The following is a 72,089-nucleotide window of genomic DNA, read 5'->3' as shown; positions in this document are numbered from 1 at the left end:
CGCAGCTGTGCGCCTCCTGATTGACTCGCACGCGTGACGTCACTGTCGTCAAGTGCGGGTGTCGGGGCGGTTCCGCTCCGCGCAAGATGACTCATCACATCGGCACGCGTGACGGCCGTGTGTTCGACGGTGCGCCCTGACGTCACTGTCGTGAGGTGGTTGAGGTGGCCTCCCGATTCGGCGCTGAGTGGCCAGACGTCACTGTCGCGAGGCGCGCGTGGCGACCGTCTGCTTGGGTTTGGTGCGGGGGCGGCGGTGGCGGCAGTTTACTTTGCGGTATCGTGACGGATGGATGCCTCGTCTCGCCAAACCAGTGGCTCCCAACATGCGACATGCGGCAGTCGCTGAACGCAAGCGGCGCTCAAGAGAGGCTGAGCGTTGTGAGGATTGGGAGGTCAATCCTACCGTTCGTAACCAGTTGTCAAGATTGGAGTCGGGCATGAATTAGATGGTAGCTGGCCCATGCCGTCGTCCAACTGATCCTCGCTGAGGACGTTGTTGAAGGGAAGGACTGCTTCTCATCGAGAACGAGGAATATTGGTTTATTTACAGTATCTACATAAGGACGTTGCAGTTCATCAGTCTAGCATGACTGCGAGAGAAAGTACACTGAGCAGCCGCACAACAGCGGTTTATAAACACTCGGTCCTCCCTCGATCCCAAGGTGAGGGAAACGTTCGACCAGGCACCGTAGACGAGCCGCCTCTGCGCGAGGGCTTACACACACACACTTCCGCACAGGTTCACGGTCCCCAACAGAGGTCAGACGGTCTTCGCAGAACTCGGGGCTTACGTCAGGAACGGTGCGTGAGAAGGGGCGTCGAACTACGCTCCCTCGGGGACTCCCTTGCTCACAGCAGACCAGGGGGGCTATTCTGTAAGAGTCCACTTAGTGGACTGTCCATTTCGGCTACTGCTGATTGGATGCAGCTGTACGAGAGAGGAGGAAACGGGCGGCTCTAGCCAATCAGCAGAGGCCGAAATGGACAGTCCACTAGGTGAACTCTTACAGAATAGCCCCCCAGATCTGCGGTGGCGTGTTCCGTCACAAACCCTGGTTCGTCGAACTCATCTCGGCAATCCCGCGACGCACAGTGGCGGACGCGACGTATTGTCCTTGGTACACGGTAGGCTTAGTGACGCCGTTTGGCTTCCCAGGAAAAGTCGACGCCGCTGTCGCACCTGGCTGGCAAAACTTGCACCTCAGCGGGCCGTTCTTAACAGCGTATACGTCGCATGCATCAAGGCGGTGAGGCGCGTCCGACACCACAGAGTCCAGGGATGCGACGGGCCTACGCAAGAGAGGCAATGCGTTTGAAGCGACTCGCTGCATCTCCGGGTACCAAGGCAAATGAAGCTCGGAAGCGCCGTGGCCGCCATCTTGCCGCGGCAAGCCGAGCAAGTACAAGTCAATCGAGCGAAGTGGATGATGAGGATGGCCAACTACACCCCGACACCTCCATGGAAGACGCGTCTCCTCCTGATCCACAAACGGCGCTGTAACTGTTCCAGGCAGCCACAAACAACTTTAGCATACACTTCGTCCAGAACGACGTTGCAGGCATTTAATAAACAAACAAACATTCACATAGCAGTGTACGAGTTGTGCGCCTCCGTGGTGTTTCCGACGCAACAAAACGCCATTGGCAATGGTGTCAGCCTTCCGCCGTTTCACAGTTTAGTCTCGACAAAGTGTCTTCCGTTTTTTTTTTATAATTATTTTGCATTTCCCAACTTCCCTTGTTTTTCTCTATTTCCACGGTGGTTGGTTCAATGGCCTAGCGTTTATTCTTCGTTCCATGATAGAAAAGAAACAAGCGGTTCGAGACAGAATCGTGTCAAGCCGACAGACAATAACGCCAAGTATATGCAGGGTGAATTATTTGTTATAACTGAAGTCTAAAAATATAAATGAAGGGAAATTAAAGTAGACGAAAAGCCAACTGGTAGCAGGTCCGTTTCCATTTTTCTCGTACTCGTTGCACAGTTTATGTTCACAGGTCGAATGGGAAATAAAACGGTCATTTTTTTTTTCTTTTCTACCGTCAATGGGAGATATACTGTGCTCGGGACGTGGGCCCGCTTTGAAAGACAGCGGCGTCTGTCGTATAAGGGATAACACGAGTATTACGCTATAACACGGGTATAACGATATATCATTCCCCCCTTCCGAAACAAATTTTCAATGTTAAGCGTTTCAGTGCCCATCTCAGTGCTATCTACTCAAAAGTATTAGTTCGCTTTGGTTCTTGGCATAATTCTTGCGAACGAGTTTTTTTTTTTTTTTGATGAAAAGCACTTTCAGGGCATTCGATGTTGGAAAATTTGGGAAATTGTCTATTCTACGACCATTGCGACTCAACCGCAGGAGTTATCCTCCCCCTCACAGAAAGCTCAGCACTGAAGAGGCAGTAGCTCTCAGACTTATTCAGACAAACACATTCCCAAACCTACACAGATACAGCAAAATGTACCCACAAACATATCGCGGCATCTGCCACTGGAGCGGCGGTGCGGGGCCAAACCTCAACGCTTAACGACGCCTTGCACGTCATTTGAGCGGTGGGAGGTATAGCTGACCGGCAATACCCTGGCCGGACAAGAAGCTCTCGCCCAGCAAGTACGTCGAGCAGCCATGGCCAGTGGAGTCCTGGAATGAGGACACCACCCACTCGACCGCAAGGGCAACGACCTCGATGGTCAAAATAAATGTTCTCTCTCTCTCTCTCTCTCTCTCTCTCTCTCTCTCTCTCTCTCTCTCTCTCTCTCCATTGTACCCTCAAAGTATCCTCGGTTATTCAAGTAATCCTGCTATCTGGCTAATGAAAAGCTAAACAAGAGCGTTCCAGGATATCCTGCGGCGAATATCAAGCCTGTAAGCTCTTTTAGAACAAGCTGAGTTCGTGAAAAATCACCAGGATGAGTTCGCGAGGACCTATGCGATGCACTAATTGTCACAATTAGGAACACACTCCAAATGTCAGGTTATCACCGAGGACATTAAAAAAACATATCTTTAATTTCCCCCTACCTACAAAAATTCAGCTCTCCTTCACACTGTTTATGTTTGTGCATGAGTTTATGTTTGTGCATTTATGTTGTGCATGTTTGTGCTTGCTTGTACTTGCAAGGATTACATACAGAAGGCCTGTACAGGCACTAAACATTCTCCTTCGAGCAATTCTTCCGCATGCTGGTCAAAACTGGTCTAGCTATGATTTAATGTATGTATTTATCCTAAGGTGTTTACAGGGGTAATAAAAACAAACAAAAAGATACTCCAATACCTAATGTTCCACTGAATACAAGTAAGCGCCGTTCCATGACGGGACAAAAGAAAGACACAGAACACAAGCGCTATCTCGTAACTAAATTTTATTGTGAAGACAATCTTTTTTGCTCTTTCTGATCTGTTTAGCTAATCTTTCACAGCCAATTTTCTCGCAGATAGGAGTCATGGTTTCGTTAATATTTGATAAGCTGACTTTAACAAGCTTAGAATTCTTTTTAATTGCCTCTAGTGCTTTTTCGTTAAAGACTTGCCTACGCAGAGCCACAAAAGCGCGAATTGTGCCCCCGGATCACACGCAGTGGGCAGCGGGGCTTCCAGAAGCAGCACGCCAAACCTTTCAGGCACTCTGTTGAAGGGGTTGTCTAACAGATACCCCTTGATTGCGGCAAGTCATGCGTTGGACAAACGGGACGTTGTATTAATGACAGACTGAGGGAGCACGCCAATAGTATCGGTAAGTGTGACAATGCGCATCTTTCTGTGCACTATAGAGCCTGTCGTTGTAAGTCATGCTTGGAACAAATATTGATTCTTGGAAAAAGTAGGGACCAAACTGCAAGGGAGTTGTTGGAAGGTTTTTACATTAAAAAGAAAGGGTCTGATTTTGTCAGCGATACGTCTATCCTACTGTATTCTGCAGAATGGTGCTTTATCCAAAGTATGTTATCCTGACCATGTTGTTATATGTCACACCTTGGCCCTCAGCGCATGCGCGGACGTGGTATATTTTCTATACGCTCTTTCAGGTTGGTGTTAAACAGTTGGTATTTTGGCGCTTAACTGTCTTCTTCCTTCTGTCCCTTTTTCACGAAATGTATTCCGCGCCACAATCAAGTATACCTAGGAAATCTAAGCCCCAACTTGCCCAAGAAGAAGTCCTTTTGGCAGGAGCCAACATTTCGACCTGTGGACTTCAAGGCAACATTTAAGTATTCAGGTATTGTGTATTTAAGCAGGCGAAGTCTTCACAATAAAACTTAGTTGCGAGTTAGCGCTTGTCCTTTGCGTCTGTGTCCTTCTTTTGTCCCGTCTTGGAACTGCGCTTACCTCTATTCTGTTGTTAAGCATGAACCAACTAGCTCAGCAACAAATTTTGTTTACGTAATGCTCACCACCTGCTCAAGCAGCTGCGCCCATATGATAATGATGATGATAGACGATGATGATGATGATGATGATGATGGTATGTGTGTGTGTGTGTGTGTGTGTGTGTGTGTGTGTGTGTGTGTGTGTGTGTGTGTGTGTGTGTGTGTGTGTGTGTGTGTGTGTGTGTGTGTGTGTGTGTGTGTATGTGCGCGCATTTGTGTTGTTTACCTAATGTTCACCACCTGCTCAAGTATCTGCGCTCATATGATGATGATGGTGCGCGTGTGCGTGTGTATCTGTGTTGGGTAGCTAATGTTGAAATACAAAAAGAAAAAAAAGGAAGCAACATACAGAGAACAAGTTAGGAGTCATGATATGAAAGGGGAACAATATGAAAGGAGCACGCGCTGGTGTCGGTTTCTGTAAAAAAGTCGGAATCACAAAATAATTTATCTGCATAGGTAGACACTGCCAATCTTGTGTGCGTGGTTTTCTAATGAAACCAAAACTATTCATATATTCTCTCTGAAATCCGTAAAAAGTGAGAAAAAGAAGTGGGGGGGGGCGGGGGGGGGCAGCGTGGAATCAGGTCAATGACTCTGAGCTCTAGCAATTTGCCTTAGGGTACTAGTACAAATGACAATTGCAAGCAAAGAGCACACATAAACGCACCACCGGGAAATTAAGAGTACAGAAAGCGAGAGGAGGGAGCAAGGCATTTACGAAATACGTGGACTAGGAATGTGAGAACAAATATGAGCATAAATACCGGTCAATAAAAGTAATATATAAACAGAAGGTTTACCCGTGGTATGATCGCAATTTCGTAAAAGACGGCTTGTGAATAAGTACAAATAAATAAACATCTTAATTATGAAAAAGAAATAAATCGGTCTTGCGGTTACGAACAGCCATGGCCTAACCAAATGGGACATCCTATTATTTTTATTAAATTATGATAAGTGTGCAAACCTATATAAGTATTTATGAGCTATACTGGTTATATTTTCGTTATTGGCCTGGCGAATCGAGTCAAGCTCTCCCTTCGATACATGTATACATGTTGTTTAGAGCGTAATAAACTTGTGGTTGAAGTAGGACTCTCTGTATATTACGTCTTCTGAAGAACATGTTTCCAATCTAGGTATGAAGTTTATTTTCATCCCAATTATGAACTGGCATACAAAAGTGTTGTGCCACTAAAGAAGGGTTCTTAGCTGCGCTTATTGGTGCCTATTAACTTTTGGGTGAACTGCGCGACGACGGGACCAGAAAGGAAAGAAACAAGAGCGCAGACGATCAGAGGAAGAAGTCCCTCCGAGCGGCCTCTGCTTCCGAACTTCCGAAAATCCGAACTTTCAGGAGGAGGAGGAGGAGGAGGAGGAGGAGGAGGAGGAGGAGGAGGAGGAGGAGAAACATTTATTAAAAAGAAAGAAAGGACAAGCAGGTGTCTTTCTGCTTGTGCGGGAGGCGCCCTTAGTCCAGGGCTCCTGCGGCTCTTGCTGTCTCCCGGGTCCGCCGCACCAGTTGCTGCTGGTTACGAGGGTCCGAAGTTTTGCAAATATATTGTATGAGTCTTACAATATCTGAACAAAGCAAGTCATTGTTCCAAATGAATACGCTGCAGTCGACGGGGAATATGAATGCCTAAGAGCAATTAGAAGACGCGCAGAATGGGCTAACCGCCGCAGTGGAAAGCTGGATGACTACAGGATGGCACAGAAAGTTCGGTCAACTTCGCGCAGACGCTTACAAAAATTAGGTACGAGAAGGCGGTGAGAATACTGCGCGCCGTTGTATCCGTTTACTTCAGTTCCCAGAATATGGTCAGTTGTCCGATCTTTTAGTGGTCCAGTTACCCAGAGCCATCCCTTCCGAGCCCTTGCAGTAGCTCGAAACACTCCGGAAACATCTGTTGCTGACGAATTCTGTCAACTTATATCCAGACCAGGAATTCCGTTTACTTGCCTACAATCTACAAGTTCGACAACACTATCAGAACAGAAAGTTCGTGCGTGCTTTATGTCACAACATCCTCAACTTTACTGTGAGTTTAGTTTAAATGAATTGAAATGTGCTCTTTCGTCATGCCGTACAAAGAAAACCGCAGGCCCAGATGGTGTCACGTATATTTATTTATTTATTTATTTATTTATTTATTTATTTATTTATTTATTTAAGATACCTTACAGGCCCTATGGGGGCATTGTGTAAGGGGGGCTACAAAATCAAGGCGGGAAAACGAGTAAATAGCCTTCTAAAGTGTAATACAAAAGATACGCCTCAATGCAGGGCTCATCAACATAACCACCGAAAACATGTAAAAGGAACAACTGAAGTAATGATAAGCCACAAAGGTACACTAAAGGAAATAACACGAGTAAAACTCAACGTAAGACACAAATACTAGAAAGTAAAATACGCGAAAAATGGACATATCAGGGAGTGCATTTCTTGAAGGGATATTTAGGGAAACAGACGCAAAAAAGCTATAACATATACAGGACATACAAGTGAACACGTGACGCAGCATAAAATAGCAATTCATAGGAGCGAGATATAGCAATGCATCAATAAAAAAAATCGCAAGAAGTTCGAAGCCCATCGCCAAGTGTAAGAAACAAGATAAAGTGATTTGTAAGTGCTATTATGAAAAATGCTCGTGTAGGAGATGACGAAATTTTTCTTGATCAGACTCGGAAGCAATGTGATCAGGCAGATTGTTCCACAAGCGAATGGCCGTAGGGAGCGCGGAAAAGTTAAAAGCATGTGTCGTACCGTACGTGCGCGCAAAACTGAAGTGGTTATTTAATCGGCGAGAGGTGGTCGAGGCGATCTGGATATGTAGTGTGGATTGTGTGGCATTATAAACATATTTGTGAAACAAGGATAACAGAGCGATATTACGGCGAAGAACTAAAGGCTGTATGGAATGATCGAGTTTCATTTGCGTTACGCTGGAGTGATGGCTATAATTACGTGAAATGAAACGGGCAGCTCGGTTTTGGACCGATTCAAGCTTGTCGATTAAGTATGTAGGATGCGGGGACCAAATGGATGATACATACTCGAGCTGTGGACGAACAAATGTCTGATAGGCCAATTTGCGCATGTTGGAAGGTGAATTACCCAGATTACGACGTAGGTAACCTAATGTCCTTGAAGCTTTTGCTTCAAGGACATTAGGTTACCATATGATGTTAAAGAACCTACGTCCAGTAGGAAGAGTGGCTCTTTTGGAGATATTTAACGATATCTGGATAAGAGAGACTCTTTCAGATTCATGGAAATTAGCCCGGGTAATTCCAGTACTAAAACCAGGAAAGAATCCCCTTTGTCTTGACTCCTACCGATCCGTCAGTCTCACAAGCTGTTTTTCCAAACTAATGGAGAAGATGATAGACGGTCGACTGCAATGGTGGTGTGAACACACAAATGTGTTTCCCAATTACATGACCGGTTTTTGACAAAATCGGTGTACAATGGATTCAGTATTAGACATTGTCACATGCGTCGAACATGAACGAAGTTGCGGAAATGTGACAGTTGCAGTATTTTTAGACATTCAAAGAGCATTCTACACTGTAAGTCACATACTCATCCTTGCTGGTACGTTAGAGCTTGGCATACAGGGGCGAACACTGCGATGGGTATCGAATTTCTTGAAAGATAGAAAAATATTTATGGAAACAATTGAAGGAGAAAATAATTATCACAGCACCACGCAGGGCGTTCCGCAGGGCAGTGTTCTCAGTCCGTTTTTATTCAAGTGTGTCATGGCGGCCTTGCCACTAAAGCTTCCGTCTGGCCTACAGTACTCGCTGTACGCAGATGACATCTGCATATGGGCCTCTGGATCTCATATACAAGACATTCAAACAACGCCGCAAGAGGGTCTTGATAGTATCGACACCTTTTTAAAAGAAAGGGGCATGAGTCTTTCATACGCAAAGACAGCCGTACTTCCTTTCACTAGACGACAGCTGAATAATTTCCGACTTATGCTTAATGGGCAAACTTTGATGTTTGTGAAAGAGCATAAATTTCTTGGAGTTAATCTTGACCGCCAGCTAACTGGGCTTCACACATCCGCGCCATTGAAAAGCAGACCAATGCAGTAACAAACGTACTTCGGCAACTCGCTGGCACAACGTGGTGGGGATCAGTCTCTTCACAACTACAAGTTCCATAACGCACTCATAAAACAAAAAAAATTGCTTACTCGACACCTATTCTCCATGGTTTATCGCAAACTTCTGAGGATTGTCTTCAACGTTTGCAGGCAAGAGGGCTGCGAGTGTGTCTTGGGGTTCCGCAGGCTACCTCGAGTTCCTTAGTAATTGCTGAAGCTCGTCACCCACCATTTCCAGTCAGACGAACGGTTGAAACATGCCGACATATTTATCGCATCTTAAACCAACACGAGAAGCATCCATTAAACCTCGCGCTTACCGAAAGAAACAAAAGCAAAATTCACGATGTTGTTCGAGAACATAAAGCATTATTACCAAGATTTGAATTATGCAAAGTGGATGTTTGTTACCCTCCCTGGATGTTAACATGTCCTAAAATAGAATTATCGGTTGACGGGATTATATCTAAGAGAGACATGTTCATAGTAGCCGCACAACAACTGGCACTCTTCCAAATTTACTCATTATACCCCCAGTACATCCACGTTTATACAGATGGTTCGTGTCATAAAAATTCGTCGACTTCAGCATTCGTCATTCCTTATTTAGCGCTAGAGCAAACATCTAAATTATCCCGAGAGACATCTTCCACCATTGCAGAAGTGTTTGCAATCCTGTGTGCTTTGCGTTTCATAACATCAGACAAACATTCGCAAGAATGGGTTATCTTTGGCGATTCGCAAGCCGCTCTCACATTACTACAGAGCAATAAGAAAAATTATTTGAACACTTTGCTATTGTATGAGACACTCAAAGAACTTACAAGAGCAAGCGCAATGAACCCCGTAACTGCATTCTAGTGGATACCTGGGCACTGCAATATTCCTGGTAATACTGTGCGAATCGGGCGCACAATAACGCGGAGCCAATCAATCTTCCCCTATTGCGTAAGGAAGTCCGTCTGCTCCTGAAACAAATTTCTTGTCGCCTCAGCAAAACTACCTCGTTTGATCAGCAAACTAAAAACTCGGACTTATACTTTATAGACCCATGTATAAACTTATCAATGCCGGAAAATCTAAGAGACAACAAAAAATGTGAAACATTGGTACACCGCCTGCGTCTTGGTACTGCATTTACAAAACATTTCTTGTACAGGATAAAACGTGTCTCTAGTCCGCAGTGTTCTTGTCGCCATCCACACGAAGATGTGCATCATCTTCTCCACGAGTGCACGAAATAAGATCCACAAAGAAGGGTACTGCAAGCAAATTTGTTGATATTAGACAGAAGACCATTGACTCTAAAAAAGATATTTGGCCCATGGCCAACTGCGGGCCTTCGAAGAAGAGCGCTTCTTGCTCTGAAAGAGTTCTTAGAGGACACCAACATATTGGGAAAATATTAAGTATCAGATGATCCGAATACGCTAAATGAGTATCACAAACGTTGTTTGTGGTTCATAATTGGTTTATGTGGTGATCGCAACTTTTACGCAATATGTATAGTTCTGTTCTGTGCTTGCAGTGCATTACATGTGTTGTATGTTTTGGCTGTTCAAAATATCTGACTTTATATATGCGTACATGGGCTGAACTAATGCACAGAACGTTGCGACTCATGTACTGTTGGACTGTATATTTTTTATTCATCCAGTGTTCTATTGAGTGCAGTATTTTGTGTCGCTATTCTCCCTTTTTACGCAAATTTGTTTCCTTTGCGAAGTGACAAGGAGTAGCTGGTGCCACCATAAAGGCGCCAACCTCTCCTAATATTCATTTCAATAAAAAAAAAAAGAGCACAGACTATCAACATATGATTTAGTTGAAAAAACACAGAACATATATACTGACGCGAATGCACTCGTGGTTAGTCGGGGAATGAATCTATCTGCTACCCAAGGTAGTCAAGCTCCTTATCTGAGAGATCTATCGTTTGTGTGCTGATGCATTTGTCTCTTCTGTGCATTGCGTGTTCCTCAGGTTTATTGCGTGTGAGGCGATTCTTGTACGTTTTTAACATAGTGGCTGCGCGCAAACTCTCGTTTGCAACCGCTGCACGTTGACATGCGCAAAGTCACATTGCTTCCTTGGCCGCTCCTGAGCGAGTATGAATGCTCTCTGACGCGGTCATTAACACAACGCCCCGTCTGTCCGATATACGAGTGAACACATGACAGAATAACGTTGCACATAACATTGCTGTGGCAATCCACGAATTTCTTTGCATGCTTCTTCTTGCACTTTTTGGTCGACTCAACGTCTCGGTTGACCAGCCTGCATAAACGTGCTAGTTTGTTGGGCGCCGAGAAAACAACCCGCACCCCAACCCTTCCAGAAATTTTCTTGATGTCATGTTAAATCTTATGAATGTACGGTATAACCGTGGTTTTCCGCTTGTCACTGGTGATAGCGTGCACCGTTCTTCCAGTTTGCATTTCTTGAACAAGCTTCTCGGCAATGCTGCACTGCAAAAATTCTGGGAAGCCCGCGGATCGTAGCCGGCCCACTTGCGAGTTGAAACTGTTCGCCGTTTGATGCACACATGACCTTTTTAATGCCTTCCTAAGAACAGCCGTTGCCACTCCCCGCTTCACTGTCTTTGAACGTGCAGATGACAAAGGTAGAACACCCTTCTGAGAAAGGGGGGTATGAGCCTAGCACACATGATGAGTGAGTGAATAAACTTTATTGTAGGTCCGGCGAGGACGCGAACTCGTCGCGCACCCGGCTAGTCCCACGTCGGGACCGGCAGGTCTAGCCCACCGGCCCGGTCGCGGGCACGCCGGACGGCCAGGATTTGCTTTTCTAGAGCGGGGCTACGCAAAAGCGAGTCCCACTCCTCCTTGATGAACTTGGGGTATGTCGACCCACACTCCCAGAGCATGTGAGGTAGAGTGAGGTCTGGCCGCAGAACTAGCTATAGTGAAGTCTCAAATCGAGAAACCTTACTTCTTTATTTTCGCGGAGCTCTCTCGGAAGGACAAGGTCAGTCATGACCGATGGGATTAATTCATAAAGGCAATCTATCGCTTGGTCATCGCAGCCCGTTTTGTTGAAAATCACAATGAAGTCATCCACGAAATGGAAAATTCTAACGACGCTTGGGCCTCGCAAGATATTGAGGTCTTCTGTCCCTTTGAGTAAACAACACGTCGCTCACTACCGGCGCCAAGCGTGACCCTCTGACACCACCTCTCTGAATATACAGCTCACCTTGGAATTCCACGAATGTAGATTTGAAGTAAAAAGTCAGGATGTCCAGGGCGCCTCCGATGCTGGTGCCAGAAGAGTTCTGGAAGCGAGTTCGCCCAAACGAGTCAATGGGCTTCCGTGACAGCTTCACAAACCGAATCAATAGGGAGCGAATAATACAGATCCTTTTCGACTATGTGTATGTATATATATATATATACATATTATCCTGTGGGTGGGTACCTTAAGGTAGCATATGGGGTTCATTGACCAATTGCATCCCTCCAGAAAGTGGATGGCAAAACGCCGCCGCGATAGCTCAAGTGGCAGGACATCATGCGAAGAGGTGGAATCGTTCTCCACCATCAGCAAGTTGTTTTTTCCTCCACTTTCACTTCCACTAAATTATTATTACTTTAATTCAGTAAGTAAGCAACAAGTAATTTCCTCTGTGTTGTCCTTGGTGTCTTTGTGAACTTTTACGATACCATTAATAAAAAATCGGGCCCTCTCGTTAGCTTCTTTCCTTCACGTTCATATATATAGTTATGGCTTGAGGAAATCATGCTGGCCCCGGTAGTACAATGAAGAAAAAGAGTTCGACGTACGTTGGGGGTATAAGCACAGTATATTTGACTGACGACTGTAATATACTGTGCTTATACAACGCACGTCGCACTGTTTTTCTTCATTATATATATATATATATGGCGATAACTCCCTCTGTCGTGTATTCTCCTTGTTACGTTTTTATCCAAACAAATTAACCAGCATTCCAACTGTTTCAGTTTCAGTTTATTGATGCGTTTGAAATGTTTTACAGAAGTAACTCTAGGAGGTCCCATAGTCAAAGACTGGGGAGGGACCTCCAACAACAAATACATAGAAAAAGTATACTTAATGCGGTTAACAAGAGCAGTAGCAATCCTAGGAACAGAAAGCATTAACAAACAAAGTCGAGTCATAGTAATAACAATAAAGTATAAACCCGAAAAGCAGATCCAAGGAGTATTATTCGACATACAGAAGCGTAAAAAATATACAACACGATCACTTTCCCAAGAAGTGGTGACGAATTTTCCTCCTAAATAAATGAATGGAAGGAGATGATTTAATGGAGGGTGGTAGTGAATTCCATATTGATGTTGCCAAAAAGTTCGCAGTAAGTTTGCCGTAGTTAGTCCTTGGTTTCGGTAGGAGGTAGTTATTATGGTGTGAAAATCGAGTGTCAGTAAAATGGGGGGTTTGGTGTTTTGATATCAACGAAATTGGTAATTCTCCTCGACAAAATTTATACGTCAGGACACTAAGACAACATTTATTTAAATCCACTACGGACAAAATATTATACGTGCGGAGTAATAGCAGAGCACTACATGAAAGATGGCTGTAACTGATTATTCTCAAAGCTTGGTTTTGTGTGTGTTGCAGGGGTGCCAAGTGAGTTGCGTAAGTATTACCCCAAGAAGAAATGCAGTAAGAGATGTGGCTGTGAATAAATGCGTAGTAGAGTGAAATTAATATACGTATAGGAAAATAGGGGCGGACTTTGATTAGTATTCTGATACCGTATGCTGCTTTACGCGTTAATAAGGATATGTGATTTGTAAATTTCAAATGATTGTCGAGTTCAACTCCAAGAAATGTTGCATGGTCAACAGCCTGAAGCGAAGTCGGACCAATGTTAATGCATGGCTTCTCCTGCACACTTTTTGCGGGGATGAAAAAATGACAAATTTCGATTTAGTAGCATTAATACTGAGCATATTATCTCGGCACCAATTAACGATTTTAACTACGTCGGCATTAAGGTAAGATATTAGCGGTTCCAAGGAAGTGTTAGAAGAATAAATTGTTGTGTCGTCAGCGTATAAAATACGCAACAATTGTTGCGAACAACAATTGTTCACTATAAAGGTGGAAAAGAGTGTCGCTAATGCTATGTCGGTAGCCAATCGGATAGGTCGCCCCACTACTCTCAGGAGCGCTCGCTAAGTAGTTGGTAACAAGGCTGCTGAAAACACCGGGGGACCGGCGGCACTGCTATCGGTAGCGATGCACATTTTTAAAATATTCAATTAAATTAGACGCTTTACGCCGACCACTTAAATGTGCCACTTAATGATACGGAGTGCTTACCCTAACGACTGAATATGATTGTACAAAATCGTTAGAATCGTTCCAGGGTCCCCTTAATATAGAAAATAGACACTAACAGTTGCGGAGGCAACCGTAGCACGTCCCCAGTTGAAAATAAATTGGTGATGCCGTTGCAAAATTGTAGTAATAAAGCATGCAAAGAAAATGGAAACCGCACGCCAATCGTAAGTACGTGCCGAGGGGGGGGGGGGGGAGGAGAAGTGCTGTTGGTAAGGGGCGTCGCCCTTTTTCTCCCCATTCTAAGCGAGCTCTTTGCAGCCACTCTACGCCAGGGTAGATTATACACATTTCACCACAGCGCCAGTCCGGTGCGGCTTCGGAAAAAAATGTTACCTTTCCAGTGTTCGCCAGGTGACGTAGCCGGGTACCACACCACTCAGCGCATTGTTTTGTTATTAGCCTAAATATCAGTGGGAATAAACCTACAACGCCTACAAAAACATACAATGCCTTTCCATGAAGTAATAGAAGCAAAGAAATAGAGAGATAAGGTAAGTGCGAGGAATGTTCGCCTGACAGACCCGCTTTCTGTCGCTGTCATGTGTGCATTTATCAAAACATACTATACGACAGGACAACCAAGTCCATTCTTTTCTTCCCCCTTGTCCACTTTGTCTCCTCTAACGTCATTTGTCGTAAGCACACTTCGTTTTGGACATCTTCTACCCAGCGGTGACCGTGTATACAACGTGTATCCAAGGTTGATCGCTCCATTGATTGCACCACACTCACATACTCTACGAAGTCGTTCCAGTAGTCGCTACTTAGTTTTCAAATCGCCGCGGACATGCAGTTCGGATCACGCAAGAGTGCCACCCCTGAATGCTGCGACGCAACTTTGCCTATCATTCGCCATCGACTATACAAGTCCCACGACTGCGTGTACTGCACGGACCGCGTCTTCGGCTACAACAGCCACATTCAAACTTCATCAAAAGATCTCCAGTCCTTGTTCATGCTACAAAGTTTCTACCGTACCTCATGAGCTGAAGGAATGAAAGGTGATGCTTCTGAGGATGAAGTCTTCAAATGTAAACTGTGCGCCGAACTGTTTGATAACATAGAAAGGTGGTGGTTTGGGCTAGTTGGTTTTCCATGAGGCTGTGCGGTGCCGCGCGAACCGGGGCAGGGGACACAGGAAAAAACGAGGACAAGCGCTTACTGCCAACTGAAATTTTGTTCACTGATAGAGGGTGTTATATCGAAAACACTGAGGGAAAACGACATAAAAATTAGATACACAAAAATAAAACAAAAATAAAGATAAAAGAATAAAATGAGAAACCTTATAAAGATGTCATCACCGCTAACCGCCATTGTCTAAGAATTCCAACTCTCTTCGTAATAAGGTTATACCGGGCTATACCGTGAGGCATTCCAAGAACAATAGGTTGTTGGAATGCATGAGCGAATGCATTGAATATTTCCGTGAGGTTTACTTTCAAAACCGAGCAGAATTAAGCGCGGGAAATTTCCTCAATCTTGTGCAGTTCTATCTTGAATCGACATACATAGATTGCAATGACGCAATCTACGTTCAGAACAAAAGAGTATCCATTGGGCCTCATATTGCGCTTTTGCTGAGGGGCCTGTTTTTGGCAAAACCCGACAGAGCCTAGCAGCAACTATTAGAAGGATCGAACTAAAGTTCTGAGAACCTTAAGATACGCGGGCGACTTATTGGTAGCTTTACAGTGTGGTCTCTCAGAGTTTTTTACCGCTTCATCACAAATGCTCAGTAGATTTGAAGAATATCTATCCCCCCCTGATCTGACAAAGATAAAATGCTACAAGATGATTCCCTCCGCTTCCTCGACTTCAAGCTCGTGTTTTCTAATGATCATGTTTGCTGGACATATGAGTCCCATGCGCACAAACAGCTGCCCTTCTCATCAGCACACAGTAAGCTAGTAAATAGGGCTACTGTTCAGGCCCACTTCTCTAATGCATCAGACCGGTCCAGCCACCTCAGGCTAAAGGACAGTTTTCAAGCACAAGTTACATGCCTGAAAGCCTCGGGCTATCCTGACGGAGTACTCGTCTCAGTAGCTGAGGCGAATCACAGCAAAATAAGAAAACCTAAGAGCTAGGCCATCGTCACCGAAGAGCAGCCCACAGAAAAGGACTGTAAGGTCTCGGTTATTCCACACAAGCATCAAATCGCGCGTCAGCAAAAGAAAAAAAGAAGAAGAAATGGGTGAGCGGGTTGGTGTGCGTGTAGTGTTTTCTACCCGAATCGAGCTTTGTTAGATATAAAAGAGAAGCACCCATATCAAGAAACAAGAAGCTCAGTCTGAAATCAAGCACCGCAACCGTTTCGTGGATTGTCTGCAGGGGTTTGTGTACAGAATCCCCTTGAAATGCGGCGCATGCTACGTGGATCAGACAGGCAGTTGTCTGAACGATCGTCTGCGTGAACATGCGAATAATCTTAAGAAAGGAAAAGAAGTTTTTTTTTTTTGTAGCCCCGCATTGAAGCGCATGCGCACGTACTCCTCTGTTTGGAAAAACCACAGCAATCTTCACACACAGCGACGATCGAACGGGCATCGTCGTTGAATCGGCTAGCATGGCACGTGAAGTATGCCCATGCATAAGTAAGCCATCTTGGGCCTTATCACAAAGAGGGTTGGCATTCTTAGACAATGGCAGCGCGAACAGCGAGCGGTGACAGCTTCTTCATAATGTATTTCATCTTTATTTTTGTTTTATTTTTATACGTATATTTATGACGTTTTCGATCTGTTTTTCCTATATAACACCTTCGATCAGACAATAAAATTTCAGTTGGCAGCAAGCGCTTGTCCTCGGTTTTTCCTGCTCGCTGCACCACACTGTTTCATAACAGGGCAATGTTTCGGCGCAACATGAAGTCTCACAACGGGGGCCTGTTCCTGGATGTTCCAGTAGTCGCTACTTTGTTTTGAAATCGCCGCGCGCTTCGTCTCGGACATGAAGTTCGGATTAAGCAAGAGTGGGACCCTTGAAGGCGGCGACGCAACTGTGCCTATCATCCGTCGCCGCCGATACAAGTACCTCGAGTGCGGGCACAGCACGGACCGCATATTCAACTACAACCGCCACCTCAAAGTTCATCAAAAGAATTCCAGTCCTCCTTCATGCAGCGACAATGTTTCTACCGTACCCCATGAGCCGATGGAATACGAAAGTGATGCTTCCGAGGATGAACACTTCAAGTGCAGAATGTGCCTCGAACTGTTTCCCAACAGAGCAAAGTTTCGGCATCCCATGAAATCCCACAACGTGGCCTGTTTCGGTGCGACAGATGCCCTTTTGCGGCCTACAATTCAGGCAACCTGCTCAGCCATCAAGAATCTTCTCGGTGTCCAGGAAACGGCGAGCGCACCAGTGACAGAGTTCGAACCCCGCTGCAGCAAAAGAGAAAACCGACAGCGCTTCTCGTCAACAAGCGAGTCAAGGTCAGTCGTGCCTCTTCCGCATCTATCCCGGAGACGTCGGCTTCAAGTAACACCAACTCTCTCAAAAGTGAGGCGTGTATTTCAACGGACACCTCAGTGGCGACGAGTGTAGAAATCACAGGGATGGCCTACGGCCACGACGATGAGACAGCCATCAAAGGCGCAAAGCTTTTAATATATTTCAAGTAGCGGCGCCAAGGTATTAGTGCGTGCGAGCAATGGCTTTGTCATTAGAGGCACGACTTATATATATATATATATATATATATATATAAAAGGCTCTCAAAGTTCGACGACAACACAGTCACATCGTCTAGGTAACAGAGGCATGCAGACCACTTCAAGCCGCGCTAGAGAGAGTCCATTATGCGCTCGAATATAATGTAGCTAGCGCATTGTATAATCCAAAGGGCATGACTTTAAATTGGTCCAGACTGTCTGGTGGTACGAAGGCGGTTTTCTCGTGGTCCATCTCATCGACGCTAATCTGCCAGTAGCCGGAGCGGAGGTCAATTGATGAAAAGTATTGGGATCCGTGAAGGCAGTCAAGAGCGTCATCAATGCGAGGCAGGGGATAAACATTCTTATTTGTTATCCTGTTGAGGTGACGGTAGTCAACGCAGAAGCGCCACGAGTTATCTTTTTTTCTTTACTAATGGTACGTCCACACTAGCGACAAAAACGCGCGCGACACACCGCGCGCGGCGAGCGGTGCTGTCGCGCGCGGCAAGATTCACGAAAAGCGGCAGCAACGCGCGGCAAACGCGCGAATGGGTGCGAGACCCATTTTTCGCGGCAGACGCAAAACGACCACCAATCAGAAGCGAGCCGCTTTACGAGCCGCGCTGTTGTGGCGCCACCTGTCGCATAAGCAAAGAATCATAATCTATGGGCTCTGAGACTGAACAGTGACACGCGCGCCGTAAAATTTCAGAGGCCATTTCCAGTCAAGGGGGCTGTTTTTGTTAAGCCTTACCACACCGCCACTGAGGCGTCGACGAAGAATTCGCCTCGAAATGGAGGCGTTTTTGGAAACCGTTCGCGGATATGCGTGCCTCTATGATAAATCGAGCGTCGTACAAGGAGCTGCGCGCCAACCGCTGGCGCATTACGGACAGCAGTTTGGCATGACAGGTGAGTAATTGGTGAAGGCGGGGAAGCAGAGTGTGCGCCTGGCCCTCAGTGTCTCTGTGCCGCACCCAAAACTTTCTCGTCCGCTTTCTGGCACGTCGGCGTCACACAAGTAAAGAACAAACAAGTATTATAGTGTTCACAGTCACCAGTAGCTCCTCGTCCGTATCCGACATGCCTGAGCGTGGCCGGCAGTGGCGCAAAAAAACACACTCCCGATGGAAGACGAAATGGGCAGAACGGAAAGCGCGTTGTCACGAGAAGTATCGAATGGAACGAGACAACGCGGGACTCCACGGGCCGCTGCCGCGTGCCGCAAAACGCGACTGTGGACTTGCCCGCACGCGTCTGCAGCGCGGGCGCTTGCCGTGTGCGGCGTGTCGCGCGCGTTTTTGTCGCTAGTGTGGGCGTACCATTAGACAACCGGTGATGTCCACGGGACTGGAAGGTTCAATGATGCCCTTGTCCGTCATCCTGTCTACTTCTTTCTGTATGATGGCCCTTTCTGTTGCGGAACCACGATATGGCCGCCTATGAATGAGGATGGCGTCACCGGTGTTGATGCGATGCCTGACAACAGATGTCTGACCCAGTGGACGGTCGTCAAATCAAAGATATCCCGATAAGATGACAGGAGTTGACGGACAGGTGTTCCTATGAGTGGGCAGCGCAACCCGGACGAAGGACGAGAGGAAGTACACAACACGAGCGCAGACTAGTGAGTGAGTGAGTGAATAAACTTTTATTCGGTAAAGCCACGCGCAGCCTCGTGGGCAGACTAACAACTGGTTTATTATTTCAAGCAACGGACTATAATATACAGAAAATGTAAACACGTGTAAAGTGACGTTTACAAGGGTGTTAGCCTAGCTTGCCATTCAAAAAATCAGTTTCTTTATCTTGCAGAGTGATAGAAGTCTGGCTGACGCATGCGCCTGAGTTCACATGCATGAAGTAGGCCTCTACAATCTCGCGGTTAACTTGATGCATATTTTTATAAAATATTTCCGTTTGTTCAAACATGGGTTTGCATGAGCAAACTCTACAATGCGCGGCCAGATTTGAACCTGTTTCATTCCTGATCGCACCTTGGTGCTCCCTAAGGCGGATGGTAAGGCAGCGTCCCGTCTGCCCAAAGTACATTTTGCCGCACGAAAGTGGAATGACGTAGACCACTCTCACCGAGCATGCCACAAGCTGCCCCGAGTGTTTGACCCGGCATGTAGCTTTGGGCGCCTGTTTAGGTCTACAGACAAGATTGCAAATCTTGTTTAAGGAGTTCTTTGCTGAAAAGATTACTTGAACACCATATTTCATGGCTGTCTTTTTTAACCCATGCCCCATCTGATGCACATAAGGGATGACTGCGTACTTTTTACCTTTTTTCGATCTGTCTTTGGGGTGCTTCCCCTTTCTTTATTAACAAGATTTGCAATCTTGTCAATAGACCTAAAGAGGCGTCCAAAGCTACATGCCGGTCAAACACTCGGGGCAGCTTGTGGCATGCTTGGTGGGAGTGGTCTACGTCATTCCACTTTCGTGCGGCAAAATGTACTTTGGGCAGACGGGACGCTGCCTTAACATCCGCCTTAGGGAGCACCAAGATGCGATCAGGAATGAAACAAGTTCTAATCTGGCCGCGCATTGTAGAGTTTGCTCATGCAAACCCATGTTTGAACAAACGGAAATATTGTATAAAAATATGCATCAAATTAACCGCGAGATTGTAGAGGCCTACTTCATGCATGTGAACTCAGGCGCATGAGTCAGCCAGACTTCTATCGCTCTGCAAGATAAAGAAACTGATTTTTTGAATGGCAAGATAGGCTAACACCCTTGTAAACGTCACTTTACACGTGTTTACATTTTTTGTATATTATAGTCCGTTGCTTGAAATAATAAACCAGTTGTTAGTCTACGCTCGTGTTGTGTACTTCCTCTCGTCTTTCGTCCGGGTTGCGCTGCCCACCCATAGGAACATGTTCAATCACCAACTCGCCCAGCTAGCCGTCTTAGAACAGGTGTTGTTTGCTGAAAAGAAAGGCCAGGGGCAATCATCTTACAAACATCGTCCGCAGGCGTCGAGTGTGAAGGAGTGGGTGACAAAGGTCCGTTGGTACTGAGGAAGGATTCAGAGGTCAAATAAGAAATCTCAAATTCTTCCAAAGGAGTCATATGCGCTATAGCGATACCGTGTGGCAGCACATGCGACGAAAATTCAAAATTGAGGATGGGCACGCGAGCACAGTTTTCGCGGATCCGGATTAAGGTGCTCGGTATAGGGCAATATTGCGCGACCAAACCACGTCAGTAAGCGGCGACACGACGTACTCGCCATCAGGTACGGGAGGACAGGGCGTCAGGAGGACATTTGTAGCCGCCTGTGGAGGCAGCCTTGCAAACTCAGCAGAACATAAGCGGTGTGAAGCACAAGTTGTTGCGTCGGCAGGAAGCGGCAGATCCAACTGTACAACACTTGCGGAGCAGTCAATTTGGGCAGAGTGTTTCGAAAGGAAGTCGCGGCCGAGAATTAGGTCGTGCGGACAGTGCTCAAGGACGATAAATAAAACAACGGTATAATGGCCCGCAATGGTGACACGTGCTGTGCAGATTCCAAGAACAGGTGAAGTACTCCCACCGGCGACTCGCACGCTGCATGGTACGGCGGGCGTCAGAACCTTTTTGAGCCTTCGGCGGAGAGCAACGTTCATAACTGAAAGCTGCGCTCCTATGTCAACGGAAGATGTAACAGGAACGCCATCAACTTCAATGTCCAGTAGGTTTCCACGTGTATGCAGGGTCGACAGAGGATTTGTGTGCCGGGTCGGAGTTGCAGCTTCACCTCCTGGAGCTGCACCGCCTAGTTTCCAGAAGTGAAGCGACCATTTGCAGACGGGGACGAAGAACGGTGAACGAGAGGCGAACGGGACCTACGACCTTGCTGAGACGGGGAGCGGCTGGATCTTGGTGGAGCACTGTCGGCGTTGATGCTCCTGGTCGGCGTATAGGGCGAGAAAGTACGATTGTCTGGCACTTGGCGGTAGTGACTCGGAGACTACCACCAAGGAGGCGATGACCAGTGGTTGCGGCAATGACAGGCGATGTGTCCAATACCGGAACAATTAAACAGATGGGTCTATCATCCGCTGTGCGCCAGTAAGCTGGGTTGCGAAGGATTGGCGGAAAGCTTTGAGTCTGGGAGCGAGCGGCCGGAGAAATCTGGTAGGTGTTTGTATGGCGGACCGAGCAGAGAGATGGAATGCCCAAACTTGCTATTTCCTGGCCGAACGACCGCTTGTATAAGGGAGATAGCGGGCACGCCTTCCCGACAGTCAGAACGGACTGGAGCCGGAGCCATGGCCTCAAGCTCACGGAGAACGAAGCGCGTTATATCTTCCGGTCCTGACAGCTGAACGAACCATGGCGGGTCTTCCTAAGAAGGTGTCACGTTGGTATTGGGCAATCTGTCGAAAGTTTGAGCGACGCAGCTGCCCTTCACTTGTTCGAAGCGCCGGCACTTCTTTATAATTGGATCCGCAGTGGCACAATCCTTACACACCAGGAGATCGGAGGCATCGTCTACAATACATTTTAGTATGTGACCAATCTTGTCTGCCTCGGTCATGTTGCTATCAGCATTGTGACAAAGGTCCAGCACATCCTGTGTGTACACGACATAGGACTCTGTGGACGTCTGAGCGCGGCACGCAAGTTCTTCTTTTGCTGCCAGCTGACGACCGACAGGTCTGTCAAACAGGTCTCGCATTTTTTTCTTTGCAGACATCCCAGCTCGTTAGGTCAGCTTCATGTGTATCGTACCATTGCTTCGCAGTTCCTCTCAGATAAAATATCAGGTTTGCTAGCATCATTGTTGGATCCCACCTGTTGTTGTCGCACACTCACTCGTACAGCGTAAGCCAGTCCTCGACGTCGGCGCTGTCCGCGCCACAAAATGTCCCCGGGTCCCGCGGATGAGCGAGGATGACCGTTGGCACGGGCTACTGAGGCGTTGTCGCGTGTGTGGGTTGATTTGCCATTGTGGCGGCAGGTAGATGACGCCTGCTGCGAAGTTCCGTGATTGTACTCCGCACCTTCCACCAAAATGTTGCAGGAAGAAAGCAGGCCCACGAGTGTAAAATAATGCATATTTACAACTGGTGTATATGGCGTTCAGGCAACCGCTAGTCTTCGTCTTCCTATAGTTTATGTCCCCTCCTTCTTTCCGCCCTTCACCGTAACAATATATTTCTTTTATTTTGATTTCAATAAAAGAAAAGGCACTGACCTGACAATCAAGGTTTCAAGTTTCAACCGACTTTGTCTATGTCTGCGGCGTTCGACAACCGCTTAATGCTTCTTATCTCGCTACAGATATAGCGTCCCCGCGAGCGGCTGCGTGCACTTGGACGCTGCTAATCGTGACCCTCTTGTGTGTGTGGTCGACGACGGCGACAGCGTAAACATGTGCGTTAATGGCCGTGTCATACAGCCAAGTGTCGCTCCTTATCCGTACGCCGGTGATTCTGGCCGGCATCTACGGTTGGCCGAAGACAAGTGCACACGGCTATAAGAAGTGTATACTACACTGTCGGCAGCTCCAAACATTTGGCATTGGCCCTAGTGAGTTACATAGGCCAACTGCCTTAACTTTTGTTGTTTACTCATACCGGTAAAACGCTGCTGTTCCTTGGTTTTTTTTTTATTCACGTTCATCTGTACTTTGAGACTCCTTATCAATTCCACCCCAACGCAAGTGGATGCACGCCTGGTGAACAACAACCGTTTGAATGGCAGAGCCGCAAACGCTACCGTTGGAACGCGCTGCTTGTCGGAGGCGCGGCAGATCTACGTAATCTCAAGATATCCCGCGGTCGTAAAGCAAGTGGGACTTCTGCTGCCTTGATCAGTTGCAACTTCTCACGAAGGGAACCCAGCAGCCGCATCTACACTACTCGGCCGTCTCCTCTTGCTGCAGGTTGGTGTGGGAGTGTTGCTGCTTTTGTTCCTGATGACGTTGTCCTTAGTATGCCTGTTAACATTGTGTTAGAAGATTACAGTGGCGCGCGATGACGACAAGACGACAACGCGGACACGGAAGCAGACAGGTCGGAAAATACAGTGCTCGGGTTTATTCGCATTCTTAGCAGCGTCTTCGCACTGCAAGTTTGCCAGTACGAAGCATTATCTGGGCTACCCCGCGAAGAGTCGTCACTTATTTATTTCTCCAAGAATGAAACGAAGAACAAAGTGAATTATGGAGCTGCGTGCAGAGCGTCGTAGTATAGGACATAGGCGCGGCCGTCAGGAAACTGGCGCAGGAAGCTTAGTCGGACTTGAGGGCAGCTGGGACAAGAAAGGGCAGTACCTTTAACTTTCCAACCAGAACATTACGTCGCGTGCAGCCGAGTGAAGAAGCGCGTTGAAGAGCGGGAACAGTTTACGCTTCGCTTGTTCTATAGGTTTTTCGGAGGCACCTGTATTATCTACATGTGTGTAATGTTTTGTCCGAACAAAGTTACAATATTGCATGGCTCCTTCCTTTCGCTTCTTTCTGGTTATTTTGAAGCAGTGATATCATGTTTGTTTGTTTCTCTCTCTCTCTCTCTCTCTCTTGGAACTTTTTGTCCATTTCAAGACTTGCTTGCGTCTGGTCCAGAGTTATATTTAAATTCTATGTTTATTTCTTCCTATTTTACATGTCTCCACGCCAGGTCTGCTTGGTGTTTGTAGCTTTTTGTCAATGTGCTTCATGTTTTATGCAAACGCCTATGATATACAACCGCCTACCATTATCACGTTTCAAGAAGTAGGTAGTGGCATTTCCCGGTTAGTCAGTTTTCACAGCGAAGCTGTACATGGCTAGCGTACCATGCATTTTTCGTTTTTGTGCGGCCACAAATAAAAGAAGTGAGCTTGGGCCGATCCCGGACATAGTGCAATACAGGGCCGACCCGCGGCGGGGGTGAAGCAGGCTTCAAGCACTGTGCCAATAATAATAATAATAATAATAATAATAATAATAATAATAATAATAATAATAATAATAATAATTTAAATAAAGACGCATCGGTTCAAGTCGATGGGTATACTGGAATCATTAGCGAACAGCACATGGACTAACGAGCAGGAGGCGCTGCCACATACGGAAAGGACAAGAGAGAGAGAATACAGAGAAAGGCAGGGAGGTTAACCAGAGGTAGTTCCGGTTGGCTACCCTGCACGGTGGCAGAGGTTAAGGGGGATAAAAAGAGAAAGAGAGTGGAAGGGGGAGATGGAAAGCGAGACGGCTTCACGATAGACTTTACGAACGCCGCCCCCTACCGCTCTATAGTGTACGCGCTTTGTTAGTGCAAAGGACAAAATGTACGTACAACCGTACACCCCTAACTCGCAAGAGGACAATACCACAAACTGTGGGAATGTCTGTGCCGTACAAACGAAACACGGAGTGGTGATTTGTAGTAAAAATGTAGAATTAATTCAATATAAGAAAACAGACGCGACGAGCCTTCGATTTGTCGGGTGGAAGAACTACGCAAATTAGCACACCTAGGCGATCCTTACTTTACAAAGTGCATCGTCGTTAAGATATGCTGTTGGTCGGTCGGTTAGCAAGTGCATCGTTATGAGTGAAGTTCCTCTCGTTTCCGACGGCATTATCTCTCGCTACAGTATGTAAAAGTTACTATGCCGGAGAGAGCACTTTCCTACATAGCGTAAAGCGATCCACGCACGCTTACGAGCGACATTAGAGAGTTTCAGGATAGGGACTCCAATAGTTTGGTGTGCCAAATACCTTTGCGGGTTTTAGCGCGAGGGCGCGCAAGAACGCATACCTTTAGAATAGGGCTTTGCGTTTGCTGATAGCGTCTTGCGCTTGCAGCGCCACTACGGCGTGAAAAAAAAAGCTATTATAAATAATTTAAGAAAGCCGGAAGATCCCCCCCCCAACCAAAAAAAAACTAAATTATGGGGTTCTACGTGCCGGAACAACTTTCTGATTATGAGACACGCCGTAGTGGTGGACTCCGGAAATTTCGACCACCTGGGGTTCTTTAAGGTGCACCTAAATCTAAGTACACGGGTGTTTTTCCCCCCCATCGAAATGCGGCTGCCGTGGCCGGGATTCGATCCCGCGACCTCGTGCTCAGCAGCCCAACACCAAAGCCACTGAGCAACCATGGCGGGTCCGGAAGATCCCACGCCCTGTGGGAATCGATGTTACGCGAAGCAGTGTGCGGGGAGCCTACCAAATTAACTAAACGGCCATGAGAGCACCAAGGTGTAGGCGGCTGGCTGGCTGGCTGGCTGGCTGGCTAGACAGACAGACAGACAGACAGACAGACGGACAGACGGACAGACGGACAGACGGACAGACAGACGGACAGACAGACAGACAGACAGACAGACAGACAGACAGACAGACAGACAGACAGACAGACAGACAGACAGACAGACAGACAGACGGACGGACAGACGGACAGACGGACAGACGGACAGACGGACAGACGGACAGACGGACAGACGGACAGACGGACAGACAGACAGACAGACAGACAGACAGACAGACAGACAGACAGACAGACAGACAGACAGACGGACAGACGGACAGACGGACAGACGGACAGACGGACGGACGGACGGACGGACGGACGGACGCTGAGCCGCGCGCACTCCAAGAGTGGACGACCCTGGACGTAAGAAGGACCGCCAGTATCTGTCACCCTTCCAACGGCGCACTCCACGGTTGACAAGCTTAACTATTGCAAGAGTAGCTACAGAAATGTCGCTGCGTTTAAATTGGCTTTATGTGGCGCTCAACGACGATTCTACTCAAACGCGACTGAATGTCACGCACGATTTTTTTCGTAAGGACTAGGACCGCGGGCTCGTTGCAACGTTGTACTTGTCGCATCGCAGGCATGGCCAGGAGTGCGGCATTCCTGAAGCGGGACCCGCGGTTTGGGGTGGACTCCCGCTGGAGCTGGGTGACGGCGGGATTCCTGAGCTGGGTGCTCTGCGGGGCACTGATGGGCCAGCAGGCGGCGGGCGTCATCTTCTACGGCATCATCGAAGCCTTCGGCGTCACCAGGCAGCAGGCTTCATGGCCGCCGGTCGTCAGCGGCAGCCTCCTCGCCTTAGCAGGTGCGATTGTTATTTTTATAACCTAAAGTTATTTAAGCAGCGAAAACACGGAGAAGGCGGGAGATGGAAATTCAAGACGATGGGGAAAACGAGAGCAAGGTAAAAGCGAGAGCCAATGTTTCGACAAGTGGACTTGACAAATGGGCAGTATGCAGGGTGTCCTAGCTAACTTTAGCCAGAGTTTAAAAGCATGCAAATGCCACCTAGCTGGATAGAACCAAGGTAATCTTGTTCGCCGTCGCTTGAAGGAACTCAAACTATTTGTTTCATTATACCTAATTAGATAATTAGTCCTAATTAATTTATCAACTTGTCAAATATTTAGATGAAAAGTGTCAATGAGAAAATTGCAGAGCGACAATAAAGAAACTCCCGATACGGCTTTCTGTTGCTCAATACGTGCTACGTAAAAGAGCTTTTCCGAGCGTGACAGCAGCCCGCGAATACGCGCAAAGTGCCTCGAGCAGCCAGTCACGCGGCAATTTTGCGTGCATTTGCGGGCTTCTTTCACGCTCGGAAAAACTCTTTTATGTAGCCCGTATTGAGCAACAGAAAGCTGTATCGGGAGTTTCTTTAATGTCGCTCTGCAATTTTCTCATTGACACTTTTCATCTCATTGTAATATTTGAGAAATTGATTAATTAATTAAGACTAGTTATCTAATTCGGCGGGATGAAAATAATAGTTTCATAATCTCCAAGTGACGCAAAATGACATTACCTTCGTTCTATCCAGCTATGTGGCATTTGCATATTTCTGAAGTTTGGCTAAAATTACGTGGGACATCCTGTATAAACACGCAAACACCACGTAGAGCGAAAGAGAATACAGCCGCAGTTGCCTTCTAAAAGGGACACAGGTAATAAAGTCACCTCCAATGGGTGCCGCAGTGCTACAGTACACCTGCCGGGGAAGGGGAGGAGGTGGGGGAGGGGGGGGGGGCGCCGTATTATACAGGTGGCAAATTTTTCGGCGATGTTGACGTTGCCGGCATAATGTTTCCAACTTAGCCGGTAGTAGTTAGTTGGCACGCTCGAAACGCCTGACTATATCCGAGCCTTGAGAGGAGGCTTCGTTAGCCAGGAAGGACGCAAAAGCGAAATGCGAGTGATAAGGCCACCCTGAGGTTTCTCGACCAGTTAGCCGTGGCGGAGCGGATGTTGATAGCGCCTGGTCAGGCATAGTGAACTGCTTATGCGTAAAGAAGCACTATAGACAGCACATTCATTAAAAGGCCGAATACTCAACCTGTAACAAGTTTCGGGTATAGGTTATCTGCGCCCAAATGGTCCACAATGCAACCAAACTCCTCCAATTCGTGACTCCGGAGCGAAACAATAAAAGAGTGTGGGGGAGGGGGGGGCAGTAAAAAAGACGAGGTTGGCCTTCACTATCTCCGCCTTCACTATCTCCTTGTCCACCAACCGAATGAAAATAGAGTTTTGAAAAAGATATTTCATCAACCTAACTATCTAACGTTGCTCTTTAGTGTCCTTTCAGAGCGCAGACTTCGCCGCTGTTTTGCATGACAACTGTCGAACCATGTTATATATAGGGAAGTCCCTCATCGTACACAAAATCAGACCGTATGTACGGGTGCCTTAATTATCATCGCCGCGATTTGAGCTGTGCCATGATTACCAGGGTTGCAGAGCGCAACTCCACTTACGTCCGCTTAGCAAAAAGCCGCCATCATGATCATCATCATCATCAGCCTGGTTACGCCCACTGCAGGGCAAAGGCCTCTCCCATACTTCTCCAACTACCCCGGTCATGTACTAATTGTGACCATGTCGTCCCTGCAAACTTCTTAATCTCATCCGACCACCTAACCTTCTGCCTCCCCCTGCTACGCTTCCCTTCCTTTGGAATCCAGTCCGTAACCCTTAATGACCATCGGTTATCTTCCCTCCTCATTACATGTCCTGCCCATGCCTATTTCCTTTTCTTGATTTCAACTAAGATATCATTAACTCGAGTTTGTTCCCTCACCCAAACTGCTCTTTTCTCATCCCTTAACGTTACACCTATCATTCTACTTTCCATAGCTCGTTGCGTCGTCCTCAACTTAAGTAGAACCCTTTTCGTAAGCCTCCAGGTTTCTGCCCCGTACGTGAGTACTGGTGAGACACAGCTGTTATAGACTTTTCTCTTGAGGGATAATGGCAACCTGCTGTTCATGATCTGAGAATGCCTGCCAAACGCACCTCAGCCCATTCTTATTCTTCTGATTATTTCAGTATCATAATCCGGATCTGCGGTCACTACCTGCCCTAAGTAGATCCGCGGTCACTACCTGCCCCAAGTACCTGCCCTTACCACTTCCAGTGCCTCGCTACCTATTGTAAACTGCTGTTCTCTTCCGAGACTGTTAAACATTACTTTAGTGTTCTGCAGATTAATTTTTATACCCTCTCTTCTGCATTGCCTCTCCAGGTCAGTGAGCATGCATTGCAATTGGTCCCCTGAGTTACTAAACAAGGCAATATCATCAGCGAATCGCAAGTTACTAAGGTGTTCTCCCTTAACTCTTAGCCCCAGCCCTTCCCAATCCAGGTCTCTGAATACCTCCTGTAAGCACGCTGTGAATAACATTGGAGAGATCGTATCTCCCTGCCTGACGCCTTTCTTTATTGGGATTTTGTTGCTTTCTTTATGGAGGACTACGGTGGCTGTGGAGCCGCTATATATATCTTTCAGTATTTTTACATACGACTCGTCTACACCCTGATTCCTTAATGCCTCTCTGACTGATGAGGATTCGACTGAATAAAACGCTTTCTCGTAATCAGTGAAAGCTATATATAAGGGTTGGTTATATTCCGCACATTTCTCTATCACCTGATTGATAGTGTGAATATGGTCTATTGTTGAGTAGTCTTTACGGAATCCTGCCTGGTCCTTTGCTTGGCAGAAGTCTAAGGTGTTCCTGATTCTATTAAACCATAATAACCATAATAACCAGTAAAAACCATCATCGTTGCTCTGTTTTAAGTCCACTGCAGGACCAAGGCCTCTGTTTGTGATCTACAGTGAACTCGCTCTTCCACCAGCATGGCCCCATCTTATGCGTGCAAATGTCCCAATTTTATCTTACCACCTAATTATCGGCCGTCCTCGACTACGTTTCCCTTCTCTTGGCACACATTATATAACTTTAACAGACCACCGGTTGTCTGCCCTACGCATTACATGGCCTGCCCAGATCTATTTCTTACTCAATGTCAACTGCAGGATACCGCTTACTCACGTTTGCGGATGATTCACACCGCCGTCTTCCTGTTCCTTAGCGTTATGGCTGACATTTTTCTTTCGATCGCTCGTTGCGCTGTCCCTAACTTCTCAAGCGTCTTTGTTAACCTCTACCTTTCTGTCCCCTATGTAGTACCGGTAGAGTACACTTTTCTTTTCAAGGATAGCGGCAAAATGAGGGTCGTGACTTGCTAATGCTTTCCGTATGCGCTCCGACTCATTTGTCTTCTGTAAGTTTCTTTCTCATAACCAGCGCTCCTGTGGAGTAATTGGCCTAGATAAACGTACTTTTGTACAGATTCTAGAAGCTCACTAACATTCATAAATGCTCACTACCTTGCCATGTCACTGAACTTTACCTTTGTCTCTGCATGTTATCTTGCACTATGTCGTTACATGCTGATCTTACACAATTCTTGCATATATACTACGTCGGCAAAGGTCCACTCATGCATATATATTGTTTAACAGACAGGCTTGAAGTACAGCGTAACTCCTCGCCACGTTATATGTCAGACCAGCACATAAGAACTCACGATTCTCTGACTTTGTGCCTACTTTATTTTTATTTATTTTTTCATGTGCGGGTAGAAACAGGAGGAATTGGTGAAAATTGGGTAGTATGAAGAAACGTTTTCAGGCGCACGCAAATACGCGCAACTCATTCATCAAAGACATAAAAGCTGTATAAAGTAGTTCTCGTGCCTTTCGGAAATTTAGGTATCTGTTTTGCACTGCCTGAAATCTACCATAGGCTTTGCAAACGCTTCACTGTATCCGAACTTGGTGCTTGTACACTCTTCACTGTGTCCGACGTATGTTTTTGTACGCTGTACCGGCTCTACTGAGCCGGTTCCACTCCTCAATGTGCCTGTGCCTCAAGGATACTCAACGTGCCGTTTGGAAACGGCATGTTTCACCCACTCACGCGTGCGCTCTCTCGACCCTAACTTGCGACTTCACCTGCTGCCTGGACCTTCCCATCGCGAAACAACTTTACTGTATCGCGTGTGGTTGGGCGTCGCATTTACAAATGCGCATTCGTTCCTTATAGGAATGACGAACAGTGCGGCGTGCAGTTTGTGCGGGTGCGATGAGACTCTTGAGCACCTTCTATTTTGCTGCCCATCCTTGACCCTCAACAACAAAAAAGCTAAACTCAACCTATTAAGTAATAGAATGCTCCCAGAGGACGAGGAGTAGGAGGAGGAGGAGAAGGAAGACACAGGAATAGACGGAAAGACAGGGAGACTTGAAGGTAGTTTGGCATCAGTGTATATAGCCGTTATCTGAAGCCTGGCACGCACGTGTACACGCGTCACACCTGATGCCCAAATGCAGATGTCGTATGCGTATATTGGCAGATGCACGGACCGCGCAAGTACATCAACAAGGTCAATGAGCGGTGTGGCGGTCGCGATGTTGGGACCTTGACTTCCTGCCCACAGAACTCAACGCACTCCGTTAGACGCCCACCTCTCTCGCTCGCGTATTAATGTATATTTCTGCGCCGGGGGCGCACTAGGGCCGTACGCTGCCAACATGCCTCCTCCGCTAACACGTCCCCTTCGTGTTATCTTTTCTTTCTGTTCCGCAACATGCTTTCTTCTTTAAATAAAACAGTCTCCTCCCGAAACCTCACGGAAAGCAGACGTTTTCGTCTCGCTCCTGCTGAGCGCTAGTATGCGCTATAAGGTGGTGAGTCGGACGTTTGGAACTAAGCAGCAGCCATGTCAGACACAGAAGAAACTTCAAGCTCACCCGCGGTGAACGCCTCGGTGTTAAAGCTTTCTAACTTCTGGCCAAAAGACTCCAAAGCGTGGTTCAGCGAAGTGGAGGCCCGCTTCCACCTCCGCCGCATCAAATCATAGGAGTCGAAATCCCTCCCAGTCTTTGCCGCACTGCCGCCCGGCATTGCGGAAACCATAGAGGATGTGCTCGCGTCCATTCTGTCGGAAAAGGCGTATGACGAACTAAAGAGCACCATCCTCAAACATCTTGAGGCGTCCGAACAAAGCAGGCTTCAACAACTCCTGTCTCATGGAGAGCTCAGTGACTAGCGCCTTTCGCAAATACTTCACCGAATGCGTCAGCTGCTGGGTCAACCAGCCTCGGAAGAGGGTCAACAGTCATTGCTTCGTGAGATGTTTCTCCAGAGACTGCCACAGCCAACACGGATAACAGTCGCTGGCTCAGACGACGTGGCGGTCGGGTGTCTCGCAAAACTCGCCGACCGCATCACCGTCTGCTGCGCCATCATAAATGCCTACTGCTGCAGCAGGAACGTCCGAACATGCAGACTGGTTGGGTCGTTTGGAGGACAGAGATGACCGACTCGCTGCAGCCGTCGAAAACCTCACCTTGTCCTACGACAACCACCACCATTCTGCGCTACATCATTCGTCATCCCATACTCGAAGCACGCAACCCTGCAGCCACTGAAGCGAGGCAGGTCAGAGCGTCTGCTGGTACCACCGGCACTTCAGAGAGCAAGCCACTCGCTGCACCCAACAATGCTCGTGGACGGGAAACGCACTGGCCAGTCACTAACGGCATGGTGTGACATCGGCCCTCGCTCAAGCCAACTCTTCGTTGTCGACCGCATCACCGGCACACGCCTCCTCGTCGATACTGGAGTCGAGCTGTCTATCATACCAGCAACAGCCGAACATCACCGATGCGGCAAGTTCATTTCCAGCTTAACTGCAGTCAACAATACTGCTATTGCATCATATTGAGTTCAGTCAATGACAATAGACATCGGACTCAGGCGCACATTCTGATGGCTCTTCGTCAGGGCCGACGTCAGTTTTGCCGTCCTGGGAGCGGACTATCTGATCGTCGTCTCAAGGACAACACTTCACTCGCTCTTCTCGGATTGAAGTCTGACATGTCCTCCTCCGGCATTTGCACTGTCAACCCAGAGTCAAAGTTCCAAAAGATTCTGGCTTGATTCCCTGCAGTCACCAAACCTAGGAACACCGAACTGCCAATCAAGCACGAGGTGACGCATCACATCTTTATAACCGGACTGCCCGTTGACGCTAGACCGCGGAGGCTCGCTGCACAAAGGCACGAAGTAGCCCGCCGTGTGTTCAACCATATGCTCCAGTTCGACATTATTCGGCCTTCCTCCAGAAATTGGTATTCCGCGCTGCACATGGTGCCAAAACAAGAATCTGGCGACTGGCGGTCTTATGATGATTACAGTGCACTGAATGCTGCCACAACGGCTGACCAATATCCCCTACCTCACATCCATGATTTCAGCACTCAGCTCACGGGAACAACCATCTTCACTAAGCTGGATCTGATGCCGCTTATCATCAGATTCCAGTGGAGCCGAGCGACATCCAAAAGATGGCCATAACAATATGCCTTTCGGCCTCTTTGAATTTGTTCACATACCGTACGGCCTGAAGAACGCGGCACAAACGTTCCAGCGTTTCATGAATGAAGTGACCCGTGGACCGCTCTTTGTCTTCGTCTACTTAGACAAAATTTTGGTCGCCAGCAAAACGCCGAAGAACACGAAAATCATGTGCGCCTCCTCTTCGAGCGTCTGGACGAATATGGTCTCGTTTTGAAGCCCCAGATGTGCATCCTTGGGGTTGACACACTGGATTTCCTTGGACACCGCATCACTCCGCAAGGCATCTTGCCGCTGGAATCACGGGTACAGGGAGTTAAGGAATTTCCCACGCCTACCTATTTCAGCAAGTTGGGCGAGTTGCTCGACCTCAACAACTTCCATAGGCGCTTCATCCCATCCAGTGCACACATTCTACAGCCGCTAACTGACTTGTTGCGCCCGGACTCCAAGAAAGCACCCGAGTTTAAATGGTCAGCGGAGCACAAGAAAGCCTTCCAGAGTGCCAAAATTCAGTTTGTTTCCGCAACGCTTCTAATAACCCGCTTTACGACTTGCCAACGCGTATCATGGTTGATGCTTCAACGACGGCAGAGGGAGCAGTGTTGCAACAATACGACGGCACGGACTGGAAATCGATAGGTTTCTTTTCCAAACGCCTAAAAACAACGGAAGTAGGCTACAGCACCTTCGGAAGAGAGGTGCTGGCTATCTAATGCTCCATCAAGCATTTCCGTTTTTTACTCGAAGGTCGCACTTTTCACATATTAATTGACCACGATCCTCTGAAGTTTAAGAACAACAGCTCCTCATATTCGGACAGGGAATTGCGTCAACTTTCTTTCATTTCCGGATTTTCCACAGACAAGCGCCACATATCGGGCACTGAAGATTAAGCAGCCGGCGCACTCTCTCGTATCGACACCGTTCCCACATCGTCGATATGAGGCATTAGCCGCCGCCCAGCGGAACGACCCAGAGATAACCGAGATGCGGCAGGATCCGTTTTCACTCGTTCTCGCAGATATCCCGCTACCATACGCAAAGACTCTGGTGGCATGCAGCACATCTCGGAAAGCTCCAAGACCCTTCGTCCCTGTCCAGTTTCGGCGTGCTGTGTTTGACAGTGTTACGTTTCGCCTACGACGTGCGGTATAGCCGGCGCGGATGCAACGGACGCCGGGGCTTCGTTCAAAACGGCGGACATTTTGGCCAGTTCAGCGCTGCCGCAACGCCTCCTGCCAAGCGCGTCCAGGCATGTTTCAATGCCACGTGTCTTCGTGTGTGTGTGTGTGTGTGCATGTTGGTGCCCACGCTTGTCAAAGCGCGGCAGCCGGGGAGAGGAGCTCCCCAACTGTGAAGCGAGGAGGTCTGATCGGCGCCGGCCCGGCGGATACGTCACTTCTTGTCACAACGTGTCCGTGCGCCGCCGTCACGTGAGCCTCATCCGAGCCGTTCCTTCTTACCCTCGACTCCGAGAGTATAAAAGCAGCTGCCCCCGGACGCCAACAGAGAGGCTTCGATTTCTTCCGTCGAGTAACGTGGTCTCCCGTTTCTCCACTTCGGTCGACCTGACCGGCCACTCTTTTGCGATACTAAAATAAACAAGTTGTTCTGTTAGCAGTCGACTCATCCTTTGCCAGGACCTTCGGATGCTTCCAGCTGTGCGCCAGGCCGCCAGGCCTGGCGGCCTGGCGCACAGCACAGTTGTTGCAAATGGGGCTTGCGACCCATTTGCAACAACAGCCACCCAGGAATTCGCGCAACGCAGAAGCTCATCACGGACCGCTCTGTGTGGTCATCAATTAAAGCGGACCCTCGACGCTGGGCGAATACGTGCCGAACATGTCAAGCAGTCAAGGTGACTCGTCACACGTGCACAGCACTCCAGCCATTTCAAACATCAGTGTCGCTTCGACCACGTTCACTTGGACTTAGTGGGACCTCTTCCTCCTTCCCAGGGATACAAGAACCTGCTCACGTGTGTCGATCACTACTCACGGTGGCCTGAGGCGATGCCGATTCTGGACATCTCCGTCGGCACCGTCCCACAGGCGTCTATGGCCATATGGGTCTCATGCTACGGCTGCCCACTGCGCATAACGACTGACCGCGGCCGACACTTTCAGAGCAATTTGCTCTCTGCGTTACAAAGGCTTCTGGGAAAGCGGCTCCAATAGAACACGGCTTACCACCCAGCAAGCAATGGAAGGGTGGAGCGTCTACACCGCCAACTGAAGGCATCTTTAACGGCCAACCTGGATAGAGTGCACTGGGTGGAGAAGCTCCCTTTCGTTCTTCTGGGCCTGCGTTCCGCGGAAAAAGAAGACCTTGGATTCAGTGCAGCAGAAATTCTATACAGCTCTACAATACGCATACCGGTAGAATTCTTTGGTGACCAACCATGCCCTACGCTGACACCTTACCAACATATGGAAAAGCTACCATTACTGGTAGAGCACCTGCATTCATGCGCGCCACCTGTAAGCCGCAACCAAAGAGTGTTTTCCTTCCCAGACATGAATGTGGCAACCCGTGTGTTCGTGCGACGGGACACACTGAAAGCGCCGTTGATTCCTGCGTACTACCGGTTCTTCCGATCGCACAAAAATTTGGAAGACGCTTAAGAGGATGCTTTAGCTCGGGCGCTCCTATCTAAATACATGTAAAGGGAGAATTTGTTTTTCTCGGCAACCACTGCGCCAAGTTTGACGAGGTTTGTTACATTTAAAAGAACTTAAAATATAGAGACTGTTGGTCGCGAATCTTCTTTTTTTTAGGTCTTCAATTTTTTACTAAAAATTGGCAGAATGCCGCGGACGGTCTGTGAACTCCGCGGCCGGTCTGGGTTTGCGAAGGGGTTTCTTTCAGTTTTCGCGTAACAGAATTATGTTTTCTCAGTCGGGGAGCTATCATATCCATAGGTTCTGTGTAAGTCGTAGTTTACAATTTTTCCGCGTATTTTAACTTGAGAAATTCAATTAGTTCAGTAAATTCCTTGCGTCACATGGAGGGCTTGGGTGGTTCGCAACTTTTTTTGCCTCGGGATTTTCTACGACACGGGCTCCTTAACGCTATAACGTTAAAACTGTAACCATTCGTGTTGGCGACGGAGAGGAATCCGTCTCTGTAGACCGCGTGAAACTGGCTCACCTCGAAGACTAGCTCGCGCGTTTGTTCGTGTCTTTCCTATATACGCAGTCTACAGAAACGAATTCCTCTCTGTCGCCAACACGAATGGTCACAGTTTTAACGCGATAGCGTTAAGGTGGCCGTGTCGCAGAAAATCCCGCGTGCGGCGTCGGACGTGATATATATATATATATATCTTGTCCCTTGCCCCGCGGTCTAGAGGGGGAGGGGGCGAGGGGAGCCCTTGTGGCGGTCGCTGATATGCCGGGACCTTGACTTCTAGCCCACAGGACGCAAAGGCCTCCGTTAGGCGCTCCCCTGGCTCGCGTGTTTGCTTATATTTGTGCGCTGGCGGCGCGCTCAGGCCGTACGCTGCCAACATACCTCCGCATGTTATCTCGCGCACCGCAGGAGATAAGCAGCTGACACGCTCCCTTCATATTATCTTTTCTTTCTTTTGCGCAACTTGCTTTCTTTTTTGAAATATAGCAGTTTCGTCCGAAACCTCACGGAGGGCAGACGTTTTCCTTTTCGCTCCCGTTGAGGGCGAGTACGCTACAAACGCACCTTGAGGCACAACACAAGCACAACGGTGCGTTGTTACACCATCTTCTGTTTCTACAAAGAATTTTCTGCCCTTCACATAACTGTAAATCCATTGGCAAACACGGTCTCCCAATCTAATGTTCCCCAAGGCATCCGGAATACCTACATGAGATAAATTGTCGTAGGCGCCTTTCACGTTCATGTCAATCACGTTATCGATCGCGGACCGTCCACGCCAAAAGCCGGTCACAGCATCAGGGTATATCTCGTATGCTCCAGGTACCCCTCTAGGCGAATCAGTACCACCCTCTCCGCCATCATCATCATCATAATCACCATCATATTTTATCTCCACTGCAGGACGAAGGCCTCTCCCCGCGATCTCCAATTACCCCTGTCCTGCGCCAGCCGATTCCAACTAGCACCCGAAAATTTCCTAATTACGTCGCACCACCTAGTCTTCTGTCGCCCTCTACTGCGCTTCCCTTCTCTTGGTACCCAATCTGTCACCCTAATGGTCCAACGGTTATCTACTCTACGCATTACATGACCTGCCCTGCACCATTTCTTTCTCTTTATGTCAATTAGAATGTCGTCTATACCCATTTGCTCTCTGATCCAAACCTCTCTTTTTATTCCTCTTAAAGTTATGCCTAGCATTCTTCGTTCCACCGCTCTTTGCGCAGTTCTTAACTTTTTCTCAAGCTTCTTTGTCAGTCTCCAAGTCTCTGCCCCATATGTCATCACCGGTAAAATGCACTGGCTGTATACCTTTCTTTTCAATGATAACGGTAAGCTTCTAGTCAGAAGCTGACGATGTCTACGCGATCCAACCCATTTTTATTCTTCTGTGAATTTGCTTCTCATGGTCAGGGTTCCCTGTGATTAGTTGACCTAGGTAAACGTACTCCTTCACAGACTCTAGAAGCTCACTGGCAATCCTGAATTCTTGTTCCCTTGCCCCATTACTCATCATTATTTTTCTCTTCTGCATATTATTCTTCAGCGCCACTCTTACACTCTCTCTGTTAAGGTCCTCAATCATTTGTTGTAACTCGTTCGCAGTGATGCTGAATAGAACAATGTCATCGGCAAACCGAAGGTTGCTGAGGTATTCGTTGTCGATCCATACTCCTAAACCTTCCCAGTTTAATTGCCTGAATATTTCTTCCAAGCACGCAGTGAATAGCATTGGAGAGATTGTGTCTCCTTGTCTGACTCCTTTCTTTATAGGTGTCTTCCTACTTTTCTTGTGTAGAATTAAGGTGGTTGTTGAATCTCTGTAGATATTTTCCAAGGTACTTATGTAAGCGGTCTGTACTCCTTGATTACGCAATGCCTCTATGACTGCTGGTATCTCTACAGAATCAAATACTTTTTCGTAATCTATGAAAGCCATATAGAGAGGCTTATTGTACTCTGCGGATTTCTCGATAACCGAATTAATGACGTGGATGTGATCCATTGCAGAGAATTCCTTCCTGAAGCCCGCCTGTTCTCTTGGTTTACTTTAAGTCTAGTGTTGCCCTTATCCTATTGGATATTATTTTGCCAAATAGTTTATATAACACTGGGAGTAAGCTAACAGGCCTATAATTTTTCAGTTCTTTAATGTCTCCCTTATTGTAGATTAGCATAATGTTTGCATTCTTCCAGTTTTCTGGGACCCTTTCAGTTTATAGACACTTGGTATAGAGAGCCGCCAGTTTTTCAAGCATTATGTCTCCTCCATCTTTCATTAAATCGACTGTTATTCCATCTTCTCCTGTCGCTTTTCCCCGTTTCATGTCTTGCAAAGCCCTTCTGACCTGATCTCTAGCTATAGGAGGAGTTTCTGTATCCTGTTCATTATCGTTCAGAATGGAGTTCTCCTGAGTCCTCTGGGTAGTGTGCAGGTCAGTATAGAATTCTTCGGCTACATTTATTACACCTTCGAGATTGCTGATATTACCCTGCTTATCTTTCAGTGCATACACCTTGGTTTGTGCTATGCCAAGTTTCCTTCTCACTGATTTCAGGCTGCGTCCATTTTTTACGGTTTACTCAGTCTTTTTCACGTTATAATTTCGAATATCACTTATTTTCACCTTGTTGATCAGTTTTGACAGTTCCGTGAATTCTATCTTACCTCTTGAGTTGGACACTTTCATTCTTTGTCATTTCTTTATTGGGTCCTTTGTTATTTCGGAGAGCTTGCCTACTGGTTGCCTTGGTGCCTTACCTCTCACTTCAATTGATGCCTCTGAAGTCAGCCTCATTACGGTTTCATTCATTAGCTCTATGTCATCAGCATCCCATCTCTGTTCAAAGGCTGCAAATTCGTTTGAAAGAACCAGCCTAAATTTGTCGGCTTTTACCTTTACTGCCTCTAAATTAACCTGTTTCATCTTGACCAATTTTACTCTTTCTCTCTTCAAATTGAGGTGAATGATAGCCCTCACTAACATATGATCACTGCACTTTACCCTACCTATCACTTCTACATCCTGCACTATGCTGGGATCGGCAGAAAGTATGAAATATATTTCATTCCTTGTTTCACCATTAGGGCTTTTCCAGGCCCACTTTCTGTTCCTACGCTTCCTGAAAAATGTTTTCATTATTCTCAGCTTATTATTTTCTGCGAATTCTACCAGCACCTCTCCTCTAGCGTTTCTAGAATCGACGCCGTAGTTTCTAATTGCACGTTCACCCGCCTGCTTTTTCCCCACTTTTGCATTGAAGTCAATCATAACTACTGTATACCGAGTTTGCACTTTTCTCATCGCTAATTCAACATCTTCGTAAAACTGGTCTACTTCCTCATCGTCGTGGCTGGATGTTGGAGCGTACGCTTGTGCTACCTTTAATCTATACTTGTAATTAAGTTTGATTACGACTACGGCTACCCTCTCATTAATGCTGTAGAATTCGTCAATTTTGCCCGCTATGTCGTTACGGATTAAGAATCCTACTCCGTAATGATTTTTATCAGGCAGACCTCTACAGCAGAGGACATGGCTGTTATTCAGCAACGTATAAGCCTCACCAGTTCTTCTAATCTCACTAAGGCCGATGATATCCCAAAAAATATCTGATAGTTCCTCGAACAGTACTGCTAAGCTAGCCTCACTCGACAGAGTTCGGCAATTAAAGGTTGACAGGGTCAGTTTCCAGCGGCGGCCTGTCCGGATCCAGATATTCTTAGCACCCTCTGCTGCGTTACAGGTTTGACTGCCGCCTTGGACAGGTACTCCGCAGCTGCTGGGGACTGAGGGCCGTGAGTTAATTGTAGATATCATTGGGAAAGTTGTGGCCGAATACTACACCAGCGGGGCAATTCCTGTTGTAGTGAGGGAGTGTCTTTGTTCAAGCTTAGTGGGCCTTCCTAATTTGGTTGTACCTGGATTATAGCCCCGCTCGCTCTCGGTATTTTTCGCCGGTGTCAGCTGCCGCTCCAATCCTGCAGATGTAGTTCAGTGGAGGATGTCATACGCAAAAACAGTGCGATGGGGTGATAGGAGGCCAGGTCCAGGGAAAATGTACTTGCTTTGAGTAGACGAGGGAGGCGGCTGGACTTCCACGAGGGAGGAACCAATCCGTTGCGCCATGAGTCGTTGTGTATAGTTAGAAGGACACGACGAGCTGTTTGATCAATGTTACACAAGGCCATTTAAGTAACACCATCAGATCCAGGCGATGAGGAACGCTTACATGTTGCCAAAGCCGCTTGAAGCTCCTCTGCAGAGAAGAGATTATCCATGCGGGAATCTCTTGACATCGGCGTGTTTCCTAGATTGCTCGCGGTGAATGCGGAGCCCTTACCGGCAAACCTCGCGCAGTGGTCTTGCGCTACTTGAGTTTCGCGACGACCTTAGTGGGGAGCAAGGCACTTGAAGGTGCGAAGTTGCTGTGGTAATGTTAGTAGGCTGAGGACAATCCTCCACATTTGAGGTAGAGGCTGGTGTGGATCAAGCGACTAGCATAAATATTTCCATTTCCGAGACTGGAGTGCATTGATTCGACGCTGAATCTTCTGCAGACGTGTCGCTTCCCTCAAGTCGTAGATGGATTTTGTGCTCCTATAACGTCGTTCAGCAAGGCGACGGATTGCTCGGAGCCGCCCCAATTCCGCTTCATATTCTCAAAACTGCGATGAAGGTGTAAAATTACAGGCCGCGTTTTGAGTAGCAGGTTTGATTATGTCTTCTAGGTTTTCAAAAGAACATTCTTCATTTTCCTGACACCGTTTCTCTGTAAGTGACCTGTACTTTGGCTAGTCGATGCGTGAAGAAACAACTTGCCTAGGCCCATGATTTTATATAGGTGGGGATATGGTCACTTCCATGGGTTTCATTTTCCGCAAACCACTGTACCTTGTTACTTAGGCTGCATGGCACAAACGTTAGGTCGAGGCAGCTGCTATATGTCAGTCCCCGTAAGAACGTAAGGCTGCCATCGTTTACATAAAACAGTTCATGATATGACCCAAAGGAGGAAATTCGTTTTCCCCGACGGCTTTCCCATAGTGGGTGATTAGCGTTGAAATCGCCGGTAATAATCCACGGCCCAGGTTCCACTGATATTGGAGCACTTAATCTCGCAGTGTCAAAACGGCTTGAAGGTGAATTATATACACCTACTAGCCTGAAAGTGAGGTTATTGCGTTTTACCGTCAGGCACACGTATTGGTTGTTATCATCAAGTGTTACTGGATGCTCAATATAGGTAAACTCTCACGTAATGTAAACGATGACGTTACTGTGGCCGTTGCAGGTAGCAGACTTGAAAGCTTCGTAGCTGGATAATCTTATCGCATTGTGAAGGCGTGGTTAGCAAATGACGATAATAGGAAACTGATTCCTAAGTACAAATGGCTGAATGTCCGAAATGCGGGGTTTAACGCCTAGGGTATTCCATTCGAAAATCGAAGCTTATTTGACGTATTTACGGAGAGCTTGCAGAGGAGGAGCCATGCCCAGACTTGTCAGCACCGGGTTTAGAGCATTCAATATTCGAAGTGCACTATAAGCAGCCGGAGTGCGAATGCTAGTTGAGAGCACCCGAAACGTATTGATGACGGTTTTTACCATGGTTATGACTTCCCTATCTTAATTGGTGCCAAAGGCTCGTTCCGAAATGACCTTGGACGAGCGATGCTGCGGCTCTGCTGGCGGGATTATCGACGGCAGCGCTGGACACGCGTCAGGTGGGCCCATGATTCTTGTGTCCTTCTCAGAGTGCATCTTGCTGGCATTGCTGGGCGCTTGCGGTGATGGGTGGACAGGTCATGCAAGAGGCGCATCCCTAGCTTCGGCAGCACGTTTCCTAGAAGGTCTGCGGCGGCGAGAGCGCCGAAATGGGACCTCGGCAGTAGCCTCCCTGTGGATGGAACCGTCTCTGACCATTTACTTCAACACTTGCGTCCTTTGAAGACACATCTTGAGGGCCGTGACAATTGCCGCACTTGCGATGTTCTGCATGGCAGGCGTCTGTATTGTGCGACTCCTGGCATCGCGAGCACACGGCAGAAATTTTACAAAGAGCGCTGACGTGGCCCATCTTATAGCTGTTCCGGCACTGAAGTGGTCTTGGCACAAACGGCCGCACCGCATGTCGCTAAATGACAAACTTTGACTTGTGATCGAAGGATGTCCCCTTTCAAGACAAGTGTTACACACCGCGAATTGCCAAGGCGACGGGCTTGCAATACGAAAGGACCTTCCCTCACCGGCTTGATGAGAATCGGAAGGTCATTTTCGTTGACGGAACAGTCGACATCGTAAATAACACGAGACGTAGAGTCCTTACCATCTGGTACATAAGACCATAGATTGACGTCTCCCAACACATTGACTTTGTTCAATGCATCCAGCGCACTACGTTGCGTAACGTCTATAGCGTGAACGTTGTTGCGACCATTGATCCTCGCATATGTGATTAGTTCCGAGGCAGGGGCCTCAAGAGACAGAGACGTGGCTTCACGATTAAGCCGGTTGAGGCTATCAGCGGCATTCACCGGTACAGACAAGTTAGCGCGAAACGGTGGATCTCGCGTAATCACGGTATCCTTACTTGGTGAAGGAGAGAACATAAGCAGTCTTCCTCTTCTTTTACGCCTTGTCATGGGTACAAAGTCTCCTTCATCCGAGCTTTCGTCACTGGCTTAAGAGTATATAAGCGCGTCCTCGCTGTCGGCATCGCTCGGGTGGCCAGAGCGCTTTCTTGGAGCGGCTGCAGTTGACGTGGAAGGTATATGAGCGGAGGCGTCGGTGATTCCATGTCCGCACTCACGAGACCGCGACGTCTTTCGCAAACACCAAAGAAAAACTACGTATTTTAAAGAGACTGAAAGCCAGCGTTCTATAGAGGAATCACTTCGTCTTTGGAGGAAAAGATATTGGACCATGACCTATGCATTCTTGTACGCGAAAGGCCACAAAAGTCCTTCCCCTTCTGCACTTCTTGAAGGCTTCTGGACTGTACGAGGGCTTGTGACAGTAGATATTCCTCTGGGACTCTCTGCGCATGACTGATTCTTCATTATTTTTCTTCTCTCTCCTTATCTATTCTTCCTCTTTCTCACTCCCCAACTCTATGGTAGCCGACCGCGCACGTCCTTGTTTAACCTCCTTGCCTGTCCGTTTTCGTTTCCTCTTCTCTCTCCCTCAACATACCGCTAAACGTTGCAGCCACCGACATGAAAGCCATCGAGAACTCCATAAAGGCATGCGAACATTAGGGTGATGGCGTTCATTAAATATCTTTGCTAGACAACGTAAATTATCCGGTTTCTTTTTTTCTTTAATTGGGATTCCAGACACTCTCGACTGGACATGATTCACAAGTGCCCCTCTCCTCCTCTCAGCAGTGCGCGTATAACATACGGAGAGAGCACACTTCATCGATGGTTATCGTTTCATTGCAGCCCCTGGCATGGGATACCTCTGCAGGCGTTTCTCGTGCCGGGCTGTGCTGCTCGTCTGCCCGCTCGTCGCTAGCGCTTCCGCCTGCGCCTGCTATTTCGCCAACGATGTCCTGTTCCTCATCATTGCCTTCGGAATCGTTCACGGTAAGGCACGGACGAGTGTGGACCTCGAGTATGGACGAGTGATCACCAGCAGTAAAAGAGAGAATGTAAATAAATAAAGACGGCAGGGATGCTAACGGAAGTGCCTGGTGGGCTGCTCCACGATAAGAGAGGGACCGCCGTGCTTGCTTAATGGCTTTGTCGTTACGCTGCTAAGCATGAAGTCGCGGGGTCAGATCCCAGCCGCGGCGGCCGAATTTCGATGGGGACGAAATGCAAAAACGCCCGTGTACCATGCATTGGGTGTACGTTGAAGAACCTCAGGTGGTCGAAGTTAATCGTATTCCTCCCACTATGGCATGCCTAATAATCAGATCATGGTTCTGGCACGTAAAACAGCATAATTTTTTTACGATAAGAGAGGGAAATAGAAATTTATGAGAGATGGGAATGAAATACATAAGGTGAATGCGTGCACGTGTGCGGGCAGCGCCACTTCAGCCCTTGTAGGACATATAGAATGAATTAGATAGATAGATAGATAGATAGATAGATAGATAGATAGATAGATAGATAGATAGATAGATAGATAGATAGATAGATAGATAGATAGATAGATAGATAGATAGATAGATAGATAGATAGATAGATAGATAGATAGATAGATAGATAGATAGATAGATAGATAGATAGATAGATAGATAGATAGATAGATAGATAGATAGATAGATAGATAGATAGATAGATAGATAGATAGATAGATAGATAGATAGATAGATAGATAGATAGATAGATAGATAGATAGATAGATAGATAGATAGATAGATAGATAGATAGATAGATAGATAGATAGATAGATAGATAGATAGATAGATAGATAGATAGATAGATAGATAGATAGATAGATAGATAGATAGATAGATAGATAGATAGATAGATACTGTTATTGCCCAAATGTCAGAAACAATAATTACTTCTGGTCGTATGTTCTTCTGCGCTGTCCTTGTAATGACCTGTGCAAGTATTGCCTGGCAGTGACATATAAATATTCTCTCTTCATTCCCAGGTACGGCAGTATCCGGCGTGTACGTGGCAGTAAATGTGCTCGTATCGCAGCACTTCGAGAGGAGGAGGGCGACCGCTTGCTGCATGATATTTCTGATGAGCGGCTTAAACCTAATCTACGTTCCGCCCCTCACCGAGCTGCTACGTTCCACATACGGCCTGCGAGGTATGTTCCTCATTTTCGGTGGAATCATACTCAACGCCTGTCCTGCTGTCATCGTCCTTCGAAGCCCCGCCTGGATGAAGCGACTAGACGTGTCTTCCTCCATCAATTGCACTGAATCCGCCAAGCACAGGACAACAGAAACTTCGAGCGAATACCCGCATTATCCACGCGCGCTGCAGAACGAAAACGTGATTCTAGAAGAAAGAAGCGACATGCTGCGAAACCAGTCCGACACCGGCCTTGCTAAATCTCCAATTGTTCGTAATGGCATAAAACACGTGCTCTTACGTACCGCACACCGAGAATACACGAAGCCTGCACAAGGGGAGGAAGGGGACACCGAAGGCTTCGTTTCTACGTTAAAACCATTCGTTACCGTTCCTTTCGCCGTGAACGCCTTGTCGTTCTCTGTAGTGGTGTTCGGACTAACAACGTTTCTTCTCCTTCACGTGGACATGGCCGTGGACAGAGGCGTCCCGCCTGCCCGTGCGGTGCTCCTCATGAACGCCTTCGCGGCCGGCGACCTCGTCTTGAGGCCCGCGAGTGGCGCCATCATCGACTCGGGACTGCTGACCCTCGATACGGTGATGCTCCTCGGCTACGTGATCCAAGGCTGCGCCTTTGAGCTGTTCGTCTGGTTTAGAAGTTTCCCACTGATGCTGGCGTGTTCGGCACTGATAGGAGTCAGCAACGGAAGTCGCATCGCTCTGCAGGCGCCATCTCTCACGAGGGACTTCGGAGTGGAGTCGCTGCCCGTCTTAATGGGCGGACTGGTGTTCTGCGAAGGCCTCGTGCATTTCACGAGGCCATTCTTGTTCGGTGGGTGGCAACTTCTCCTCGCCTGCGCGGGTTCTCCTCTTTGATTTACTAAGGTCGCGGCTGCTGATCACTGTGTCTCGCACATGCGCGCGATGACATAGGCGTTGAAGAAGCAGAATATTCCAGCGCGATGACCATTAGGACTGCAAAAATAAAACGAGGACGTAGAGGTGCTGACTGTGAAGTCAATGACCCGCTTCGTCTTACGGCGAAGCTGCTAGTGTGAGCAGAAGCGCTAGGAAACGCTATATATCTTCTTCTTGTTTTTTTTTTCGGAGGCCTGGAACCAGGGAGACTAAATCAACCGTCTATGTGACGTAGTGGCTCTGCTGCCTTATAGCACTATAGGTCGCGGGCTCAATTCCCAACCTAGGCAACCGCATTCCGATGTGGGCGAAATGTAAAAGCACTCGTGCATACGTGAGTGTTTCTGGACTTTAAGGAAGCCCAGGTGGTCATAAATATTCAGGAGCGTGTGTTGTTTTATTGCATTAAATCCCGCCATCTGGCTACCTATTGTCGCGCTGTCGGGACAGTAAAGAACAACAGTGGCACAACGCAAGTCACGAGACTAACTGTTTATTGGACGTGCTCTTGTCCAATAAAAGAACAAGTAACACCCAGCGGAATGACGGCGGCGAGCGCACTCGTCGGTCATCGAAAATGTGATCTGCGTTAGAAACGCGTCGGCTTTACATTACGCGTGATTTTCATTACACGTGACTTCCAGAAAGTACTACATAATTCGTGTCGCGCATATAAGCTGATTACACTAGATTCGGTGACAACGGACAACGGGTATAGAACCAGCGATATAACATTCGAGAAACTTCGGATACAGAAAGCATACAGTGATAACATGGCAACAGATTGGCTCATGAAAAACGTTTACTGAAATCAAATAATTTGTACGCGCGTCAGTATTATTCCAAACAACTATATCCTGTAGCATACTCAATTTCTGAGGGAACGGGAGAGAAGAGATGGTGTGCGAGGAAAGCTTGAAATTATAGGCTAAATAATCATTGATAGACTCGTTTTCTCCCAGTTCGAGGCGTTATATGAAACGATTACAAAATTTTCCCTGGTTCTCTAGGACAGCCGAAGATAGCAGCAGCTTTATGTTCGTAGAAAGTAGAAGCCAGGTTCTGGGCGATGTGCACCAAAACCTTCAAGTTAATTGAGGTTAATTACGGAACTTGTAAATTATTACTAAATGCTCGTTTGCTTCCTTTTTTAAAGGCGTTATATATGAAGCGTGTACTTTATTTGCCCGATGGCCTATGGAAAGAATAGTTGTACCGAGACTCAATTCGCATGAAAATAAGGAGAATTTTTGTGGGTGATCAATGATCGAAGTTTAACAATGTAGGCCATTTACAGCAGTCGCAGAAAATTACTTATACAAGCGTTGAAGAATGTTAGAAACACTTTTATGAACGACGTAAGAAAACTTGCCTCGTGCCCTGAAATAACTGAGTACGGCACAGTGCTTACATTATGGAGAGGATAGGGACCATGTTATGGGGGCTGGCAAATTTTCAAGTGCGTCAGATAGCTATTTATCTGCTCTGCAAAAGAAATCCTTATGGTGATGCTAGAAAGCGTTATCAGATCTTACATGCAATCGTTTTTTAAGTGTCTGAATGTAGCACCTAGTTCGCGTCTTGTATAAATGGGAAGAAATGAGAACGAGACTTAGGGGGCATGGTGTTAGGGGAAATATGCAAGAAAGGGAGTAAGGCGTGCAGACACGGACACAAGAGAAGTGGACAACACGAACGCCGACTATCAACTGAAGGAAGCACTGAGGTGAAAAAAGAAAGAAGACACAAAACTAATATGCGCATGCTCTGGAATGGTAGCACCGCATAGTTAGAGGAAATAGTTTTACACATACGGGAAATTTCGGACCGAAGTTTTAAGTTTCAGGATTATTCCCTCACTTTGCGGGTAATTACTGAAAGCTTGTTTTTCTCCCTATTTCCATGCGTAAGACGTGCGTAGAAGATTTATTCGCTGTCTCCGGCGAGCCAAATTTGGCACATAGTTAATGTTTAGTGGAATAGGGCTCAGGGTAATGAGTAATGTGAAGGCAAAATTTAGAGTGTGTGATTAATTATTGTTTTTTTACATTAAACTATAAATAAAGGCACTCCAGAGCTTCGTAACTGTACTCTGCGAACCACGTAGTCTGTTTTGAGCTGTCGTAGGTGAAATATGTCTTCCACCTAGTTAAAATTCGGTGAATGTTTGGAGGAGGCGGGTATATTATAGCTCATGTGTGTGCAAAGGTTAAAGTGCGTGGGTTAATTACGGCTTTCGCATGCAATTTTCCATACACATGATAAAACGCTATATAGAGTTGTTATACGCAATGTTTCCCGGTGTTCTGGGAGAAGTGAATGTGACACCGAGCTCCCATTTTATGAAAATAGGGGACACGTTATGGTTGATATACATGCAAAGATTAATGTATGTGTATGTGTCAGTCGCGGCATTTGCAGTAACTTACTTATTCAAGTGTTCGGAAGCGCTGTACAGCCGATAACCATAATGTTACTCACTTGCTTGAAACAACAGACTGCGTCACCAATTTAAAGCTTTCAGGAAATAGGGCCACGTTATGCCTCTTGTGCTCAAGATCAAATTATGTTGTATAATATCGATCTTTACGGTAAGTATTCTATATGCGCGTCGCAATTCATCGGTTTGTCCACTTGTGGGGGAAAATGGATAGTCGTACCAACTTCATATTTCGCGGAAATAGGCGGCACATTATGTCTCTTATGCAGACAAAATTGAAAGCGTGTGGGCTAACTACGCCGTTTCCAGTAAATTAATTACTGCGCCCCTAATATGCGTTTACGGCGTTATAGGCATGTTTTTCCGGTGTCCTGGGAGAACTGAATGTAATAATAAGCTCAAATTTGCAGGAAACGGGTACCACGTAATGCTAATAAGTCACACGGAGGCAAAACCGGTAGATGTTTATTTTTTTTTTTTTTTGTTACGAACCTTAAAATTTTATTAGTGCGAATGCTCGAAAGAAATGACATCTCTAAAAATTGGCATGTGATTATTCAAGTTAGCATAAATGTACTGCGTTTTCTTTTGGTTTTATTTTTCTACAAATATGGCACAAGGATGCAAGTAATGCTTCAAGACACTTTTCAAGCACACAGGTTACAGCGCTTAGTTGTATTAATCCTTCTGAACAAAAGATTAATACTTCCTGCGTGGCAAATTTTAGGTTGCAGTCCTGCATTACCCAGGCGAATAGCTGTTTACCAAGGCAAACAATTTTCTTCAACAAGGGCGCCGTTCTTACGGCATGATGCTTTCACATACACAGCCTGCAGTAACTTGGAATGTACAACATGCTGTGAAAGTTAGTTATGTGACCTTATTTTTCTCAATACCTATCTCAGTCATTTCACACCCAAGCCAAACTGTTTCCCTCAATTTGACTCTCACTTGACGTTATTATTCCAGTTAATTTATTCAAACCGTCAGTTAAATTCAACTTTAAATTATTTTCTTGTTGTCTTTCTTTCCGTTTTTTCTTCTTTTTTTTTGTGCGTGGGTGTATGTTCTTTTTTTTTTTTTTGCAGACAGCGCTAGGGATATGAAAGTTTTTCATAAAGCACTCCATGCACCCCCTCTCCTTTTTCTTTTTTTCAGGTTACTACCGAGACTACCACGGGTCCTACAACGGAATTTTTCACGTCGTGGCTCTCTTAAATGCTGCACTAGTATTCGTGTGGTTGGTGAAAGTTATCATGTCAAGGCGGAAAACGCAACGGAAGTCATCTATCGCACCGAGGCTTTAATTTAAAGAGAAGAAAATGCATCGGCAAGTTTGCTAGTTGAGAGATTGTCTGCGTCAATATTGGAAGCGCTTAGTGAGGAAATGTGTGTAGACTGGCCGCGCGACTTTGCGCAACAAGCCCTGAAGATTAATCTGTTCCTGAGTTCTAGCTAGATTATCTGCAACCTTGTACAAGCACCTCTGACTCTAGTACTTGCCGTGCACGTCTCTACACCCCTCTCTCTCCCTTCTCCCTCTTCCCCTTCTCCCTTCCACCAGCGTAGGGTAGCCAACCGGACTCTTGACTGGTTAACATCCCTGCCTTCCTTATAGTCCTTTCTCTCTCACTGTATCGGCAACATTCGTGGCACAGAAAGCCAGGAAATCGTTATTTTAGTACTTCAAGTCGACAGGTCTTGGTGACGCTTCGTAGACTCGGTGCGAACCTTCAAATGTGCGCGAAACTGCTCTCTCTCTCTCTCTCTCCTGTCTCTTCGCATACCTATACCATTTCCCCGGGAGCACGGCAGCAAACCGGAAATGCGCCTGGTTAGCACCCTCTCTCTCTCTCTCTCTCTCTCTCTCTCTCTCTCTCTCTCTCTATCTATCTATCTATCTATCTATCTATCTATCTATCTTTCTTTCTTTCTTTCTTTCTCTATCCGCAGCGTTTTATTTATTTTTTTAGTAGAGTACACCGGTGTAAAGAAAATTGTGAGAGCCTAGATTTCAGCGTCCCTTAGGGAAGGAAACTCGTGTGTGACTTTCTCAATTTTCGCGCTCGGTTTTCTCACTTTCGTGCTCGCACGCGTTCCCTCTCTGAGCAGTGATACCCCGTGGCATTAGTTTGGCGTGTCGAGCCTATGCAAAAATAACGTGCCGGGGTCGTCAAGCCGGCTTGATTTTTCCACTTGACGGATGCGTGGCTTACATCTCCTCGCAGAGCGTACCCTTCGTCAGTGCCTTCACGTCACACCTCGTGGACTTGTCGGCGTCTTCCTTTCTTCCCCCTTTCCTCTTCTTATTCTTAACGATTCCTCGGCTTTCCTTTTCGAGGTCTTTCCAATAGCCCCTCCGTTTCGAGGGAAGCTGGCTTTGTGCCCCTTGAGGCAGCTCTCACTCGGTCTCCAGCTCATTTACGGCGAAGCTGTTTACGCGGAGCCTGTGCCGTTGTTGTCGGAGTTCGCTAAAACTATCATCATCAGCAATGGTTCGAGCGTCGTCGTCTTCTTCCACAGCTGACCCCGCTGCCGCTCGTCATTCTAGCGTTGAATTTCACTTCTCTTCTGTCGTCGTAATGGGGGGCCCCCGAGTTTACGGGGGTATGAGCCATTGCTTAAGGGGGTATGAGCCATTCATTGTCTTATGTAACGGACAGATTTAATTTTGAAGCAGGAATACTGTTCCCAAAATAAATGTTTATTCCTCCTCCTCCTTTAATTTTGAAGAATCGCAAGCGGCAATGCCGGGTGGAGGCTGCTAAGCACGCCGCGAAACAAATTTGAGACATCGAACGCAAGCGACAACGGCGGACTGCGGGCATACCGTCAATACACTGCATCAAAACGGCAAGTTGGGCCAGTTGGGTGGGATTCATAATGGTTCGTTACAGCACAATACAAAACAAGGACTCAAGAAGGTATAAACCTTCTATATACCTTATTGTGTCCTTGTCTTATATTGCGCTGTAACGAACCACTATGCATACTGTCAATGACGTCGTTCTCCTCGTCGCAGTCGAACGTGTGTGTAACTTCATTAAGAAACACAAAGGCGTCATAATCGCCACACCAATCCAGTCAATAGTCAAAACGATTGCAGCGCCCGCATCTCCAGTGGTGAGCCTTGCACACAATATACGGAACTTTGTATTAGTGGTTCCGCACATGCCATCCCAGCTAGAACTATGGGAAGACCACGGGGCGGAGCAACTTATGCACGAAAAAAAAAAGCACGGCAAAATGCAAACACGAACCTCACGCGCAAAAAAAAATAAGAACGGAGAGAACCACAGGGAAAAAAAAAGCGCTCCTAAAGCATGTTCACAACGCGAAGCACACAAAAGCTAAAATGAGGTGAAAGAATCATGAAACAAAACATTCACGATATAGACTGCTCGCAACGTTTCATTTGCATGGTGCAACACTCGATGTAACTAACACAGTTTCGCTGTTCGACCATCTTCACGGACTGAAAGGGCCGGCGATTTTTTTTAGAGCGAAGCTTTCTTTCATTCCCCCCTTACCCCAGCACAGAGCAGCTGGCTATAGAGGAATGTATGTACCTCAGGTCAACCTTTCCGCATTTCGTACCATTAAACCTTTCTCTCTCTCTCTAGCTCTCTCTCTCTCTCTCTCTCTTTGCCTCTTTGCCTCACTTTGCGCCTGCTGTCTTGCCGAGTAGACAGCAACTTGTGGCATTGGCTGTGTCCCTAAATATACAACTTGGGTCATTATGTATGTGCCCATTCTGTAATCCCATCCCCACAGAGCGGCCATGATCCACAGTGACACAATGAGTACCGAAGCTTTATATGTATTCATATATCTGTCGTGCTTCTCCGTACGTACATCTCTGAGCAACGTTCTTCCCTCGACAAGCCTCATACATCGCCTTCGTCCACCTGACACAGAGTGCTAACAGCTGCAGGCGACGAGAACGTTCGCGTGTCATCCGCTACCGCCATCATCCGTACGCGTGTCATCCCAAGAACTTGTTCTTGGCTTAGCTGATGTCTGAGCCCACTAAACACGTTTCCGGCGCAAAGCATGGTACTTGAAGGAAGGGGAACAGGTACGAGACAGAGGAGCGCCAACTACCAACTGTTTATTAACTAACGGGCAAAGGTACAAAATAAGGAAGACTTCCAAGCACGCGCAGTAGAGCGAAATCGTGACGTCAGACCTGCCATCACAAAAGACGTTTATCAAAAAAGCACACTTCTAAGGTATACAGAATGATGGAAGTTTCACTAATACAAGCGGACCCTTTTCTTTGTATATAGAGAATGATTCTAGAAGTTACCTCACCGCTTGATCTCTTCTTTTGCCGATAATCCTAACTTGCGCCAAGCGCGGCACACATGAGCAAGTTATACGTGGCACAGAAAGGTGCGCACCATCCCATTTTCCGATGCTATTATCGTGCTCCCTCAGCCGGTCATCAATAGAACGTCCAGTCTGGGGAACGTCCTAGGGGAATTTCATATGCAGCACCCTCAGCACAACGCCTGAAAGGTTTTGCGTGCCTTTTTTGGCACCCTCGCGGCTGAACACGAGAGCTTCGCTCCTCTGTTTCTTACCTGTCCCGCTTCTTTTCATGTTCCGTGCTTTGCGCCAGAAACATGTTTAGCAGGCGTGTAATTCCTTTTTTTTTTTCCCTCTTCTTGGGTTTTCACACTTCCTCTGTCTTCTTTTCGTGCGCCCTTTCCATCGCCTGCGCCACGGCTTGCTTCGATCGGGCCTCTTTTAGGGGCCCTTGCCATCCAGTTTCAGGCTCTTTCGTTTGTGTCGTTCCCTTCTAATAATAATAAAGCGTGGTTCCAACCTGAGCTTTCCTCCCCAAGTATTTTATTTCTCACTTCTCGTCACTGCTATTAAAGGTGCGCCCTTGAGAAAGGGGGGCATGTGCTTTGTTTCGGAGCTGCTCGCGAAACCGATCTCACGGGAGCTTTTGCAGGCTTGCAAGCACGTGCTCGCATGAGCCAAGTATATTCATTCCACGTACTCTTACCAACGTCAGCATATCATGTTTAAAGAAAGAATCTTCCTTATCGCTTCTATCCCTTCGTCGCCGCATTGCCACCCTCTCCCTCTTCCACGGGTTATGCTACTCGACGCTTAATCGACCACCATGCATTGTTCCCCCAACGCGCCGGTCACGACGCATTGGCCACCCCCACCAGGTAGCACAACCACATTCACGCGCAAATACATTTTCAGCCTCATTTTTCTACCGAGCATCTAAAGACTGGAATGGCCTTCGTCATCAAGTCGCTGCCATCACCTGCTCTTCACAATTTGTTCAAGATGTAATAACTTTCTTATTTACAGAAATGAATGTATTAAACACTTGTTTGTATATGTTGTATCCCCACCCCTTCTGTAATACCCCTACTACTACAGGGTCTTTAAGGAAGTGAAATGAAGTGAAACCCCCGTTTCTTTTCTTTGTAATAACGTTACCACTGTATATATATGTATATATATGTATGTGTATATAATAATAATAATAATATTTGGGGTTTTACGTGCCAAAACCACTTCCTGATTATGAGGCACGCCGTAGTGGAGGACTCCGGAAATTTTGACCACCTGGGGTTCTTTAACGTGCACCTAAATCTAAGCACACGGGTGTTTTCGCATTTCGCCCCCATCGAAATGCGGCCGCCGTGGCCGGGATTCGATCCCGCGACCGCGTGCTCAGCAGCCCAACACCATAGCCACTGAGCAACCACGGCGGGTGATGTGTATATATATATATATATATATATATATATATATATATATATATATATATATATATATATACAGTATTATAGTATTCCTCATTAATGAAACACTGTCATGGCGATAATAATTTGATAAACATGAAGCGAGCAGCACGATATTGGACGTGTTCTATGGCAATGATAAGCCGTTGATTGGCTCGGGTCCCAGACGGATTATGCATATTCGAGCTTTGGGCGAACAAGCGTTCTGTATAAATTTAATTTCAATGGCGATGGCGTGCGAGAAAGATTGCGGCGTAAATAATCAAGCGTACGATTCGCAATGACAGAATCGGCGTGCACGTGCCACAAAAATCATTGGAGATTTCAATACCGAGGGGTTTATAAGATACACATTCTAATGTTGCACCGAGATGATAGGTGCAATTGTCATTGCTGGTGCGGCGGGTTACTCTCATGCCTTTACATTTTTTTTTAATGTTAAACCACACAAGCCATTTAACACACCGTAATGATCAAGGTCAGCTCGAATTTTCTGAGAATCAGTGAAGCTAGTTATCTTTTTATAAAATCACGCAGTCATCAGCGAAAAGTTTAATACGCGAGAAAGCAACGCAGTCACGGAGGTCGATAATATAAATTAAAGAAAGAAAGGGCCCCAATACGGATCCTTGCGAAGTAGCAGATAAAACAGGAGAGGCATCAGATGAACGGTCATTAGAGGTTGCTTACTGGGTTCGGTTAGAAAGGAAATGTTTGATCCATTGGAGCAAACTTCCTTTAAGACTAAGTTTTCCAAGTTTGGAAATGAGTAGTTCATGTGAGACTAAATCAAAAACTTTAGCGAAATCAATTATTATACAGTCAACGTCGGACCCAAAATCACTATACATGAAAAGATCGTTAACGAAGGGCAGTAGCCGTGTTTTGCAAGATAACGCTTTTCTGAAACCGGAATCCCCATAGCACTCTGTGCTTCATTATGGCCGAATTTCTCTTCCCCTTTGCTGTTAATGTTTCTTCCTGTGTTTCCAGATATCTGTTGCCTTCGTTTATGCATATACCAAGATATTTATATTCTTTTACCTGAGACATTTCTTGCCCCTGAATTGACACTGTCTGTTCACTGTTTTCAATGAATACTATAACACCTGATTTTCTAACGCTAAAGTTTAGACCAATATTCTTGCCTTCTTGTCCACAGATATTAATCAGACGTTGCATATCACTTTGCTTGTTATCTAGCAACACATTGTCGTCCGCATAAAATAAACCTGGAAGCTTCTACTCTACTACTGTACCCGCCTGTTTGTATGAGAGATTAAACTCGATATTACTTCCTTCTAGCGCCCTCTCCATCCTCACCATGTGCATCATAAACAGCAGCAGGGATAAAGGGCACCCCTGCTTCAGTCCCTTGTTGATATCAACCCTCTCCTCGCTGCTCATCCCTTACCATTCAACGCAAACGGTATTTTCTAGGTAAATCTCTCTCAAAAGCTGTAGGCAATCGTCATCTAAGCCTTCCCCTTCCAGAATATCCGACAAAATGTTAAGGTCTACGTTGTCATACGCTCCTGTAATGTCTAAAAAGGCCACATATAACGGTCTGCTTTCTGTCCTTGATATTTCAATACACTGCGTAAGAACGAATAAGTTATCATCTAAACGCCTACCCAGTCTGACGCCATTCTGAAGTTCTCCCAAAATTCCATTATTCTCTGCCCATGCTTGCAGCTTTAAGGCTGTTTCACATGCTGCGACTGCAACGACGAAAATCGGTGCTGTCGCACGCGTCGCAATGCGATATTTAGAGGGCTCATTTCACATGATTGCGATTTCAACAATGCGACTGGTGCGACGCCCAGGGTTGCTTACAGCCAGGTTTCGCGGCACACGCTGCATAATTACTTTATTGTAGTGAATAAAACGTTTACACTATAATATTATTGACTTATCTTGATTAGAAGCAAATAATATGTACGTTTACTAATTTAAAACCGTTAGTTAAGATTTGTCTTGGAGTGCGCGACGGCGGTTTCTGTAGTTCAGTGCAACATCGCGCACGTAAACAGCTGTTCGCAGGTGGTTCAGCAATTCTTTATTCTATGGTTCAGCGCTGTGTGTTGTCTTATCTACCTTCTATGACCGTTTCGTTTTGCCTGCGCTACAACAATCTACAAGATGGCCTACCGACAAGTTCATGTAGCTGCCCTCACCGTATATGCAGTATTCGGAGTTCGGCTGCACGAAGTTGTCGTGTCAGCCCAACAAGATCCTCGCGCTACCCGTGCTCGGCGTCAGCTTTTGGAGAAATGATGCGTGTATATTGCCCGTCATTGCGCATATGTGGTGCGTGCTCCTAGCCATATTCTTACGCCAAACGCATCAAGAAGCACCAACCCGAACGCCCGCGTGTGCCCCTGAACGAAGCCTCAAACGATCTGTGTGGTTACGACGTGGAATGAAAATTGTGTTGTGAAATTCAACTATAGCGCTAGCCTGGTTCGTCCATCGCCGTGCTTGCGCTGCGTATATATGGGAGCCCTCTATAAATATTTCTAAAGGCGCAAAAGCCGACGAATCAAATGTTTCGAGCAGTTACCGTCACTTTTGTAGAAACCTGTACGTTGTAACATAGCATTCTAAAAGACACACTTCTCGTCCACTTTGTTGTCCCGTGTCTCGCGCTGGTACTATACTCGGAACTTCTAACAAGAAGACCATATCAATACGCGCTATCCATAATGCAGGATCGTGGGCCCACGGCAGGCGCACTTGCCGTAGAATTTTTCAGCTTTCTGCTCAGCCTCGCACGCCTCTCACGGTTAGCCTGTTCTGTGGAAATAAATATTATTATCAATGTTATTAGATATTATAGTTTCTTCACTGTAATTTATAGCAATCTTCCAGATTTCTTAAGATAGTCATGCATTTAACCTGTATTAGATCAACATTGTTACGACATGCTTATGGGAGTCATTTCAAACTAGATTGCTCAGCCAGAGAAAGTACAAATGCAAGCCTCCATGTTTATTCCAATTTGGTATTCCTAAACAGATTATATTGGCAGAATTTTGTGTCTGCTTGCATTTCCTGCAATTCGATGTTCAGAGCTGGAAAAACTGATTCCTTTTCTTGCTGTCGAAAGGCTGCTTCAATGTCGATAGCAAGCTATAATTATTCATTTCGAAAGTGTTAAGCAATGACTATATGTCTAAGCTTATCAATGCATTTTTGTTCCACGAACACAATCAAGTTTTCTCTCTCCGCCTCATTGACAGCCATGGAATGAAACCGTTCACTTTCATAAGTATCAGGATGCAAACATTCTGGAGTTTGTCCTGAGCATTTGTCTGCATCCTATAGTGTGCATGTTTGTATCAAGTTATGGTGTTACAATCTATAGTAATTAACTATAGTGCAACAGAAATACGATGGACAGGAACGAAGTGAACACACAGAGCACTTCGTTCTTGTCTGTTGTCAATCTGTTGCACTTTAGTTAATAATGATTACACACAAAGTCATCTAGTTTTCATTTATTATGTCGGGCTTATAAGCCTGCTTGTGTCCTGGAATATCTGCACGGTTATGTATCCTGTAATTTAATTTCTAGCCATGTGCTTGCAAGTCGCGTGTCAATCTCCTGATTTTCCTGACAATCTTGTGTGATGTGCAGGCCCAAATAGTTTCTAGTGAATCCATGCAGGGTGTTGTGCAGGGTGTAATCTGCACTACAAGTGCTGCTTTGATTGCTTTCAGTTCAGCTTTTCTAGGTGTAGGATGACCTGGAATGGTACTCACTTATATAGGGTTTAGTTTTATGTAGTGTCATACTACTGTTACACTGCTATTGCCATGCCATATGTGCCTTATGTTTGCTTGCATCTCCATGATTAGCAACCTCCTCTGTGTGTTTGGCAGTTGCATATAGTCTCCTGGCTTAATTGTTTGCCCCCATATTCCACGGTATGGGCCTGTTGTGTTTCAAGTTCAGGCACTCCCGAGGTTGTGTTTCTGAAGGGAGGGGTAGTCGTCTTTGCATCTCATATGCTAGCTGGCATAGTATCTTGGGACGAGGTTCTGAGCTCTTGAGACAAAGAATTTGTGCTGCAGGCTGCAACTCTACTCTGTCTAGGTGCTTGTTCGTTAGCTCTTTCTCATAGAGGTCTTCAAGCATGGTACAGTTGGAAAGACCTGTTATTACTACCCGATGCCTGTATTCGACGAGTTGTCTTTTTTGTGTGCTGCTGGTAATTCATACCGTACCATACCTTGGACACAAGCACAGCATCTGCGATTTTCTATAGTATCCACTTGTCCACCCCCATTATTTCGAGATTATTCTTTTCACCAGGTGTGGAAGTTGCGTCCAGGCATTGCATAATTGTTTCACCCACGTGCTGGCTTTGCCGTCATGGGCTTACACTAGCTGAGGATTTGTGGATGTTGACTTGCGGGCATATTTGCCCAGCTATGTGGATCACAATGTGCAATCTGGGGTAGTCCTTGATTCTAGTCTTTCTTTTTTTTTCCGACGTCGATATGAGCTGACTTATCAGAAAGCGAGAGGCCAGACCGGCCAAGAAAGTATGCAGTGTTGTCGAGGGCTTGTTGCATCATTCTTGATTTCTGTATAAGATAGCTTTCCCATAGACTGTAATACACCATAGGCTGTAGTGTTTCTTGTAGTACGCCCGTGTTGTTGGTGTGTGTGGGCCAAATGTACCTGCAACTCTCACCTGGAATTTTCTGCCTTTCAGAAAGTTACTGTTTAAATGCTCTACCAAAAATGTTTTTGCTCATCGTTCCTCTTATTAGAGCAGCATGAGGTACTCCTGTTAAAAGCCTCTTAACTCTCTTCATTCTTTCATAAGCGGTATTACACAATGTCCTGCAATAAAGTTCCTGCTGCTTATGGCCCACTCATATCTGCCAGAAGGGACAACTCTTGGAAAAGGTTTTCTTTGTGCTATGTGTGCGACGTATATGTAGTATGAGCATTCATGCCTTGATATTATACATCTGTAGAACCAGCTTCCTGACAGAGTACTTGCTATACCTGATCATGCTTATTTGTTCAGTGCTGTTGAACAATACATATTGATGCAATGAATATTTACACACTCGAATTATCACGAAACATGGTTGTTTTACAATTCTGCCCTTTGCTTTCTATTGGCGTTAGATTTTGCATAAGCATGCCCCCCTATGCAATAGTATATTGAAGTGTAAGGGTTCAATAAAAGGTGATGAACTAAATCTAAGTGCAAGAGCTTTTTTTTTCACCTATGACTCCCATTGAAATGCGACTTCCATGGCTGGCAAAACAACCCCTCGCCTTGTGTTAGCAGCAGAATGCTATAGCCACAGTGGCAGGTGAACAAATTGAAAAACAATATTTCTGTCTATAATTTTTTTTCTTGCCTGTATGTAAGTAAAGTTTGGAATAAGTTTGTCATTGCAAAAAAGCCCAGTTTGTGTTATTTTATTGAATAAACCACATATTGTGTATAGTTGAAATGCAAAAATTTGTTCTGAAATCCTCGGGTGATATATGTTCTTGCAAGTAGCATGGTATTTCATTATTTATAAAGATAGTAATCGCAGCGGATATCGTTATATGGTTTTACACACTAATATATGTGATCACAAACTTATTAGAAACTTACTAGAAACATGTAAGGCATGAATGTTTCTGCACACTTGATCAGCCGTGAACGTGCAAGAACTGCTTGTACTGGCTGACTTCACTGCACAGTTTTGATTTACTTTTCTTCAGCATGTCGTTTTATACTGTTTTATCCCCACAAGAACAGGCCATTTGCCTGCTTTTCGCATTGTTGCACGAGTTCTACATAATTGTGCAGGAGGGTACGTTGTCACTGTGCCATTATAGCAAGCAATTTACTTAATCTACTAGCTGTACAGTTAAGTACCTTGCAGAGCATGTGTTCATACAGATGCAGTAAGGATACAAAGTCCGCAACATAGTCAATGTTTATTGGTTTCTGTGCAAGAAAAAAAAATATCCAGAGAAGAGGTGCAACTTAACGTGCATGTAATGTTTTATTCAAGCCACGGATTTAATGCTATCGTAGCAAATTCATTACGATAGCCTACACTTTCGCTCTGTCAAATTTAATAAGAGGCAAGATAAGCTTTCAAGATGCATCGGGAAATTCATGCTTGAAAACCGACAAGAAAATGCAACTGAACGGTACCGCGTTCAGCGCAACGTTGAAACTTCGGGTACTTTGCTGTCTTGTCATTTGCCCTTGCCAAGTTTGAAGTAATTCAAGCTGCTTTGTAAGCGCGATTTCTGCATGCTACTCAGCAAAAGAAAATTCTGACGACCTCGTCGTCTGCTGAGGTTCGAACACCTCCTAGCACTGAGAACTCGCAAAGGCGTACGAAGCAAACGTGAAAATTCACTTCATTTGCTGTGTAGCGTGTCAACAAACGCATAGCAATCGGAGAATGCAATCTGCGGTACAAGTTTTTTATTCTCCCTTCGCGTACGTACCGAATTCGACGATCCACCTCTCCGCGCATTGCACTTGTCGTGCGAGACGCCATTTTCCAAAACAAACCGGCGGAATAGCTCCGTTGACAGCTCTCAGCGCAATTTCGACGGAAAATCGCAGCGAACGGTGCGACGGTGCGGCTGTGCGACCAACCGGTTGGTCGCAGCCGAAAATCGGGGGGTCGGCACTGCGACTGCGATTTTCATCGCAAACGACGGAAATCGCACTTCCGGTGCGACGAAAATCGCATCATGTGAAACAGGCTTTAGTCTGATTACCTGCATTGCTAACATCTAAATTGCCGATGTAATGGTCAACGGTCTATACGAGTGAATTCTTTCTCCCCCTTACCTTTGTAAATTAAATTCATTCTACATTGTCACCAACTGTTTGGCATCCGTTTAACTTTTAAAGCTTTTTCCGCGGCTTTCACCAGAGCTTCCTTACTTTTTGGTCCTAGTTCATTAATCAGCCTAACGGGAACCTCGTCTAGCCCTTTGGCTGTGCGCTTAGGAATTGTCTCTTCGGCTTTCTTCCATTGAAATTTGTCAACACCAGCCCGTTTTCCCATCTGGTTCTCTTTGATGCTCTCTTCTTCTTCAAATACAACCTCGTCATTGCCTTGTAAAGATTCGGCTGTCATTTTTCGGAAATAATTTAATGCCGCTTTCATTTCCAGTTCGTTTCCATCTTCGTCTAGCATATGTTGTATTGTTGTCGACTTCCTGCCAAATAATTTTATGCGGTTCCAAAATATTCTAGGTGCGGCCTTATTTCTCTCACGCATTTCTGACAACCAACGTTCACTTTCACCTTTTATCTTTGCTTGCACCAGTATTTGAACTATAGATTTTTTTTTCTCCCGGTATATTTCCCATTTACTGGCTACTTCATCCTGCGGCAACTGCGCTTTTTTTTTTGCCTGCCCGTGCTCTAGGGATGCTATCTGTCGTTCGGCGATCGCTTCTCGTATCTCCCTGTTCCACCAGCTTTTCGGTTTCTTTCTTTTCTTTCGAACGAACATGTTGAGCGAAATACGAGCGAAATAAGAGCGAAATATGAGCGTGCGATGTAGGTCCCCCTGGCGAGCGAGAGCTGAGGAAGAAAACGAAACGCGTTTCTCTTCTTCGTACAGATGGAGCAGCGGTCGAGCAGGAGCCAAGAAGTAGAGGGAAGTGGAAAGGGCGAGCTGCACAGGAGCGCGCAATATTAAGGGCAGTATCACTCACGCAGGATCTCACCGGGTTTCGTCGTTCTTTTATGTATAGAATTGCGCGAATACTGGAAATTGCGAATACAGATTGAATTATCGTTTGTTATTTGAGTTGTATTCAATTCGAACATTTTTTATTGCCGAATTTTTTCGAATATTCGGCTGTTTCCGAATAGTACGAGGCAGAAACGTTTCGTTAATTCATGACGTCCTTTTTTTTTTTTAAGAGAAAAATGAGAACATTGCAAGACAGCATGAAATGTGCCTTGTTAACCCGTATCTACCGTAATTGGAAATCCAATTCTCAAGGGCACTGATTTTGCAGGTTGTCAGTCAAGCACGCTCTTTCCCAATATTGCATTTAGTCGCCTGATCAATGATGTTTCTTTTTTATGCAGTCAGTACATTTCTAACAAAAGTGAAGGTGAAATATGCTTTAGTGAACTTCACCGTCATGTTGAATAGTGCGTTATTTATTTATTTATTTATTTATTTATTTATTTATTTATTTATTTAAGGAAATGTTCACTAATTGATTCAATATTCGATGCCGAAAATTCACAAATAATCATATTTATTTCGAGTTCATCTCTGTCTATTCGAACACACCTACATTTAAGAAACAGCCTTACGCTTTAGCCCTGGTCCTCCTTACGGAAACGCATATGATGCTGACCAAGCATGTACTGTTAGTTTAGTGTCAGATATACACTCTTTTAACATACTAAAAAGGTTAACACACTAGAAAAAGTATCTAAAATGATACAACATAAGCTTAGCAAGCGACACGCGTGTTCCTGAGTTTGTGATTAGTAACAGGTGACTAGTAAGGGTAAGAAATATAATAAAGTTCTGATTACAAGCACTTTGCATAAACAAGGATGTGCTTCGCTAAAACTCGTAACATGTCCTAGGTAGTTCGTACATTGCGCAATTTTAGAGCGAAGATATTAGGCATTCGTTCCTGCGTTGAGCGTCGGCGTCCTCGGCGCAACTGAGCGAATGAGCACAGCGAGGAGGTGTGTCGAAAGCTTAAGAAGGAAAGCGTTGCGCCTTAGTAGCGCCGACTGGCTCTGCGGCGACAACCGCTACGAGATGGCGCCAGAGTAGCGCGCCGTCGTCTGTTCACCAATTACGCCATCGATAAGGCATGCGGCGAGCGCGTCCACCGATACCATATTGGCGGCGAGGAGTTACGGAGTCGCCATCTATCGGAAGCGCCTCGCTGGCGTAGTATGAGGGATCACGCGGCGCGCTCCTCATAGGTTTTGCTGTCAGCGCTCACTGAAAACACCACGCGCGAGCTCTCCCAGACATTTCTGTAAGTACTTGCGAAACGATAGAAGTTTTTTACTGTATAAATAATAATCTTGGGCAAACTGAAATCACAGGGTCGTTTACAGACGCTATACCGAACACGTACAGTGAACACCACTGCGCGCGGTCGCCGCGATGGAGACTTCCGAACCGGCTTTCTTGCGTGAAAGGTTGGTAAACGCTGAGAGCAAACTATGTGAAATATGTTCTTATAGTGTTTGTATAACTAAATCGAGCGTAATAGAATGAAGCCTTAATGCAGCGATCGCACAGATTCGCAGCGACCGACTGCGCGTCTGCATGCTTGTCCGCGCACTGTTTCGCTTTCGCCGCGTGCGCGCTTTCGCACCGTGCCATGAGCTTTAGGCCGCAGAATATGAGCATTTGACAGTATACAAGCAACCATTGCTGTGTGGGCGCTTTCAGAGCTGTTCAAAAATAATTTCATTGTAGAGACTTCGACGCCTACGGGAACTGTGATGTGCGGTCGCGACGATTCAATCTTTTTGTTTTTCTTCTAAATTCTTGGACGTTTCAATATTATTTCTCGAGTTGCATCGCACTGTATGTTTATTGGTATTTTCAGCGTGCGATTTCCCGCTGCTTCTTTTTTGTAATCCAGTGCACAGAATTCATAACACAAATATGACCATATGCCATGTTTTTTTTTTAATGTGCTTCTGACCGCTCCCTTTTCACTCCAGTGAACTTGCCAGTATATATAGCTTCGCCAAGTTCATAGACCAAACCGTCATGACATTAGTCGGGCAGCGGACTCGGGCAAGCGTCTCAGTGCGCTTTTTCCGAACATCGCAGACCCGGCACCGTAGCAGAAATCTTCCTCGCGTCTGTGCTTGCTGCATACCCGAGTTGTAGCCGATTACTGTTTGCCGGTTTTATGTTTCGCTAGCCAAGCTTCACGCAGCTTCTTGTCCTGCGGCTACGTGTGAATAAGGCTGACACCGGGCTCCGTTGCGTACGTCCGGCACTGCGGCACCGAGCAGTAGCCTATACCATGTTGCGCGCCTTCAAAGGCAGCCACTACCTATTGTAGTACTTTCCTGCGTTGTAAAGGAGACACTCGAAGCGGGAAAATCTCGCCATTAAATGAGGACCGCAGCGTACAAGGGAACTTACTCTCGTTTTCAGCTCGCTTCGGGGCTCCCGAAGCAGCCGACGCGGCCGCTATGTCCACGTGATCCCTAATAGCACGTCACGCCGACGGTGGCTACAGCTTTTCCAGTGGTGGAGCTCGAGGCCAATATGGAAACAACGCATTGCATGAGCGGAGGTCTGTCTGCGGCGCTGCTGTGAATCGCGCCCACGCTTCACCCACGCGCTGCCTTTCACGATTTCCGGTCTAGCGAGGCCGTCGCGCCACATTTCGCTCCGTTCGCAACGTGCCTTACGAGACAGATTGTCCGCGCCAGCCAAAATGTCGCGAAATGAAAACACGTATAGAGCTGAGCTCAAATTTCGCATTAGTATCGTAATCGTGCGTGAATTTTTTCATGACACGATCATATTGCCTCACGCGTGAGCACACGGAACATGAGAAGCGTCAGCGCAATACGTCCTCATATGTCGTTACAGCAGCAAGCAGCGCAGCGCAATAATGGTATCTCGGCACAATCCGTGTGTCGCTTGTTGTTGTTTATTAGCAGCACACATATGTGAAGGTGGGCTACACTGGAACTGGCTATCGCAATATACACAGTTGAGAGCTTGTAACTTCCATTTCCCCATAATACTCAAACGGGTGTCACCCCCAAACATACTAAGTCTACGAAAAAAAAGTAAACAAGAAAAGAAAACCAAACGAGTAGAAGCGACCCATGCGCACCAGCGTTAAGTAAAAGTTCCATGTACACTGTTCAATGAAGCGCTATACTATACACGTAGCTCAGGAACGACATTTTTTAAGTAGTCCTAACATCTGACACTCAGTTTTTAGAGTTATTGAAATCAGCGCGTCACTTTTATTGTGATAGCGCCTTTTCCGTCGTCCTGGTATCGACAGCGATGACGCGGCACGCACGAGGAGTGTTAGGAGGTCTGCAGAGAAGCGAACTTGGCTGAGCAGCAGGTGTGCGCCTATGCCACCATAAGCTGTGCTTCAACGCTTGTGCTCGCGTTCCAGCGCAGTCGTGACCCCACCGTGGTTCATACAGCGGTCCGAGCGGAACACACAGTAAACCAAGGAGGAGGTTTTAACTTCCGTTTTCTTTAACCTCCTCGCAGTAAACTTCTAGCTACAAATGTGCACGATTTTCCTTCAGTCTCATCCAAGGAAGCTACCTCCATTAGTCTCATCCAGCTAGCCAACGCCAACGAGGTGCAACGTCTGCAACGGCGGTGGCGACGCTCATCGCCACGATGCCCAGGACATCAGGGCCTCCGAGGTAATGAAGCTGCACATACAGCGGCCCGCGCACTCATTTCCCGGGAACCTCCTTGTTGCCCTAAACAGCCTGAATGTCCTACCCCTCGACTACGGTTCAGTGCAATCCGAGATTACTACTGCGAGCGGCGCCGGGTGTATCCCCCTCCGGCGGAAGGCCTATCCAAAACAGAAGAACGCATCGTATACGGAGCCTCCAAACTAATACGTTGCTCTGGCCAGCTATAGTTAAACATTTCGATCCAAATATCAATGGGCAATGCCAACACTGCGGTGATTTGGCAGATATATATTACATGGTCTGGGCCATGCCAACAGAATCCCAAGCTATCCCCTATTTCTCACCCCACTCTGGAGGACTGGGTTCGACCCTGCTCCGTAGCTTCGGACTAGAGGAACAACGAGCTCTGGTCCAACGGGCTCGAGCGGCTGCTTCGACTAATGAGGTTCCGGACTAAGGACGACACCGAGTTTAGTGGAGTGCACGAGCTTCACCCTCTCTGTTGAATAAAAGTTTTCACCACCACCACCTGGAAGCTGCCAGGTCGCTCTTCGGCCCAGCAGCAGTATATGTCCTTGCGTGCTGCATCGCGCCAACATGTCGCTATGGCGTATTGTGAGAACACCATCCAGGAAGGTTAAAGCAATACGGGACCGACCGGCGGCGGATGTGAAGCAGGCGCTAAGCACTTTCCATACGTGGGCAGATCCCGAAGATAGTGCAATACTGCGCCCACCTGCGGCGGAGGTGCAGTTCGCCATCAAGGGGCCCACATACACAGCTTTTGGTCTTCCTTCTTCACAGAGTGGAAGGGCACTGAACTTTTTTCTTTCTTTTTTCCGTCTTCTCAAGGGCACTTAGGTAAACACTGAGCACACAGGACTTTACGCACAAATATAGAATGTTCGCTTTAGAAAAAGTGACGAGCTGTATTTCCCGCAGCGCACAGGTGCCCAATATGTGGCCAAGCCCGTTCTTAATTAAAGTTGCTGTTCCGATCACGATTACTGGGCAGCTGATGAACTGTTTATTTGGTTTCCTGTGTTAGACATGGTAGCGAGGAACACAACGAAAGCTAGGACAACGCATTAGCAGCGCTGCAACTAGCACTTTAGCGACACGTGTCCCTCATTAATATTCAACAATGTACGTACATTTTAGGAATGCCAGCTTGGAGCATTGGCGTCATCAAAGGAACGACACGTCATGACAATAACGCAATGTCTTATTAGCTTTGGCTTGACGTTCGCTGCCCGTTCCGCTAAGAACAGTGTATGAGGAACCACAATGTGGTATGCACACAGTTTCTCAGCTCGTACGCTAGTGTGTGTGCGCCCATCGTTCATGCGATTGCAGCTGGACGAAGACCGCTGCCCTGTCTCCTCTGCAAAGCCGCTTTTGTTAATGGCGACAGTGCGTCCACTTGGTTAGGTCGTTTTTTTTTTTTCAGACAAACCCACTGGAGACCTTCTAGCTACGCGAACGGCCGCGTATGCATCTTCGAGTCCGTGACGGCTTGACGGCAACGACTGCGAAAAAGTGCCTCGGAATGTCCATATAACCGCTACCGCAATTAAATAAAAGCTTGCCCATCACAATTACACATCGTGAATTGCTCTAGAATAACGGAGTCGCGACCAACGAACACCGCTTAGGGTACATTGCAGTATGCCTCGACCTCGGAGTGATTCCTGCCCCCACTGAGAAGAAAGGTCAAATCGCACGAGTTGCGCCGATGCACTCTAGGACCCGTAGTCATCGAGGCCGCGGTTCGTGGTAGCATCGCACGTCGTCGCATACCGAAGGTGGTAAGGCAAGAATTACAGAAGGAAGCAGAAAGCCGGTCGGTCGTGAAGAACAAAGGGTTCGACGAGTCGAGCGATTCGCGGCGCCCCACAAACGTACGCATCGAACACTGCCGCTTCAGATCTGTACCTGCCGAATATACGCGTAACGTTATTCCTTCCGCAAGAACTCGTCAGGGAATATAATGTGGGTCAGAGCGCTTGCGAAGCGTCACTGCGTCTGCGCTTACCGATGCTGTGGCTATAGGTCGTCGCTACCCGCACAGTGAAAATTTGGTACGCATTCGGCGATTGAGTGGGACGACGTGCTGCTCAAGCAAACGCCAGCGCGTCGTCGATGGCCGTGTTCCCGTTGCGTATGCAGACGTGTGAATATGCCTGCGTGCAGATACAAAACATCGCAAAACGTCAGTGGATGGCACCGTATAGTTTCGGGCAATAATCACTTATTGTATGAAACTCTATGGATGGCGCAACCCGGCGCTTCTGTTAAGCGCCCTCAGTAAGCCCTTTGACCGTTGCCTGAGCGGGTGAAAGACAGAAAGTTAATGCTAACTGTAGAAAGCAGCCGTGCTACAGGCTTGCCAGGCATGTTACTTCATATGTAATAGATGATAAGGGATGGAAGAAAGACAGTGTAAAGAGTCGGGAAAGAAAATACACAGATACAACTTCGCTGCCGGAGCAGCTTCAATTACCGTCTCTGGAGGTGTCCACTTGCTCATTCGTTAACAGCGTTTCAACGGTAGCCGTGAATGATCATTTGCCTATCTTGGAGTCCATGTAGCGCAGGCAATGTGAAGGGGCAATACGCACCGACACCTTTCCTTTGTCTTGTGCGAGCACGTGCGTGCCTGCGTGAGTGCGGGGCCTTCACGTGCGTGTGTCTGCGCGTGCTTTATACGTTTAATATACGGGGTTATCATGTTTAAGTTTTCAGGAATTTTTAAAAATCGCCTTTGGCAGATATAGCATAATTCTTTTTCTTGAGCTGGATTATTCGAAGAGGCGGACAACACTAGCACGAGAAATATCGAAACACATATTCAACTAATTAACAAACATTTCCTAATTGACTTCCTATTTAGTTACTAAGGCCAATCGTGCTACTTACTAATTGTAGCCGGCGAGTTTGAAAGAGTATTCAGATTGAAATGAATCGCCAGGATGGCACCAGTTTCGAGATGCTATTTCCCAAAGTGTGGGACGAATACGTGGGTGTTCCAGTTACTTATGTGCTTGGATGCATAAAGAACATTTCGTTAAACAAGGGAGTTGAACAACAGTGTATTATTACGGCAAGTTCGATGGCGCGTATCTCCAAACTGGTGTAATTATTGAAATTCATTCCAAGTGGATGCGCCTCGCAAATTCACCGGCTGCCATTCGTAAATTGCAATACGTGCCATAAATATTTATTAAGCTAATTAGTGACTTTTTTAATTAGTTGAATATGTGCATCGATTTCTTGTAGAAGCAATGTCCGCCTCTCTGAATAATACAGCTCAGGGACTGGAATGATGCTATCTGGAACAGGCAATTTCTAAAAATTCCAGAAAATTTAAAAGTGGTCCCCCCATCTCGTATATAATTCTAGTTCTCTGTGAGAATGGCGGATGCGCCGTGCCACAGATAACTAGTACCCCATAGGGTACTACTAAAGCACAGACGTGAATATTCTTCATTTTTCGGATCTCCTCAAAACATGTCATGCAGGCAATACATGCTGAGCGACAAATGCTCAACACGGTCCCTTCGCTGACGTCAGAAAGATTTGGACAAGCGAAGCGCCATGCTATTGTAATTTTGGAAGTAAACAAAGCCCCCTCACCCCCCTTTCGCGAGGAAAAATAAAGATACAGTCGTAAGAGCTTGCTTTGAGCGGTGTGTGCGGTGGTAATTAGAGCAACTGGCCCTCATTATTCTAAATCCGGGCACTTTGGTTCACAGGAGGAAAAATTTGCCCACGTGATCCCTCGTCAGTGTGCAATTATTGAAATGAAACCCTAAAGCAGACGCGGTTGCGTGCACAAACAAGCAAGCATCATAATGTGGGAGCTTCCGACGAGTGGCCTGAGACAAAAAAAGTAAAAAGGAAGAGAGAGAAAGAGAAACTTGATGAGGGAGTATTGTTTACGCATTAAACAGCGAACGGAAGCATCTAGACGATAATTTCGGTGCCGCGAAACATGAGCGCGAAGTACCAAATTACTTGTGAAGCTTGAAACATGTAAACCCATTTGAAAGACGTGGTGCCTAAGGCAGAATCGCAAAGTTTTGCTATTCTGCAAGTAAAGACACATACGCGCACAGAAAAAGGAGAAATTCAGGCAGGCTGTATCAAGAGTTGGAGGATGCGTAAAAAATCGTTCATATGAACTATCTATCACATATTCGGTCCAGCAGCGGCTGATCACACCGCCTTATACCTGCGGCTGACCTCTGCTGATAACGCACGTTCTGAACTGTTTTTTTTTTCCTCATCGGAACGCACAGGTCGCAGAAAGCGCGAACGATGGACCGCAACGCCGAATCGATCGTGCCTACAAGGGCGCATTTTCAGATGACTGTGAATCTAAAATGTGCTTATATTGAATGTGGTCTTCAACCAGACTGGTACCCCATGTTGGTTAGGTGCTTATCTCTGCTGCCCTTCTAAAGCGTAACGTGCATTTCCAGTATGAACAGTGCTTGTATGAACAGTGCTTCTGACTGTGCCTCTTTGTGTGACTGTCACTGTGCCAGCCGTCCTGTGACTGTCCACAATTGGTAAGAGTCCCATGGTGCTGCATGCTGCTGTAACAAATGCCATGAAGGAAAAGAGAAACTGGGTACACCTTAGTGGTTATGCCATTGCGCTGCTCAGCTCGAGGTCGCGGGTTCGATCCTGACCGCGGTGGCCGAATTTCGACGGCGGCGAAAAAGAAAAGCGCTCGTGTAATTAGATTCAGGCCGACGTTAAGGAACCCCAGTTGGTCAAAATTAATCCGGAGTCCCCCCCCCCCCCACCTTACGGCGTACCTGGTAATCAGATCATGGCTTGGGCACGTAAAACCCCAGAAAGTTTTTTTTTTTTTGTATTTAGCAGCGCATCACGATCGTTCATAGCTGCTCTAAAACTGCTCTCGCGAGAGCTCGCTCTCGTCTCCGCGGCCTTTGCAAGGCCGCATTTAGAGCAGCTATAGTTCTCCCCGCTCAGCGTCACAGCCTGCATCCGAGGATGTTCCCACCCACGTGGTTGCGCGTGCACCATCGTCGCTACATTTTCTACATTGTATTCTTGCGCTGCGCGAAGCCAAACCTCCTCGGCTCATCTCCCGCTACCACTAACACTTTATCTTTTTTTCTTCCTCTCAACGCGCATAACCGCACCGGTTTCGTGTTGGAAGAACAGCGGCCGAATGACGGCTCAAGAGCGTGCGCAGCCTCGGGGCTCACGTTTCTCTATCTGTCTAATTTACTTCGTCGAGAAAGCGGCGCAGCACGTGAGTGCACATCATTCACACGCGCGCTTATCGGGAGGAAGCATCGACACGTCCCTCGTTCTCGCCCCCCCCCCCCCCGGCCAATTATCATTCCTCTCTTCGTTAAAAGGCTTAACGGCACGAGCGCCAGGAACACGCATCCCCGCGCGGCTGCAACACAGAGCGCGCACGCCTCGCGAGTCCAACCGAGACAAAGCCGAGAGGCGTGGAAGTGAAATAAGAGAACGCGGGCGCTCGTACAGGCATCTATCTACACGTGGGTCCCGAGGCTACAGGGTTTCGAGAATGCGGGGAAAGAAGAAAAAGGCACAACGGTCAGCGACTTCAAATAAGCTATATAGAGCCAAGTGGTAGGCAGCGTCGTCAAGTGAACGAAGCCGCAGATTGTATACACGGCGGGGTGAATGGCCTCTCGCTCTCTGACGGCTGCGAAGCCGCTGCACGCGAAAACGCGTTTCGCCCGACGCTCTATAGCTTAGGGTTGCGGCCACGTCTATTGTTCGTTCATTTAGTCATCACGGCACGTCCTTGAGCAGCGCTCGCGCTGTGTCTGCCCGCATTTGCGTGCGTGAATGAGAAAAGCGGTTAAAGCAACATGAAACAGTAATTTCTTCTCAGAACTTCTTTCGAGTTGAATATAACTCGCCTGCGTCGTTTTCGAATATTCGTGATCCCGTTCTATATGAATGTGCTTTTGTTAACAAGCGCTAGTACTGTAACTTGGTTCTCCTGCTTTTGCTTGCATTGGTACCGCCAAACAACATAGTCTTTCTTTGTTAACTACGTACTGCTTATGCATTTGCTATACTAACGTTCTGAGACTGAAAGCTGTCTCTTTTGGTGAATTTTTTGATGAAAGCTGTCTTTGGTGAATGAATGATGAAATCTCTTTCTGTGTTTTTACCCGACCCATCTATAATGCATGACGTTTACGTAGATGCTTCTGTAAATAAATAATTGTATTTATTTATTTTGTAAGAGGGTGTATCTACAAGCAGGGCTACGCAATAACAGCCTTGACCCAAGAGCGTCGGTCGCTGTTGTTGTTGTTGTTGTTGTTGTTGTTGTTGTTGTTGTTGTTGTTGTTGTTGTTGTTGTTGTTGTTGTTGTTGTTGTTGTTGTTGTTGTTGTTGTTG

General features: G+C 46.7%; 1 protein-coding gene across 1 annotated transcript; it reads left to right on the top strand.

Moving 5' to 3' along the window:
- Window positions 1–23,355: 23,355 nt before the first annotated feature.
- LOC142585236 (monocarboxylate transporter 3-like) lies at window positions 23,356–49,811 on the top strand. Its single transcript, XM_075695833.1, has 5 exons — window positions 23,356–23,411; window positions 26,357–26,581; window positions 43,789–43,932; window positions 44,957–45,940; window positions 49,625–49,811. Exons 2-5 carry the CDS (start codon window positions 26,359–26,361, stop codon window positions 49,771–49,773), a joined length of 1,500 nt encoding a protein of 499 aa, XP_075551948.1. The 5' UTR covers window positions 23,356–23,411; window positions 26,357–26,358; the 3' UTR covers window positions 49,774–49,811.
- The last annotated feature ends 22,278 nt before the right edge of the window (window positions 49,812–72,089 follow it).

The sequence above is a fragment of the Dermacentor variabilis genome, chromosome 6, assembly GCF_050947875.1.
Source record: "Dermacentor variabilis isolate Ectoservices chromosome 6, ASM5094787v1, whole genome shotgun sequence".
Taxonomy (NCBI): domain Eukaryota; kingdom Metazoa; phylum Arthropoda; class Arachnida; order Ixodida; family Ixodidae; genus Dermacentor; species Dermacentor variabilis.
The sequence above is the reverse complement of the archived record's forward strand: the minus strand, read 5'-3'. Positions and strand labels throughout refer to the sequence as shown.

Bases quoted from the DNA above. Each gene is read 5' to 3' on its own strand.
- LOC142585236 (XM_075695833.1), top strand. From the start codon at position 26,359: ATGGCCAGGAGTGCGGCATTCCTGAAGCGGGACCCGCGGTTTGGGGTG. The intron at 26,582-43,788 runs GTGCGATTGTTA...GTTTCATTGCAG, and splicing joins CAGCCTCCTCGCCTTAGCAG to CCCCTGGCATGGGATACCTC. The intron at 43,933-44,956 runs GTAAGGCACGGA...CTTCATTCCCAG, and splicing joins TGCCTTCGGAATCGTTCACG to GTACGGCAGTATCCGGCGTG.